Source organism: Toxorhynchites rutilus, chromosome 1 (genome assembly GCF_029784135.1).
Source record: "Toxorhynchites rutilus septentrionalis strain SRP chromosome 1, ASM2978413v1, whole genome shotgun sequence".
NCBI classification, from domain to species: Eukaryota; Metazoa; Arthropoda; class Insecta; order Diptera; family Culicidae; genus Toxorhynchites; species Toxorhynchites rutilus.
In genome coordinates, this window is record NC_073744.1 from 53,055,113 (window position 1) to 53,127,201 (window position 72,089).

Here is a 72,089-nt window from a genome sequence, read left to right on the forward strand (position 1 = left end):
CCAATCTAGCACCGAGTACAGCCGCTTGCAGTTCCAATCTGGGGATCGAAAGATATTTTAAGGGCGCAACTCTTGTTTTTGCAGCCGTCAAACTGCATTCGACTATATCATTTTGATCGAAACGAAGGAAAACTACAGCCGCAAACCCGTTCTCACTGGCATCCACAAATGTATGCAGTTGTATTCCGCAGTGTTCATTCAAAGTGGTTTGGGCTCTGTAGCACCTTGGAATTTGGACGTTCTCGACTTGTGGTAGAATTTGCAACCACGATCGCCATTCTTCGAATAAGTCACCAGTGATCTTTTCGTCCCATTGTATTGACGTTCGCCAAATTTTTTGTAGAAGGACCTTCAAGAACATCAGAAAGTGACTGATGAGACCAAGAGGATCAAAAATCGTCATCAAAACTCTAAGAACTTCTCTCTTAGTTGGATAGCGTTGACCCTTTAGAAGAGCTTTATCGTAACGTGACCATCCAATCTTATATGTGAAGACGTCTGAGCCGGTGCACCACCACATACCTAGAATTTTCTCCGTTGCCATATCGGAGGATAAATCAAGGTTTTTTTCTGGTAACACTGGTAGATACCAAATTCGGGGGAATGGATGATTGAGTTCGTCCATCTGAAGTTTTCGTATGTATCCTTTATTTAAGTAATCATCGATTTTACGGTTCAAAGAAACCGCAAGTGTTGTGTCTTTCTTCATTCGTCTTTCAAGACAGTGAAATCGATTCAGTGCCATTGTATAGCTATCCGGTAATCGAACGTTTTCATAGCGCCAAAGGAGACCTGTCTCATATCGGTCTCCTTTGAGCTTGGTAAGAGAATTAAGGAGATCAAGTGCTCTTTTTTCATCATAGGTTTGCAGTGCATTGCACGTACGCATAACGCCAAGGCTATCAATTGCGAAATAATTTTTCATAGATTGATGAAGATTTTCGTCTGATTGTTCATCACAAGGACACAAATGAAAAGTGTAATGAATCATGTTAGGAGCTTCATTTGTATGCCATCCCCCGCAAACAGTCCACCCAAGTCGAGTTTTTATCGCTGTCGGTTGATGCATTCCTCCCTCGCGGCTTTTTCGGACGAGTGATACCTTGTCATGACTCATTCCTATCAAAATACGTGGTCTGGCTTCTCGATATGAATCGATGGGTAATCCGTGAAGATACGGATATCGATGAGACAATTCTTCCATATCTAGTGTTTGAAGTGGTAATTGAAGTTTTTCTACTGTTCGTACACCGGTAAGTTTATATCTTGGTGCATCACGACGTGATCCAGATATTTCCAGATTAACTTCTCTAGAGCCCTGCTCATACCGCTGTGTTCCACCGGTCCACCGTAAACATAACGGTTTCATAGTTCCACCCAGATCGAGCTCATCGGCTAATTCTTGATCAAGTAGCGTAAGCGCTGATCCACTATCGAGAAATGCGTATGTTGAAACAGGGCCCTTGGTACCATACAGCACAACTGGGATGTATCTGAACAAGGCTGAACTCGAAGTAGTTTGATGTACGTTGCTTCCGAAAGCCGCTTGATTAGAATCTGGCTGGGGTGATGGAGATATGACATTGCTTGACTCGGTGTTCAAATTAGTCGACTGCCCTTTTTCATGGTTGTGCAGCAACTCATGATGGCGAAACATGCATCCATTTATTCCGCATGGCTTTGCATTACAACTACCCTTATGGACGCGGAGGCACATACGACAGAGCCCGAACTCCTTCACCGCGGACCATCGAGAATAACGTGAGAAATCTAAGAAGCGTTTACATCTGTCTACGGTTGTACACCCCTCATGGCATATGGGGCATGAAGGGTTGATAGAGTGTGCTGCATTAAAATCAGAATCAATAGTGGGTTCCTCGAAATGTAATGATTCTGAAGCATTCGAATGAACGTTGAGAAATGTATTTCCCTTTTTGAGAGGGCGGGCTTCAAATGGGCCCGATACGGGTGCTTGCATGCTTGGTAGGGTTACCGTGCTAGCTGCCTCTGCGAGTGAGAACATCCAATTGCTAAAGGTCGCCAGGTTAACCGTTGGAAGTGTTTGTCGGAATCGAGCCCAATCTAGTTTGATCGACGGTGGGAGCTTACTGACAAGGTTGTGAAGGAGAGTTATATTATATAAATGTTTTTCAAGCCCGCACGCGTCAACCGTGGCACAATAATTTTGAACATTCATCGCGAAGTCGATTATTGTCTCCAACTTATCCTCTCTTAACGACGGTAGTGCATTGATTTTTGCTATCATCGACTGCACAATAGCTTCAGGTTGGCCGAATAGCATTTTTAGTGTTGTCATCACGCTTGGAACATTGGACGGGTGCATCAATCGACACTTTACGGCTTCGTATGCCTTACCTTTGAGGCTCCTCTGCAGTCGAACAACATTTTCTTCATTCGAAAATCCACACATTTTCGTGGTGCTGTTGAACATCGTGTAGAAGAGAGGCCACTCTTCGGGATTACCATTAAACGTTGGTAGCTCCTTGCTGATTGCTTGACGCGCTGCTAATTGTTTTCTTGAAAGCGGGCACGGATCGAGCATCTCATCATTGTTGTTGTCGTTGTTCAATCCTAGCTGTCGGAATTGACGGTACGGTAAAATAGCATCAACTGGCTGCCTTGCAGCGTGATTTTCGGAAGCTGCCTGGTGTTCTTCGTTCACTATATGATGATCAGACGCGCATTCTCGTATTGAACCTGGTTTATGTGTGGAATTGATTGGAGGTATAAAATTATTCATAGCCTGGGGTGAAATAGAGGCCTTGTTTTGCAAACGATTAGTGTCTTCGACCCACTCCTGGACTCGTTTCGAAGATACGCTTTCGTTTGTCCTCTGTTCATTTGCCATTTCCTCTAGTAATTTATACTTTTTTTCCAAGTAGTCTACTTTCTTCGCGGCTTCCTGTTGTTCTAGTGCTCTTTGCTCCTCGAGTTTACGCAGCTGTAGTTTCAGCATAGTTCGAGTTGATTGTTGAGAATGATTTGATCGTACCGACTTGGCCTTTGAAACGTTCCGATTTTTAGAGATGTCTCCTACACGGTGCTCGTCGCGTTGAGGTGGATCACTCGTTGGTTGAAGGACTTGTTCTTGCATCGAAGCCCGTGACTGTGTTCCTTTCGCATTTGCGCATTTAGGACAACTCCAGCTCTGGGATTCAATTTTTTACGTAACTCCAACGCAATGGAAGTGATGCCATTTGTCGCATTGGTCGCATTGCACCATCTCTTCGTTGTCTGGACCTCCACATGTTTTGCATGTCCGTCCCGGGATAGTTTTGTCTGGATCTTCTCTAGCCATCGCCACATCAGTATGTGACTCTTTCACACTTTTTGATTTAGGAATTGCGCCGGAAGAAACACCCTTCTTCGATTTACTTATGGTTGACATAGTGCTGAATTCGTTTCTATTACCACAATAAACGAAAATTATAAGATGTTGCTCTTGCAACCGGAATTTCCAAAATGATAATCAACACAGTTTTTATGTACAGGTTAGATTATAATTTTCCTACGAATATATACATAATTTATTAGTTTAATAGTTGTTGCATGTAATTCATTCCGCTTACGTTTAGTTCCTTCTAATAATTCACGATAAAGTAATAGTATAAGTAATAAGTAAGTATAAATAGTATAAGTAATATGGATAAGGTAAAATAATTTCTATAATGCTTCAGTTCAGCTTGTTGTTGTTTTTTATGTTATTGTTTAGCACAGACCAAGATCTCGACAGTGGTTCACTGGCCGGGGAGTTACAAGGTAATGGGATGAAGGTGCGCGTTGCGGGTCATGCGCAACACCGTCACTAATGAATCATTTCGACAATTTCGAAACTAAAAGATGAAAACGATTTTTTCTTCTTCCTTTCTCTTCAGCCAATTTCAATTTCGATTGTGTGTATTCACTACGCATACTGAAACATCGATGCTTCTATTTCGTTTTCGTTTTGCTATCATTTCCTTTGAAGCAAACGCTTTTACATGACGATTGAAACTGCCCTATTTAAAGGGTGTGTCACATCAAATTGCATCACGGAAAAAACGCTGTAGAAATTCGCCCAGTAGACCGATCCTTTTGAAAATTTTAGACAGTAAAATAAAAACTATTAAACAATTTTTTTCATTTTCTTTTTATTCATACTTCGAGCCCAAGCCCGTATGCTCGCACCTTCCTCTTTACCCCGTCCATAAGGTTCTGTACAACGTCAGGTTGTGGTTTTTTTTGAACAGAAATCCATTTTCTCTTGAAGTCCGCCTCCGATTTGACAACTTTTGGGTTCTTTCGGAGGGCCTGGTTCATAATCGCCCAATATTTCTCTATTGGGCGAAGCTCCGGCGCGTTGGGCGGGTTCATTTCCTTTGGCACGAAGGTGACCCCGTTGGCTTCGTACCACTCCAACACGTCCTTTGAATAGTGGCACGAAGCGAGATCCGGTCAGAAGATGGTCGGGCCCTCGTGTTGCTTCAATAGTGGTAGTAAGCGCTTCTGTAGGCACTCCTTAAGGTAAACCTGCCCGTTTACCGTGCCGGTCATCACGAAGGGGGCGCCCCGCTTTCCGCAAGAGCAGATCGCTTGCCACACCATGTACTTTTTGGCAAACTTGGATAGTTTCTGCTTGCGAATCTCCTCCGGAACGCGGAATTTCTCCTCTGCGGAGAAGAACAACAGGCCCGGCAGCTGACGAAAGTCCGCTTTGACGTAGGTTTCGTCGTCCATTACCAGGCAATGCGGCTTCGTCAGCATTTCGGTGTACAGCTTCCGGGCTCGCGTCTTCCCCACCATGTTTTGCCTTTTGTCGCGGTTAGGAGCCTTCTGAACCTTGTATGTACGCAGACCCTCCCGCTGCTTGGTCCGCTGGACGAATGAACTTGACAAATTCAGCTTGTTGGCGACATCCCGGACCGAACTTCTCGGATCACGTCTAAACTGCTTAACTACGCGCTTGTGATCTTCTTCACTGACGGTGCATCCATTTTTGCCGTTCTTCACCTTCCGGTCGATGGTTAGGTTCTCGAAGTATCGTTTTAGTACTCTGCTGACCGTGGATTGGACGATTTCCAGCATCTTACCGATGTCCCGATGTGACAACTCCGGATTCTCGAAATGAGTGCACAGGATTAATTCACGACACTCTTTTTCGTTCGACGACATTTTTCCAAATTTACGAAAAATTGACAGTGAAGCATGGCCAACGTGATCTATACACTCTTATCTGATTATAAGCGAAAGCTGAAGATATAATGCCTAAAAATTAAATTTCTACAGCGTTTTTTCCGTGATGCAATTTGATGTGACACACCCTTTATTATCATTTGAATGGGCTATGTGTCACTTTCAGTTTCACATGTAAAAGGATGATCATTGCTTTCAATTGAAAGTATCATTCGATTTCATTTCTCAAAATTAGATTTTAGATTAGTGGAATTAAAAGGGGCATATGAGGGTATATTAGTCTTACAACCAGATTCGATAAATGATTACGCCAGCTGGCACACTGCATATTCTATCATATAGTCATTTTCATTACTTTTAGTGAATACGATTCGAGCTCCAATGAAATTTTCATTAGAAATAAGACATTTTCATTCGACGATTTGATAATTTCGCTTCAGTATGATGGATGAAGGAAATGAACGTGGAATGAAACGAGACTGTACGAAACTGAAGTGATATTCTCTTGATTGAGCGTGAAGAGAGAATAGCACTATTGTGAAATTGTAAGGCCCTGCTAATGATAATCAAATCGAGACGCTGATCAAGAATAATCCTCAGTACACGACACATGAATTAGCAGCTTCATTACAAATACAGTAGAACCCCGATTATCCGTGAAAGTCTGACAAGGTTACCGAGAATAATGAAAATCGCGGATAACGCGTCAATGAACTAACAATAAGGTGCAAACACGAAATAAAAATATTTCACCAGAAAACATTTAATGGATCGTATTTCCGTCACCTCGTATTTCCAAACTCACAGTTTTGAAGCAAATCGTGACTGGTGATGCAAAATCTAAGCATTCATAACAATGTTGAGTGAAAAAAAAAATCTTTGAGCTAATCAATTGACCTCTGTTAGCTATCTTCGAAGCCTGTCTCCACCAGGAGAAAGCTTTTCTTTGTTCAGATATTGCATCTACAGATTATCATTTGTTAGGGCCGGTGGAAAAGATAATTAAAGGGCAAGAATTTCGATTCATTGGATATCATAAAAAGCACGTTACGCAGTCTTTTAACGAAAAAAAAAACAAAGAAGTTCTGCGATGATGGAATTTTTAAGTTGCGTGAAGGATGGCGAAAGATTTCATAAGATATAGCGCGGACTCGATTATATACAGTCCAGGATTTTTTTACTGTATATAATCGAATCCTGTATATAATCGAGTCAAAACTTTTTTTTTCTTCATTTTTTTGCATATATTTTTCGTTATTTGAATATAAAAGAAGAATTTTTTTTTATTCATCCCCTTAAAGTATTTTGTTGCTTCCATTTGAAAGGTGAGAAAAATTAGTACAGGATATAATTGTGGAACATCAAAATTAATGGATTTAATCCATTTGGAAATGAAAACTTGAATGTTAGGAATTTTTAATGTGTTATTGTTAATTTTATCCTAAAAAATCATATTAAACTTGATTGTTTCTATCAATCAAATTAAAGCTCTCTATTCGCTCTACAATTTGTTCTTTGACACCCAACTTCAATCTTTCTTAATTTCGCTGGTGAAAATTCAAGCAATAATTGAAAAAAATCTCGTTTTTACCTCACCACTTAAATTTCACATTAACGTTGAAAGATTACATTTTTTCTTGAAATAAGTCATATTTGAAATGTAAAAAAAATATTTAAAACTGTATATAGTCTAGTCCAAAATTGTATATAATCGCCTGTATACCTGTATTAGAGCAATTTAGGTGTTGATAAAATTAAAACTACATAACACCACACACCATTTTAGTATTTTGAACAGCGTGATGAACTCCATATCTTTTTTTTATACCACTGAGGTATTGTTTCGCTTCAGCTTTTCTTCGATGATTTCGATTAACTCAATTCCACTAACGAAGCCCTCGATTTCATTGTTTGATTTTCTCCAAAACATAAGCAACTCAGCCAGTTTACGTCAGTTTATGCTACTAAATGTCCGAGTTAAGAATTGTCCACGTGGGCAACAGGGGAAGGGGTATAGGAAATGTCCACGTTTGTCCACGGATGGGGAGGGGGACGTCTAAAATAGTGCTTTTTCTGTCCACGTGGTATGTGGACAGCCCCTAAGACTATCGATTTGGTTTATTATCAAGCACTTTTCGTTGATAGAAAATAATCTCTCAAATGATGCATTGTCATGCGATAGAAATCACATCCGGGTTCATACACTTTAGGTAACGAGTAATGGGATATATCAAAGGTTAAAAATCCACAGTGGAACTCGCAACGACTCTCACGATTTTGACTAAATCCCTTGCTGTTTCGATTGCGGATTTCGATGCAAATCCAATTTTAGTACTTCCAGGTAGCAATCGATTGGTTTCTGCGAGTTCAAGTTCAACAAGTGATATAGATTCCACTTTCAGACGACGTTCGGGGTTCATAATTTCCTCCATAACAGCTGTTACAAGTCCCGTTAGGTCATCGAAAAGGAAAGGGACCATCGGTGCCACTTTCTGATATTCATGCAAAAATGATTTAACTGTCGATGCTGCCATAATACAAAAAGGTTCCGTCCCAGCAACCTATCATCCACAGCATTGACCACAATCTTGAATACCTTTGACCGAAAAACTGATGCAAAACACCGTTTTAAGTTTGGATGGCCTTTGCTTAAGCTTATTCTCCTCTTATTTCCTTGCCTCACCGACTAACCGTCTGAGGTGCGGTAGCATTTGAACTGAACGTCCACCCAGCGAAAATCACAAAACCTCAACGGAAATACACTGCCCATGTTTGTATAGGAGACGTAATCACCAACACCATTAGTGTTGGGATAACGCTAATGGTGTTGGTGATTACTGTCCAGTTGGAGGATATTATCGGCAAAAAGAGAGCCTAGGAGATTTTGCGGATTAAAACATATTTTTTCCATTTGGAAAACGCTTTGTTCGCATAGCTAGACGTAATCACCAGGTTGACATTTCCGATAATTGTCAAAACGTCTCCGTCGGTAGTTTCAGTTGTTATTGGATAAAATCAAAAAGCTCTGGAAGAAATTTAGTGAAATGCCTGTGCTCTGGGTTTGTTGCGAGTCTAAAATAGTACTTTTCCCCTGAATACTCTGGGATATGATGAAAACAGCAGGTTCGTATTTTTCCAATTAATTTAATTTGTAAAGGCATTCTGCAATGTTGGTAATATCACGATCAATCTCATAAAGATGGTGGAGTGACTTACACCAACGGTATGAGTAAAGGCTAAGTATGTGGAATAATTCGATGTCGAATCCGAGGAATTATAATGCTATGAACCAATATTATTTTAATTTTACTACTGATCTAATCTTAATTATCCACTTGAAGATTCAAATGCAGAAATTTAGGTAATTATCACAATAAAAACACAACTGCTTCTCTTTGTCCATCGCAGTGCAGTGTACAGAAAATAGTAATTATATGAGCAGTGTTTCAATGGTTTTTTTTATATTCATCTATTAGGAAACACTAAGTAATAAGACACTACCGTGACAGGCATGTTTGGCCTCTACAAATAATGTGATTCAAATGTAGATTTTGCTTATAGCACATAACACATATAATTGTTGATTTTCGAACGATGTATGAAAGCTGTATACTACGTCTGTTGTGCGGACAGTGATTTTTCGGAAAGGTTTTTTCAAAATTGCTCAAATGTTTTCGAACAAAAAATGGCGAAAAAGTTGATTTTGTTCATTTTGTCGCTTACGTTTCCTATACAAGCATGGGCAGTACAGTTGAACTTGTCACGGCTGTGTAATCTGCCCTTTTTAGTGGTATGTTTTTAAACAGACTGTACAATGCTCTAAAACAATCATGGAAATTTCATTAGGTGTTTCTCAATTCATCCTTGGAAATGAAAATTATGAACTGTATGGAGTCCGCAGCTACCAATGTTGAGAATTTCGTACGACGGGTTTGATGTGAGTTCTTGAACTTCACTTGCAAAATCCTTAAAAATTATCCAGTTTACTGCTGGGTCATCCATGAAACATTGAATTACTTTCTTGAACAGAGCAGGATTTTTTGAAAAAAAAAACAGATCCACACTGCTTAAACGCGCTAAAATACATAGAATAACATATTAACGCACCAAGAAAAAACACTGAACAAAAAAATCCTGCCTGCATGAAGTAATTCCCGTCTTTTTCCCGATGGACTTTGATTCGCGACTTTTCCCGCTTTTCCCGAATGGGTGGCCACCCTATATTTTAAGTAACTTCCATCATAAGTACCAAGTTTTTAAAAAATCGGAGAGAGTCGGGTAAAACTTTGCTGGTTTTTGGCCGGTTTGGCATGGAATTGCTCTATAGAAAATTAGAGTTTGTCGGTTACATTCATTCGAATTTGGGAAAGCAAATATACCGAGCACCGTTTTACTTCGACTGAAAACATGGAACTTGACGTGACATTGCTAGTCATCGCAATTCTAAAATCGAAAATCGAAAAGGTGCGGCCAATGAACGAAAATGAAAAATGTGAAATTTGGACAAACACAAAACTTTAACCGCTTTAAGCTTTTCAAAACGTTTTTCCCGCGCCGCAATATTTCTAGCCTACTACAGTTTTTCTAAGTGGTTGTTTCTTTCGCAGTTGTTTACTGCGACGATTTATTTCGGTCACGGATAAAATTCTGCATCCCCAAAGTATAACATAGTGTTTATTCAGTTTTTTTTTTGTATGCAGGGGAAAAGGGGGGAATTTGAACCACCTAAGCAAATCGACTAATATTTCCAAACTAATACGGTCCAAATAAAAAATGTCACATTGTATACCAAGCTACACTTGTTTTCTCTCAATCAATAATGTTTAATCATTATATCAAGCTTTAAACTACCAAATATATCATAAGATAAAAGAGAGGATTTTTGGACGTTAAAATTTGATGCGGGGTGATTTGGACCGTCTGTGGGGTGATTTGGTCCAGTGTGGGTTTCATCGAAAAAAAAACATACTTAAGTTTGTGTAAAGTATTTTGGAATAATGTTACAATCAGTAACAATGTTTTGGGATCGATACCAGGTGTCTTGGCCAGATTTCAGACCAGAAAAATTGGATTGAGACCATCTCGAGTTCTGCATGGATTTTTTCACTGTAGTTCGAGCATTTTCAAACACTTTCGATGTTTGGTCAAAGAAAATCCGTTCTTGATAGTCTGCGTTGCTCTTTCAAGCTCCTTCTTCCAACGTTGTTTGCCCATCCTCTTTTTGTAATTCAGCCGCATCTGGAATCAATTAGACAAAAGAAAAACCTCAAATCTGTAGGACCAATTCACCCCACAAAAACGTGTCCATGTCACTCCACACAACATGCAAATATTAAAATGCAATTAATTTCATTTATTGTTATCAAACTTACAGTATCGCATTTGATGCAATTGGTCCTCTTCTGTAGGAGAACAGAACTTTACTGCACAATACACGAACAGTTTGTTTTATCAGTGGGAAAAATCTTAAAACTTAACAATCAAACTGCTTGCTGTGTTCATGCTACCGTTTCCTTCCCCCTGTCGAATTTTACCAATGTTTTTTTTACGTTAGTTACATACGGTTCAACAATAAAAGAAGATGGCATTATAAAAAATCCAAGTTGAGCCGTAATTTTTGAGATAATGGGGTGGTCCAAATCACCCCGTATGTCCAACTCACCCCAATGTTGTATATCTATCTTTGGCAATTACAGTAATCGTTCGCTAGGTGTTCCTGCTTCAACTGGTCTGCTTTTCAACTGGGCGAAAGTTAACTGGAAAGTTAAGCAGAATTTCGCAAACAATTGACGCCATATTCAAATGGAAGATTTGCTGTGAGGAGCATTTCAATCATCACAATTCATTTTAATTTGAAATGTTATGAAAATTGACATTATTTTCGCATGACAAAAACATATATTAAATTACAGAAAATTATATTTCATGTCTGTTGTCGCACTCAATGCGAAACTACCATTTGAATCCTTTTGTATATCCAATTTCATGATCAACGCGGATCAAACAATTCTTTCAGTTCAGTTCCTCTCGATTTTATTTGACGTTTTACATGCCGGATCAGTTAAAACGCGAATATCGATAACTGGTCTTCCCTTTTCGCCCAGTTAGTGAATGTTTACTGTGTTTTCCTCACCAACCAATCAGGAGTCGAGTTGCAAGTGGTCCGGAATCGCCCCACAATGGTCATGTCTCGTCTCAGCTTAAGTCAGCTGTGAGCAACTTACCAGACTCTCTTTCTTGGCACAAGTATAAAACGATGAAGTATGCGGCATTTCTGAATTTCGGATGAAACATTTAGCTCTTGTATTCTCTCAAGCTCTTTTCTATATTTTCGCCTCTTTCCACTCATGAAATGTTTGTTTTGTTTGTCATTCGACAGATTTCGTAATTTTAAAAAAACTATCAAATTCATCAGAAGCAATTGGTTGTTAATTTCACAATTTATTGAGGAAGATATCTTCCAATGTTGTTGCTATACTTTTTTTTTTTTGTTATTTATTCTTCCGTCGGGTGTGCGGCTATTGCTACTCCCGTCCGCCGGTTACGTTAGGGTTTTGATAACTCTTACTCGAGTCGATTATCAACAATTCGTAGGATTGGATACGGTTCTACGCGGTCTCTCGTACTTCTACGTTAGAAATTGGTTTTAAGCAGAACATAACGATACAGCAGTCTAGGGAGTTGTGTAAAGCATACTTTGCTTTATAACTCGTATATTACAAGAAAATGTTTGATCTAATAATGTAAGAATGATTCCAATAATGAACACATGCACATGGGAGGCAATAAAAACTGTGACACGCAATTGTAGATTTCGCTGAGGGTTTTCTTCCTTCCTGGAAAAATGCACACCCAACCAGTAATGATAACTTGAAATTTGTGAGAAATTTTTCGCACGTTCGAAACGAATCCATCTGCTGTGGCCCGGTATGCAACTGTGCTTGCGTTATTTAACAGTATCTGTACAGTTCAACTTATGTTGGGGCTCGCTTCGTTCCTGACTTGTTTGATCAATTTGTTAGAACTCTACTCGAGAGCGGGGCTAAAATAGCGTTCATAGTTGCTTAAAAACTGACATTTTACACTAGTGTTCCATTGCCTTTGAACTAAATAAAAACAAGAGAAACGCGCCTATTCTATCGTTTTTGTCGACCCGAAGACTGGCTAGTTGGCCACTATCTCGCTACCGTTGTTCTGCGGAGGTTGCGATATCTTCGACGGCTGCTCCATGGGGCACATGGTCGTTTCGGTGGCCGTCGTTGTCGTGGTTGCGGATGAGGCCGGCGAAGACGACTGGGTGGTAGTGACGGTAGCTACGGTGGCCGCAACGTCGGCGAAGATGATTGCTAGTGGGAATCGCTTTTGGCAGCGCTTCTTGAACGCATCCAGCTGCTCCTCGGCGGTCCCTCCACTGAGCAGTCCCGATTTCAGCAGCAGGAACACTTTCGTCGCTTTCTGGAGGGTGAGAGAATGAAATGGAAATTATGTAGGTTTGAGTGAGCGGTAAAAAATAAATATTTTCTTCTACAACAATGAATGTCTCCACGTACGAAAACAACGAAAACAAAATAAAGCCCACTGTTGCGCAGGTTCGTTGCACGAGCCGTTAAATAAGTGTTTCCCGAGACCCCCCTTTTCAGAGAAATATAGAAGCCACAACGATGTTGAATCAGCACACACAGAAGAATTTCGAGGAAGTTAAGAAGAGCTGTTCCACCCGGTTGAATCTGTTGAAAACCATTTCCAAACCGCACCGGAGCAACAACAGAAATATTCGGCTACCGTCGGCCAAAGCCATCAGCAGCCGCCTCACCTATGCCCTTGAACTGACGTGTTTGGCTGGAGACAAGCTCCCTAAATCTCTGGCACCGATCTACAACAAAGCACTACGGACTGTCTCCGGTCTCCTGCCATCAACACCAGCTGCCTCTGTCTGCGCCGGAATTGGAGAACCTCCTTTCGATCGGAGCATAGACTCGGCGATCGTAGCCAGGACTGCCAGTTTCTTGTCGAAAACCAGCGGTAGAGGGGAGACCCACCTGACCGCCCTTAGCAACACGATCCTGCAGCGGGTGGCGCACGCCAACCTCCCCCCAGTGGCAAAACAATCCTGGTTTGGTGCGAACGACTGGAGGTTCCCAACTGTTCTCGTCGAGAACGGTATTAGGGACAACTTTCGAGCCGGGGCGAGCTCGATCGGTCTGCTAGAATATTTCAAGGCCATCATAGCAGAAAAATACCGTCTCCACGAGATCAGATACTCGGACGGCTCAAAAGGACCATCGGGAGTTGGATTTGGGGTAAGCGATAATAATAATAGTCTGATTTCCAGCAAGAAACCCGCGGACATCTGCCAGGTCTTCTCGGCCGAAGTGGCCGGCATCTTCGAGGCAACTACAACTTCATCTTCCAAGCCCTTGTTGGTCGTCTCCGATTCGGCAAGCGCCATTGATGCCATCGGTGGGACCAGGTCCAAACATCCATGGGTACAGGCCATCAGGAAGAACATATTGCCCGACACTGTGCTCATGTGGGTCTCCGGACACAACGGCATCGCAGGGAATGAAGCGGCCGACCGGTTTGCCGGAATCGGTCACACCAGACCGTTCTTCACTCGGGATGTGCCGCTTGACGATGTGAAGTTGTGAATCACCAACTCTATCCGCTCCTTTTGGACCGAAAGGTGGTAGGCAGAGAGGGGGCAGCTCCTCAGAAAGTCAAGGGCACGATTGTCAGGTTTGACGATGTTAAAGGAATGAGAGAACAACGAATCCTGTCCAGATTGAGGACCGGTCACTGCTCGGTCTCACACGGATTCAATAGAGGACCCTTCAATCTACTCTGCGACCTCTGCCAAATCCACAACTCCGTCGAGCACTTCTTGTGTGGTTGCCCGAAATTCGATGATCTGCGAAACCTGCATGGAATCAGCGGGAGTGTAAGAGACATCTTGAAGGACGATCCAGCAAGAGTAGCAGCGCTTGTCTGCTACCTAAAAGATGCCGAACTATTTTTTAAGATCTAGCGTCTGAACAATGGATCAGTCAAGAAGATCCTTGTTCCTTCCCCTCCACGATGAAGGGGAATAAGAACACGTCGGCATCTTCAACGGCACGGCTTCCTCTCCACTGGCCTGGAGCCATGGTCCGAGGACATCCATGCCATCTGGTCCAACAAGCAAACAGCAAGTTCTTTGTTAAGTCATGTCTCGCAAAAAGATTTATATGTGTTTAATTTTTACGTCCAATTTTTATGTGATAATTTTATGTGCAATCTGTTCCCAACGAAGCCTTGCGGCAATGCCGTCGATAAAGAGGCGAACCAGCCCAGGAGGCTGAAAACCTCTCAAATAAAAAATTAAAAAAAAGAAAGTGCTGAGGCCAACTGTTTCATACGCTGTTAATTCGTGATCCTAGTTACAGGTGACGAGACGTGGGTATGTGAGCACAACACGCAAACACTACATCAATTAAATGGAAGGAATGATTGGGTTATGCATTCACATACAAAACAAATGACTTTTCTAAATACAGTAGAACCCCGATTATCCGCGAAACAGTCGGGCTAGGCCAACGCTTATAACGAAAATCGCGGAAAATGCAATTCAATACTGAAAATGAGGTAATTTAGAACACGAAAAATATATATTTTAGCATGAAAACTATGCTTCATCAATACTGAAATTATTGAACACTATCAATCTGTAAGGTCGTGTACATCACTGATCAGATAATGTGAAAGCCATGACCAAAACAAAAAAGCAAGACTCTACCACTCACTAACAAATTTCGGGAAGGTTTATAGATTTACTAGGGAACTCACTTTCGCGGATAATCCGCACCGCGGATCAACCGCTCGCGGATAATCGAGGTTCTACTGTATTAGTGAACGGCAGTAGGATTAAAAGAAGACTAGGTTCCCTGAGTACACGGACGTGCTGATAGCGATAGCGTGAGCAACGATGTCACTAAGAGCCCCCACACACTGCAGACTGCTGTTTGGCCGATGGTTTGGTCGGATTGGGTTGCTAGTGCGCACACCGAGCCAACCAAACAGTCGGGTTGGTCAAGAGTGCGTACATTAGTCAACTGTCGACCGACTATTCTCCAACGACTGTGTATTTAATTTGTGTTTGACAAAGGAGAAGCAGACAGAAAAGGAAAATCAAAAACAGATTCCGAGAGCATTGGGTGCATCCCATTCTCAGTGATTCGCACGGCTCGTGTCGGATGCCAAAATTGAGAGCGAATTGAACTATCGGCCGATAAACAATCGTCGTGTCTGCGTACGTCAAGCCTAGTCAGTACTGATTAAACAGACGGCCGATATTTGGCCGACAAAACAGTTTGAATGCAATCGGGAAGCCCATTTAACTTTCATATCGGCAGATACTGAATCGATGTAATGTGCGCATATGCATATCGCTCCGTACTGATTAAGTCGGCCGATCAAACTATCGGCCAACAAAAGTCTGCAGTCTGCGGGGGCTCTAACAGTACTGTCAGTGTGACATAACACAAAAAAGATAAGCTTATGAAGTTTAAATAAATAAAAATCCGGCTATCCACGGTTATGGTTTGAACACGGCAATAAATATAAACTGAAGATATTCCTAAAAACAAACGGGACAAAGGGACAAAAATCAACATTACGGGTATATAAATCGAATCATTCCGTGTACTTTCTCAGCATTGAATTGAAACACAAACCTAACGATTAAAAACTACAGTTTGAGCTTGAGCTTGGGTAGACTGTACACTTCGTAGTTGCTCTCCGTGATTGACTTAGACCAGCAAAATTGCACAAAAAACACACTGAATGGCGCATGGGAGTAGCAAACCATTCTTATTGTGCAAGTTTCGGTAATTTGAACTTTTAATAGTCACTAGCGACGCCAGCCACATCACCATGAGAAGGGAAGGAATATTAGTATGACATTCGCCGCCCGAAGGCCAGAAGGGTCGCCTCTATAACGTGGTTTCCTAGCGATTATCATGGCAGAAATAGTAATTAGTGGGGAGAGGTAAGAATCAGGATTCACTGAGGTAAGTGATGTGATTATGTAAACACGAATTATTGACCACTCGATGATACGCTGTTCCGAAAATTTATGTGTCACGCAAGCGCACTGAAGATAGAGCCGTGTTGACGGCATTGAGCTTCGTTTTGCGAAATGAGGGAGTACGCATGACAATATGGGTTTGCAGATGAAATGAACACACTTTCAAAATAAAAATTATGAATGAAAATTATTTTTCACAAATCAAATTAGTACTCTATGTAAATGAAAAACACATTTGCTTGAAAGTAGTGAAAACATAAGATCTGAAAATTCTTAGAAAATAATTTAAATTAAGGTCAGAACAACGTACTTCTAGTAGGTAAATAACGCCAAGAAAAAAATTTCATATAAATTAAAGCAATTGAAAACTGCCTTAGGGCTGACTAATCTGATATAGAATAGTTGGCCTCATACAAACTAATGTCGTATCCAGATGTCGACACCATTCCGCCGTCAACGCGAATTGGTTTCTCTCGCTGGGCAAGCTGCATTAAGCCAGCTTTGGAATCGCGCAGCGGGATAAGCAGCAGGTTTTACAGTCCACTGCAATTAAGACGCTACACACAGCATGCGGCAGAAATTTTCTATAGGCAACCTAAAATTGATACTGAGTTCTCTTTATTGAGCTCCAATCGCGACTGCACAGATTTATCATTGGAAAATCTGAGAAGGAAACCGCGAAAATTTTTCTAAAATCGGACCGACGATATAATTCGTCAATCATCACGCATACACTTTATCAAACTCCGATTGCGACTGTGGAGTTATCTATGGAGTTATCGATTGATTACCTGAGAAGGCAATCTTATAGCAACTTCAACACGAACGGCGAAGAATTATCAATGGAAAACCTGAGAAGATAACCGTGATAATTCATCCAAAACTAATCAGACCGACTATACATTCCCTTACTCATTACGTGTTCTCTTTATCAGACTTTGATCACGTTTGTGAAATTATTTTTTAGGTTGCCTGACAAGGATTCCAATAGGATATATTCCGTTATTCATCTTACGTACACTTTATCGACCTCCAATCGCGACGAAGGAAGAATTAGAGAGTTTGAAAATTGAAGAGTTGAGAAATTAGAACTAGAAGAGGGTTATATCTGTGATATAACCGCAAGGTAGACGTAGGACTAACGTTGGTTTAGCAAACAGTAAGTACCAAGCATATAACACATAGACATTTCATCTTTTGAATAGAATGATTATCATTCTACTTCGTTTAGCCGGAAAATAATTATTAAGGCTCAAAGGAGTAATCGATTCCTTCTCGGAAATACCCAGCGCAAATAGTATCCTCCCCAAGCCCGACTATTGGAATCATCGTTGATTCGAAGCAGAATTATTCACGCTTGAGAATGAATGGATTCCTACTCGGGATTGCACAGCAATAATAATACCCCTTTCCCAACAATAGGAAACGACGATCGATTGCGGCATTCGTAAGCAAATAATTTTATAACGCTGGTTTCATCAGTGTCATTTCTTCGATATGTTGAAATAATATCCACTACATCATATCAAACATTTCGTATTCTTCACTATCAAATCCACAGTCAATGGCACCCATCGGTATCGAATTATCATCGATATCTTGATTTTCGCTAAATGCTCCTTTCAATTCGGCTGCAGAAACGAAATGTTGAAAATGAAATCAGTCGAATGAAGAGGCAGGCACTTTTTGTTGATGGCGACTGCCGAAGCCATAGGATATTTTGCTTCTGCTTTTAAGAATGAAAATTTCTAATCCATTGAATTAACTATCTCGTCATATTCATTAATGCTACTCCTCCAACGTGAAACATACCATCATACACTTGCGAGTGGAGGTGTAAAGTGACAAACCAACCAGAAAAGTTGAAGGTCACTATAATACAGAATAAAAAAAACATCAACTTGTCGTGCTATAAGCGAAAAAAAAAGAAAAAGCCCTCTCAACGTTTGGGTTTCCACAGACAGAAGACCATGTTTGCTATGTTAAAAAGTTCCGTAAACTTATCGTTTCCAAAAATGCTCCTGTCGTTCATTTTTCGGATCATAGTGCGCAAACTTGTTGCTTTTTTGCTAGCAATGTTGTTCCAGCTCCACCAAAATACATTGATATAGTCAAATACTTCTCGAATCATTTTCCAGCCAATTTTTTATCGTAATTAATGACGGAAGAAGCATGAGAGGATACAGATTTCGTCGCAGGATGCGCTTCGTAAGCTTTAAAACCAGTGCTTTTATCATTTAACATCCCAGACGAAATTGCTGAATTTGTCTGTCGTATGATTTTGGCGAAATTTTTGAATCTATCTATCCTTGGAAGCACCATGTAAAATATGCAATCCGGAGCAACCCAAATAATATAAGTTTAAGTTTTTTTTCCTGCTATATAATAATGATGATCCCACCTCAAGGTTTTAGCCGCATGAGTTATCTTTAGCTTTTTTCCTGGGGAGACTATCTCAAAGCTAGTTTTTTAACTTAAGTTATACCTGAATTACATTATATCAACTCAATATGTTCCACAATGTTTTAGATAACATGAAAATACATAACTTTACTGAAGACACTATTAGTGTTAAATGACACCAATGCGATGTACAGTGGTTACAAAGCAAAAAAATAAGTCACTTTTATTCATTAAGTTACTCAAAAACGTGCACGCCTGTGCATCAATATTCAACGTCATCTTGTTCGTCAGGGTCTGGTGTATACGGCAAACAACTTTTGGAACTCGGGCACTCTCGGGACAATCACTTTTCGTATCAATTTTTATAGCCCAATTTACTCAATATTTTACTCTGTTTTCTTCATACTTTATCTACTACTAGCTGATCCGGCAAACTTTCGCCAAAAACCCCTTCATACCAATTTTCATGTCGATCGATTCAATAATTTCCGAGTCCATAAGAATCAGACAGATAGACAGAAATCCATTTTCATATGTATAGATTGATGTTTATTTGCATTATATTAATTTACTAGCTGACCCGGCAAACGTTGTTTTGCCATAAAAATTATTTCTAGTTGATGGCGATTGAAAAAAAACAAACCATTCTTTGTATTCCATTCCCGATGTATTTCATTAACGAATCTGAAGTGAAAAAGGAATATATTGTTACAGAACTCAACATTAATATAAGCATTGAATGTTTTGCTCAGCTGAGGCGAATATGGCACTGCCGAACGATTTTCCATGTCAATGTCTGCGTTGCTAATTTTCATGAATGATTGTCTGTCTTTATCAGTTTTTAGTCGTTGCGGTCGTGTCGTTGGTGAGATCTTTAAGAAAATGCATTGTATATCATTCAGAATATGAAATAATTATCAGAGACTATTCTCGTTCAAGATACCTGCTGATAATGTATTATTCTGCTACACAGAACACACAATAGAGCCATATTTCATTGAATTTTCTTTGTTTTAGAAGCGTGTTTATTTCACTCGAAAATTAATAACAATTTACGCTTCACATAAATGGAACACGAAGCTCAATGACTGGAATTTTTGAGTAAATTACACTATCGATTTCCTCAGGGCGTATTTTGTCGATTATCCGAAATGTGCATATGAGGTAATCCTAATTTTTTGTAATTTTGCCATCCAGCCGAATAAATTCAGCAAGGTGTGGAACCGAATACATGTAACGTTGTAATGAATCTCATTCCACATTTCATTCATTTTTTTTTGTTTGAGCACACGTTTTGTAATATCATGACAATACATGTGTTTAGACCTGGCAATATCAAAGGCTGCATCGGCGTTGCTCATGATAGCGTCTGGCAAGTGAGTGTATTTTTCCTCACCTCGCTTCTGATTGTTTAGAATCGCAGTCGATCGCTCTCTACCTCTACATCGTTCGCAGTTCATTCTACGTTGAGATGGTGAACGTTAGGAACATTAGAAACATTAGTACCATTGAAGAAGAAGATGGAGAGTGTCGTTGGAACGGTGGGTGTCAACGATGAGCTCCAGATTGTTGTTTCTTCTTCGAATCACAGTTTCTCGCGTCACTGAGCAGTCGCCTACCATGACTCCAGCAATGTACTCAACGACATACGCATTGAATGTATACATGTGTTCTCCAGTCGGAGTTATATTTGAATTGATGAAAATAACGTGATCGTCACCTTGCAAACCGAGCATGTATGATATGAAGAATTTCAATAATTCAATATGTTTATTCAGAAAGTTTTCCAGCTCGCTGGCAATATGCATGGCTTTAGCCGAATTAAGGTTATTGGCGCATGTGAGGATGAATGCGTTCGACGAGGTGAACTTAGCGCCATCTGTCATTTAACAACGTAAATAAATTCGCTCTCTTTGAAAAACAAACTACGGGTCGATTATTTGAATATTATTCATACCAAAATACTAAAATCGCGAATAAAAATAGGAGATGGGGGATAACCTGTGAGGTTATATTTAGTTTTATGTCAAATTTAAGAAAAAAATAGAAATATGAATAAATTTTTTTTTTCTGCATAGAGCCACCCTAATCGGTATTAAACATATGGTAATCGGTACCCTAGCGGTATCATATATAGTTTACGTCCTATTCTCATGCCTACCAAGTTTTTTGTGCATAATTTCATGAAAATCGTACGAGCCGTTTCGGAGGAGTTCGACCACGAACATCGTGACACGAGATTTTTATATATAAGATAAATCAAGTTCTGATTCTATCTCACTGACAGAGCTAACATTTGAGTTGTTTTACAGTAGTTTTATTGCAGTTGGTGATAGCAATTGGACCTTTTTCGATTTTCGTTTTTCGCAAGCTGCTTATCACAGGGTCGGAAGTCATAAACAATCTTACAAAAACATCCTAATTACTGGCCTCTCTGCAAGTTGAATTTTGAGTCAACTTATCCGAATCAACATTCTGAACAACTTTTCTGCATCCAACCTTTATGATATGTAAGGTAAGACGAGAAAGGGGTTTTGACCATCTTTTTTCAGAACAGTCTCACTGTGCGGCAGCGCTAGTTCGGATTACACTGAGTTCATTCTTTACTAGAACGATGCGTGCAATATAAACGATGCAAAAATAAATTGCGTCAAAAAATCGCGTAATTTCGAATAAATCGCGTCAAAAAAAATACTCCATCACAACCACGCTCACACACGCTCTTGCTGGATTTTTTTTTTGTTCTCTTTATCTTGCCAACGAAGCGACGATAGACTGTATCAAATCGTGTAAACAAAATCACAGAAAAAAAATCGCATAAAAAAAAGAACCCAGTGTATATAATTACCACTATATTACTGTATTATAGTATTACCACTACCTCCCCTACGTATAGGAAGCCAATTAGCTATCTATTTTGGGCTTCATGTTTTTTACAATTTTCATACGTCAAAGTATTGTTCGAGAGTAGTTAACATTTCTGAGAACAATACCGAACGAAAAAATTGAATGCTTCGGAAGTGGCAGAGCACTGAACTTCAAGTTCGTTTTTCTCGAAATCATGAAAATGTCACATGATCCGGTTTAACTTAACTTAACACCGACCAATTGTTCAATCAAAATATCACCCGCATTATGATTAAACATGATATGTTTATGATCAGATTCTATTCTTCATTTGACGCATGTCATTTCTCGGTTATATCTGATAGATAGGAGCTACAAAAATCTTACGTTGAGATCGAAATAAGTTTATAGGATATAACATACCTCCAGAGAAACATTTTTCAGATCAACCGTCGTGAGCAGACTGACCGCCTCGTCCCGTCTTCCGCTGTCCAGTTGGTACATTATCTTGGCCGCTTCGTACAGCGCATCCACGTTGTCTCGATTCGCCGCGAGATAGTTGTCGTTGAGTTCGGTGGCCGAGCTGGCCTCCCGGAAAAGTTGCACACGCTCCCGATCGATCACCAGTTTCACGTTCTCGTCCACTTCGTTGGCCGCGATCTGACTCTCGAGGATTTTGTTGAACCGAATGATACAGTTGTGCAGGGTGGGATGGTTGGCATCGATGGCGCGAGCTCGCTTCAACGATTGCAGCATCAGCAGCAGTTTGCCTCGGCGCGAATAAATCTCGAACGCCATCAGATGCGTATCGATGTTCTCCTTGACAAGCATCTGCAACGGTCGCAAAAATTCGATTGCCTTCTCCAGCGGATCTTCCGGGCGCGCCAGCTTGTCCGGTATTAGCTCATCGAGCTGGGGCGCTTCCGGATCGCCATCCTGGTTCGCGTTACGTTGCTTGCTGTGCTGTTCCTTCTTCTGGTTCGTCTGTGCCGCTTGGGCGTTCTCCTGCTCGGCCTTCTTTTTCGCCGCTTTGCGGAGTTTATTGCGCAGCTTCTTGAGTTCGGATGGTGGTAGGTTTTCTAGAAAACGTAATTTGTGTTTGAGTTGCGCGTATGGTTTAAGGAAATTTCACACATGTTACCAGTATCAAGTTCCTCTTCGGCGGATTCCGGAGCCAGTGGTTTGTCGAATAAACGCAGATACACCTACGGAAATGAAGAAAAAAAAAACGTCAACTTCGTGTTGAGGAAACATTTTTTTTGAAACATTCACCTCTATCGCACATTTTGCAGCCTTGAAGTAAAACGGATGACTCCGTAATACGTCTTCTAAACGAAGCAATGCCAGATACGAACGAAGGGTCATTTTGCGCATACAGTACGTATGGAAATCAAACTGGTCCTCGATTATTTCAGCATAATGTCGATCAACCTCGTGGCACTTTTTCAGTGCCTCGCCCCACTTTTCCAACCGCTGGTAGGAAAGAGCGCACTCCGTCTGGAACCACATGCACTGCATCTCGTTGAGATTTTCCATGGCCGAGACGCCCTCGCGGGTGAATTTCGCACAGATCTCCTCCGCTTCCTTGATCTGGTTGGCACGTAGCATATACTTGGCGCATTTCGAATTAATGTAGCGATCTGCAGTGTCTAAGCTCTGGGCTTCATCCATCCATTTGACCGCTTCCAAAACATCGCCAGCATGTTTGTAGATGCGGCCTTTGGTGACGAAAAGCTCGATCAATGTTGGGGTGTGTTCGATTGCAGCGTTGATGAAATCCAGCGCCTTTTCCGACTCCCGCAGGTGGTCATAATGTTGGGCTAGATAGAAGAGAGTCCACAGCAGAGCGGACGCGGGCTCTTTGGGTAAGTTTTTCTCCTTGTCCGCTGCCGAAAAGTAACCACTGCTGGTCAGATTTTGATGATATCCTTCAACCAGATCGGTGATAATGCGCACCTTGTTCTCGTCTCCATACAATGAGCGCAGGTTTACGAACAAGGGAGGTACACCTTTCCGCAGATTACGACGCAAGTGTTCGTCGACAAGCGCACGGAAAGTGTCCCCTTCGCATACGTCCAATGGTAGCCGCTTCGCACAGTAGGACTGCGGATAATCGCTCTGGATCTTCTTGTAGGCTTCGAGCGTTTCGCTTACCCCGGTTATTTGCATCGCTTCCAGATAACGCTGGTAATAGGCGCTATTCTCCGGATTGCGTTTGATTAGATCCTGGTAAATCAAAACGGCATCCTCGTGCCGATCCAATTTAAGGCACAGTTCACCCATTACCTCTTTGACGGAGAGCGTGTCAAGTATTTGCATTTGATACTTTTTCAGATGTTGCAGTGCCTTGTCATAGTTACCGGATTCCTGAATCACTTGATTCTGGTACAGCAGCAACTCACTGTGCTTGTAGTCGTAGGTTTCCTAGCAGAAGTTCGATATGTTTAAGTTGGATTTATGTTACAATGAACGAACCACATCTTACCATCGTCTGCGAGGACCGGAAGGTGTCCAAAATGTTGTTGGCCGTCTCATAGTCACCGAGCAGATGATAGCTCATCGCAAAACCAATCCACGAGGCGTGCTGCGATGGGCGCAACTTGAACAGCTGGTGGCGAGTTTCTCGGTAGCCTTCCAGGTCCCGCATCTGTATCTGCAGCAGCGACAAATCTCGCAAGATCTGGATGTTGTCCTTTTCCCACTTGAGCGCGTTCCGGTAGCACTTGATTGCTTCCTCATACTTTTTGTCCGACCGCTGCAGCAGCCCGTAAACGTGCCAACAGACATGCGACTTGAGATCATTGCGCAGTCCACGTCTCACGTAATCGTACGCTTCCTCCTTGCGCCCCAAGCAGTTCAGGGTGAGACCCTTCATCGCGAGCGTTTCGCCATGTTCGGTAAACTTTGGGTTAGTCAGGATCTGCTTCGCAAGTTTCAGTCCATTTTTGTATTGTTTCATTTCGTAACATTTCTGCAAGAAAGGGCATCGAAAAACTTTGTTATTCAGCACAATTCTTCTAACATTTGAAATCAACACATCCCAGAATGATGGCACAAGAAGGGATTCTTGAAAAGCATTAAATATGGACCCTGATTTGCAGCAGTAATATTAGCGGCTTCCATGTGTTATGTAATTTCCGGATCAACTCACTTATCCGTAGATTCGATTCGTAACCGAAACACTTGTCAATTGTGTTCAATGGGCAAAATATTGGAATAATTCCTCTCCGCAAGTTTTCTACGTTACTTTGCATACATTCTTCGCATTCATAACTCCAAATTGTCAAACTACAATTGAGGCACAATATTCTTGAAATATTTAACTTTTGTTCCTTTACAAATTTATTATACGAAAACAAAAATATTATCTGAACGTAAATAACGAAACTATACTCCCTTCGAGAAGGGGTACTAGGGATATCAGAGCTCTTATCGATCCTAAAACAAAGCTGGTTCCGAAATCGTCTATAAGATCGTGCGATCGGTCATGAGTCATGTTAACAATCTTGGAAAGTCAATATTATCATTCGAACCGTGCCTTTGTCGTCGAAAACTAGAACCCTCATTTTTCTTCAAATACACTTCGCACAAACTGGCACCACTGGTCACTCAGAGCACAGAACACAGGCGGTCAGATAAAAAAAAATGAGTACACCCGAAAAAGAATATCCTACGAATCACCACACCGCTGCTACCACCACCACGGGGTAGTGTGCGAAGATACTCACCAGAATCTTGCGGAACAGAGCATTCTCTTTGGGGGGCAAAGGATTGCTGGAAGGCATCTTTTCGGTGTGTTCTTCACTCGTCGCGGGCCCAAGATAACACGTTCACGCGGCACACGGTTCCAAAGCGGGGTACAATTAGGGAATTTTTCGTCTCCGGAAGAGTACAAAAAAAAGTTGCTGGCTCACGACGATCTGTGCTGCGGAACCATACGAAACTCGCACTTCTTGATGTCTCGCTTTTTTGCTAATATTCTTAAACGGTTCGGCTCGATGACATTTGCGGAGAGCAGATGGACCGATTCGATCAGGGCTGGGTGGCTTTTATGGCAGCGTGCTGTCAAATGTGCTGAAAGTGCGAGGGGCTTGATAGGATCAAGATGGTGGAATTGACAGGTGGCTCGTAATTGACACTATCTTGAGAAGACGTCTGAGGTTGGTGGAACGGTAGTGTTTTGATTTGTTATTAAAAAGTTCCTAACGTTGTTATGGTTATGTTTCAGTTCCTTGAAGGAGGAAAACAAAAACGCAGCTGATTGCAACTCAAGCTGGACAGCAGTGATCTCAAAGTTGTAGCATGTATATGATTATGATTTTTGTTTGGCGAAATCAGTTTAAGATTACATGCAATCTAATAATTCAACGGTGGATGGAAGAACACCAAATTCGTTATACGAAAAAACCGTGCCGAGCCGGAAGTGTGCGAGGTGGAAGCTCCCGACATTCTCAACGCTGGCGAGTTCCGTGGACTCTGGATTAAGTGGCTTGGTGTTGTGAGTTACCTCTCAACAACAAATATAATAGCAAAATGACTTATTTGTTACCTCTCATCTTTCTAGATAATCACCGTCTGTATAGAAGGAGCTGTGACAGCTTTTCTATGTTACGAGAACCCTGATCCATTTCCAATCAATCGGTGTTTGCACCGGCTGGGGTGCCACTGGCTCGTGGATTATACTGAAGAACGAAGAAAAGCCTTAACACATTCGATAAATTACATACCAAAAGCCAGAATCTCGTGGGAAGCTTTACCGTACGTTTTGGATGATAAGTTTTATTCGGGATAACAGAAAGCTGTAATAAAGCTAGCAGTGTGTTTTTCAATAGTACATAATTGAGATTTATTTTTCCTTATTACACTCCTTGAACTCACTCAGAACTCACATAGCAAGCTCCAAAATACGTTTGTCCGGAGAAATTTCGTTAACGAAAAAGCTTCAAAGTGTTTTAGTGTTGCTTAGATGCGTTCTATATTTGTAAACAAATTCAAACATACGTGAGTAGCGCCTGAACGGCAATTTTGACATTACGTTTTACCTTCCACTTCACTTTCCTTGGATAGGATCATGTGTATTAAATAGGGTAATACAACCGGTCAAAATAAAAAAATACATGAATTCTCGCGTAACTTTTGAAAAGGTCCTATGTAACATTCACATCAACTCAAGAAAAACGAAGTTGAAAATCAGAATATTGTTTCGTGAATTGTTTCAAAAGGAAATGATCTTTATCGCTACTTTTACCACTAGCAGTCAATAATAACTCTGAAAAACTAATCGTGACTGTTGTTATGTGATTTTAGTTTGAAATTGAAGTCTCCGAGTGAAAAATGTTACATTGGACGTTTTGACTGACCGCTTTGTACATCGGACAAATTACGTTGCACGATGAGAATTTGAAAATAACTACTGAATAACGATCCATATGCTTGCACTTCGTGCTAAAGGCATATCATTGTCGTTATTACTCGTTGAATTGCACTAAAAACAATATCAAGACCCGAAAATAACAAAAACTCAAAATGACCGAAGTGCGACTTTGTGTTGTTTTGATTGATTTGTTACTTTGGACGTATCGAGTGTCAGAGGAAAGTGGCGTCCGAAGTAACAGCCGAGTGCTTAATATTCGAATCAGTATATTGGACATTTATTGTATCGGTGATAAAAAGGTAAAAAGGATAGATACTTGAACGACTGTTTTTGCAATGCATTCAATGATTAAGAACTAATAGTGTGTATCCATTAACTTGATTTGTTTACATTTGTTACTTAGGGCCATTTCAAAAGTTACGCGAGTATTATATTCAGTTGCTTTCTTGCAAATGTATGAGTATCAAAAATTACTCTGTTTTGAAAAGGCTGAATTAGAGGACTATTAAAACTGGATGCAAACTGTTTTTTCCATTCAATTAGACCCTCTTCTTCAAATAAATACCAATGAAGCCTAAAAAATACACAATAGCAATATTCCAGAGAAGTTCAACTTTCGGCCTATGACACTGTGCGCGAGTCTACGAGTTATAATTTTGCACGCGAGTACCGGAGGTTTAATTAATATTTGAACAAGGCATTAATGTGAATCGTATTTTATTAAGTTTACGTCCCGAAACAACTGTCTCGTCCCATAGTGCGATGTCACGAGCTTGGTGAAGAGGGTTGATTCATCCGCATTAAAAAAATTGTGCTTTTGTCAAATTTATTTCCAATATTTTCATCATGAACATTTCTTTGAATTTAACATGAGCCTCCTTATCAGCAGAAGCTTTCTCTCCCGCGACTTCCCACATACGCAATCCAAAACGCTGTTTGAAACGGCGTACCCATCCATCCGAAAACCAGAAAACGTGATCCACATAAACTCCATGTTTGTGGACGCATTGAAATAGCAAGTGCATCCTCCATTAATTCTGCTTCGCCGGGTTCGGTGAACATGGACGCGAAAACAGTGGTGAACATAGACGTCAGATTATTAGGCTGGGGAAAAAAGAAATGTCGTATATTGTCAATATATGGCAACACTTCAACATATCTTGTGTTCTTATCGCATCGGATCATATTATACGGCTATTTAAGGACGACAATCTGTACTACAAGTGTCGTTTTGACAGTGTTGTGATTGTCCTTTCTAGTCTCAAGTTATAGTGCGTCAAAGATGGAGTCCACCAAGCAAGAAATTCGCCATATTTTACGTTTTTACTACCTGCGAGGTAAAACTGCAACGAAGCTCCCGTACTACCCCGTACTGGTAGGCCAATCGTCGTGGAAACCGATAAAATCGTTGAAATCATCCAAGTAGACCGGCATGTGAGCACTCGCTCGATTGGTCAGGAACTGGGTATAGACCATAAAATCGTTTGGACCCATTTGCAAAAGATTGGATTCCAAAAAAAAGCTGGATGTATGGGTGCCACACGAGTTGACGCAAAAAAAAATCTTTTAAACCGAATCAACGCTTGCGATGCACTGCTGAAACGGAACGAACTCGACCCATTTTTGAAGAAGATGGTGACTGGTGATGAAAAGTGGATCACGTACGACAACCTAAAGCGAAAAAAGTCGTGGTCGAAGTGCGGTGAGCCGGCCCAAACCATCGCCAAGCACGGATTGACGGCCAGGAAGTTTTTGCTGTGTGTTTGGTGGGATTGGAAGGGCATCATCCACAATGAGCTGCTCAACTATGGCCAGACCCTCAACTCGGTTCTCTACTGTGAGCAGCTTGACCGTTTGAAGCAGGCGATTGACTAGAAGCGGCCAGAAATGATCAATAGGAATGGTGTTGTTTTCCACCAGGACAACGCTCGGCCTCACACATCTTTGATGACCCGCCAGAAGCTACGGGAGCTCGGATGAGATGTCCTATTGCACCCACCGCATAGTCCGGACCTGTCTTCAAGTGATTATCATCTCTTCCGGTCCATGCAAAACGCTCTTGATAATACTAAGTTGGCCTCAAAAGAGGCTTGCGAAAACTGGCTGTCTGAGTTTTAAGTAGAGGGTTTTATAAGGGGGGAATAATGAAGTTGCCTTCTAAATGGCAACAAGTTTGCGAACAAAACGGCGCATATTTGACTTAAATTGGATAATTTAAAGTATGTTAAATAAAGCGTCAAATTTCGATCACAAATACGACATTTCTTTTTCCCCAACCCTATATTTCATCGTTCATATTCACTTTCGAATGTCGCAAGACATTTTGAAAATTATTTCAGCGTGAACTTGAACAGGTGGTGGAATAGTACGATCATTTCGCAGTATACCACATTGCGAACAAACAACAATTAAACAAGTCGTGGTGAATAGAATGGTTTTGTTCACGTTCACGTTCAAATTACAAGTTCGCCAGTAAACGTGAAATAAATAAACACCGAGCTTCAATGAAGTAAATCGGATAAAATATACAATTTTTCACGAATCAACCCGAAGCAACGAAGTTTTTCTACCCGCGCAGAGATCCGAATGAATGAAATTGCATCTATACGGAAATTGTTACTGAAAACTCGAGAGTTTTTCTCGATACCATATTTTTTCAGCTAGTGGTATAGATATCTCAGAATCTACTCGACCGATTTGGCTGAGTGTTTTATCAGCATGTAAAAATGAATGTTTTTTGATTTCTCATGAAAAATAACTCTTTTTTAACAAAAAAAAGGTCGCCATTTCGGTAATTTTTCGAATTTTCACAAACCCCCGAGGGGCGCGCCCTCCTGATTCAATACCAAGCAGCGATTCGAAAATATAATTTCATTACACAAACAACATCTAAAATACCATGATTATTGACAAATATTCGTTCATTATATTTCAATTTTGAAACTACTAACAAAAATACGCAAAATAGTGTAATTACCATTCATAGTATTTAAATTATTGTCAATATTGACAAAATTATTTAAATTACCTTCATTACCAACAAAATGAACAGATAATTACACAAAATATTGCAAAATTTACACACTTATTTAGGGTTAATACGAGGGTAAAAAATATTTACATTGAGTTGAAGTCTGTGAGCGTGTTTAATGTCAAAAACCATGTTAGGTGATTTTTTCGAGGTTATTTTTTTGTTTTGAAACGATTCTTGAAAAGTGGGTCGAAATCTTGTCAAAAACATTTACTATCGTTGTTTGTTGTTGAAATAATTGGTCCGAATCGGAAAGCCATTGAACATGGTAGGTTAATAATTGATATTATAATAAAATGATTGTTTCAATTTCCTAATACATAAATACAATAATTCAGGACTTATTCACGAAGGATGACGACACCGTTCACCGGGAGGCGTTGTGGAAAACAATAGCGCATCATATTGAAGCTGTGCCGGTTGAACTAAGGAAAGCCTTGGAGGAAAGAAAATTCGATCGGCTCATAATTCTGGGAAATCTGGATGAGCATGCCATCGGAAGTCTCCCGTTGGATGTAGGTCCGAAGATTTTCCTTGGGTACATGGTAAAACGCATCCGAGAATTAACCATCCCGTTTTTGAATGCGGATTTAAACAGTCGCGTTGGTTCCCATCGTTCGGTGGATATAACACCGAACCAGAAAACCATGAAGAAGCGAAAGCATACGCCCACTACTTCTGCGGGAAGCTCGATGCTCGGCTCGATGGAAAGTGAAGCCGATTTTAACGCCAGCGTGTATCAGAACCGGATTGCAGTTCTCGTCGCAAATTTCTTGAACACAAAATCGCTGCCAGGTCAGGTGAAACCCGGAGATGTTCAAGTAATTGTGTCCAAAAATGAAGCAGAGCCTCCGGTAGCAAAAGTCGTTTGTGTCAGCTGTAAATTGCCGTGCAATGTTGCCTTGACCGAAGCACGACCTGGCGTGTTCCACCCAAATCTAATTTCTTCAAACACTACACCAAGTCACATCCAAAGTATACTCCTCCGGTCATGAACAAGGACATCCGGACAGCTTTTACTCGAACCAAGAAGGAAAATGTAAGAAATCAGGAGCAGCAGACAACAGTAACTGAAAGCAGTGCATCTCACTATGACCTCTTGGAGTCAGACGTTCCCGGCGAAGGCGTTTTGGAGGTAGACGTTCCCGGCGAAGGCGTTTTGGAGGAAATCGAACCAGGAAACGAAGCAGTCACTATCGAGATTCTGGATGCTAGCAAAGCTGTCGTTGTTGACTCACAGGTTGGTTAGAGTTTCTTGAAACCTCAATGCTCAATGTTTTCCGTTTCACCCTTCTTTTTTTATTAATAAATAGCTTGCTAAATGGTTGGTTTTAAGTTTTATTTATTCACATGACACTAATGTATATTCACAGTTCATTCCCAACATTTTGTCCGTGTTTGCGTTACGTGTTGCTGATTCAACGTTCTACTGATGCTAAAGATTTGTGTTATTTTTACTTCGTTTTAGTTAAAAGTCGCAAGTCGGTCTCGATCAGAGAATCGGAATTGGATGCTCGTTCGTGAAATCGATTCTAATCAGCCATTAATCACAAGCTATTATGAGTGCACTCAACGAATCGTTAATATAGCTGAACAACTCCAAACCGATTCGAGTTCGGGACGGTCGTCTAATTCTACACCATGTATCCTGGATATTGAAACGACTTCTAATACGGCTTCACCTAGTATGAAATCTAAACTCCTTCTGGAGCTCGTAAATCTCTTCAATGTCAGCGGGAAAAGGATCAAATTTGCAGATGAGTTTAAGACGTATTGCACCTACATGTATATTTTAGCAGGACCGAAGGCTTATATTTAATACGCTTAAATCAACATTGCCGTTGAGAACTGCACAAAAACATCTACACAAAACTATTGATCGAGTTAAAGAAGGGGAATTGCGAGTTGAGCAGCTGAAGAAATTTTTGGAACTCACGGATTCTCCACCTGTTGTTTGGCTATCCGAGGATGCAACGAGGATAGTTTCTAAATTACAAATCGATCCTGCTTTGGAAATATAATTGGAATTCTTCTGCCGAAAGATGATGAGACAGGAATGCCTGTATTATTACAGAGAGACCTTGAAAGTGTTTCACAGATGAAAAAAGAATTGAACTCCTCCACACTGACCATCAACGCCGTAGTCACTATAGCTAGACCCTTGAAAAAAGGTGCCCCACCTTTCTGTTTGATGGTTGTGGGATGTGATAATAAGTTTACTGCAGCACCAGTAACCAAACGACGCATATTCGTAATAGAGAAACTAAATTCTGTTGGTATATTAGTTCCAGGAAGCTCTTCAGATGGCGATTCACGATATACATGTTCTCAAAAACAATTCTGTGGAATGTACAAAAATGTGCAACTAACGAATGTACCAGCAGACTGGATCCATTGGTTCAATACTCCATTTGAGAATGATTACGGTCACCACTGCATTCAAGACACTGTGCATATCATGGGCAAGATGCGAAACCATTTGTTCAACTCAGGAAGTGGTATAAGAATAGGTAAGAATATATTTTAAAATTATTAATTTATTGACATTAGTTGTCATTCATAACATTTCTACGAGCATTTCTATCAATATCATGTCGACAAATTTTTGTATAAACTTTTTTCAGGAAATTTCATCGCATCTAAATCACACCTAAGGATCGTTGTTCAGAATATACCACGCACAATACATAAATTGAATGTTGGAGACATTTTGTCGAATGACAAAATGAATTATTCTTCTATTACAAAGCTACTAAACCCAAAAATTGAGGAATGGGTTCTAACAAATATTCCTGGAGGTAGTGGAACTGTGATGTATCTTAAAATAATGCGATATGTGAATGAAGCTTTCATAGACTCATCGCTCAGTCCTGTCGTATTTATAGGATAATGCGATATGTGAATGAAGCTTTCATAGACTCATCGCTCAGTCCTGTCGTATTTATAGGATGGCGTTTGCTGTAATGGCTCTCCGTATCTGGAAGACTTGTTGTAGGAAAAACAGGAGCTGCTTTATGATAACGGCAAATATCTACGCGTGCATTGAAATGAATTTCCATGAATTGATCAAACTCATCAATTTCTTCAGAGAAAAATCAATGGATGAATACTTTTTGCCAACATTATTCGGCAGTCAAGATTGTGGAGAATTTTTTCGCCATTTGAGATCATTGACTACTTTGTGTTCAACAATTGTTAATTTTTCAATGCTGGACTTATTGCATAGAGTTCATAGAGTAGACTTTATGAACTATGCAGAAAATATACTGCAATGTTATGGAGTCAATTCGAAGAAGAGTTCCAAAACCTGCCAGACATTTCAACATCAGGGCCTAGAGGAAATCGAACAAACTGTTCTGGATGCCCAAGTTGACGCTGAAAATGAAATGTTGCACCTGGGTCTTCAGGCTGTGCATCCTATCTCAGCCTCGATCTCAGCATTATTTCCTGAAATAAGGTCTGAAATTCCTTTTGAAACACCCATCACGAACGAAGAACGGAATGATGATGAAGTCAATACATATGCTGATGCAGATGTTGACTTGGATGATGAGCACAACTATTTGGATCTCGATTTGGATCATTTGGATATAACTGTGGCTTCAAACGGTGATTCCAGCATGCATGCCGAGATGTATGTACCTTTGGATGTTGAAGATGAATTGCGGCTTATGCTAGGAGAAAGCGCTAACAACATTGAAATTAAACATCTCATCAAGGAAAATGGTATGTATGGACATAATACAAGTTTGGGTATTTAGCATAAACTATAACACGCTTCGAATTTCAGTATCAATAAAATCATCACGACTGTACTTCAAAATGCAGAATTCAGATGGAAAAGAAGTTTTTGTGAAAAAGTCAACTGTCGTTTGGTTGTTTAACAATGTTAAGGATACCGTTAGTTCAGATCGCCTATACCGTTTTGTTAGGAATAATGATAGGAGAGTTGATCCTATTTTAGCCCAGTCTGCAGGAACGCATGATGAAATTCATATTGGAGATCGGTGTGAGTTTAAATATAGGGCACATGGAAGAACACGAGTCGTGTATGGTAATGTGGTAGGATTTGAATACATCAACGGTAGATCGAAGAACTACACGCTGCACTGCGCTCCAGTAAAACCACCCAGTGGCATTGTGCCAAGAGGAATTTTTGTGTATGCTAACTGGTTTGAACGATGTGGCAATGTAGCGAACAAAATTCAACTTACTAACATTGTAAATGATGGTCGGATTGATATAGATTTGTACAAAACACATATCCAATCTCCAACATTTATAAACAATGTTATGACACTAGCTTGAACGCAGTTGTTTGTATGATTTGAAGTTTGACTATTCTAAATATATAATAAATACGAAAGGTTCACGACTTGAGGTTAATAAAAAGAGATCGAAAGAAATAAAAAAAATAGTTGATAATCAAATATTAAAACTCGGATTTAATTGAATTTACACAAATTGAAAAAAAATAACCCTGGGAATATAAACTTAATAGAATATTCGGTAATTGCTACACTAAGACTTGTGTAATAATTTCGGTAATACATATTTAAAAATTGTTTATTCATTAATAAATTGTACCCAAGATTACTGCCGTACTACCGATGGTTGTCCCATGTTCTACACAAACCTTGTGCACGCTGGGATATAACCATGCATAGAACGGCAGATTAAAGTGTACTCAAATATTCTTTAGTCAACCATATCCAACCTACCATATTTTTAACAGTGCATTATTCTTATATTTCGTTGGTTTACCGAAAACGAATCTTGATAAACAAAATTATTTCAAGGTTTAACCTTCTAACGCCCATGGTGTGTGTAGAGCATCATTTCTTCAAGGTTCCCTCGGAGGTTCCAACTCTCACTAAATTGCGAAATATTGTAAAATTGTAATTTGAAGTACTAACTGTAAAACTATTGATTTACAACATTAAGTAAAAATGAGCGCTCACTCTTTAGTTTTAGTTCTACCTCGAGCCTTACTCTATGTTTACAGTCAAACACAATTTAAAACAATAAAAAAATTAAACGGCTACGATGTTGTTATTGAAGCCTTTTTCATATACAAGCTATTTTGCCATCCAAATCATCATAAAAAGTCGTGAGCGTTAGAGGGTTAATTTACCAGCATCCTTCTCTAGTTGAAATCAGAGAGTATTTTGAATATTTCTCAGAATACTTTAATTATTGATAACTACTCCATTCAATTCCATAAATACCACAATAAAATATTAATTATTGTAATTATCATATTGATTCAATTATATATTATCATTATTGGTTGGTTCCTCTTTTTGTACTGGAATTACCTATTAAATACTAAAAATATTTCAAATATTCACAATCTACTCAATAATTATAAAATTACTATAAATAATAACCTATAATGTCATTACTAGGCAGCAAGCGTATGGTAGTGCGTGCCCCTCGCAAACCCCTATACGCTTTCGGTATTGTCCTAAAGTTCCAAAATATTCATTGAAATTCGTTCTGCTACAACCTGTTGCTTCAGAACTGATACCACCAGCAAGGTCCCGATTTTCAGACAGCATCTATGCATCCAGCTGTCAACAGCGTAATATTCATTATTCGTGCACTCAAAAAGTGGAAAATATATCTACAAAAATACAAATATGGCGCCATTTTGTGGTGGCGGCCATTTTGAATTTAAATTTTTTATAAATGTGTTCTACTAGTCAGTTTGATATCCATATTGATGAGATTTTGAGAAAATATACAGTCCGCCATTTTGTAGCGGTAGCCATCTTGGATTTTTAAGATAATGGAATACGCAGTTTTATAATCATAGCAGAGGTAAAGATGTGTTCCAAATTTCAAATCAGTGGGTCGACAGGAAGGGAGTCAAATTTCCATTAACATGTTCGTCCCCCAGCGCGATTCGGATGTGTTTCTTGTGGGACCCAAATAGTCTGTCGGTGCGCTAGACAGTAATCAGAGAAATAAATGGGAAACAATTATTATTCACAATACTTTTGAAAAAAAAAACATCACTGAATCGTTCCCCTGCAGACAAACATACAAACAGGTCGAGTTTGGTGAAATAACGATTTGAATCAGTGCACTGAAACATACCATTCGTACTAAGTGTACAAAATGTGCCAACTGTGCCAATTTGGTCTAGTTGTGTCAATGTGTGCCAACCGTGCCAAGTGTACCATGTCACAGCTTTGTGTCGTACCAAATGGTACAAAATTTTGTCGTACCATGGCACGAGCCGTGTCAATGGCACACGCATATTATGGCCCCTTCTTAATGAAGTGGTTATATTGCTTCACCTCTTATACATTGATATAAGCGCCTAGCTCTATATATCCTAAGGTGAGGCCGTTTCGTCACTAAGTTGGTTAGTGGAGCGGTATATGAAAACAGTACAGAAGAAAGCAGAAGGGGAATTATTTGCATGTAGCGTGAAAGAGACAGACTGATCACGAGCGAGTTTTGGCACCAGCGTATTGTGTTTTGTTTACAAACAAAACCCAGTAGACTTCCAAGATGGCTGAAGAGTGATTTTAGCAAGTTGGCCCACCTTAGAATATACTTCTAGGCGCCTTGGGTTGGGGTGCAGTCGTCTCCCAATTGGCGAACTTGCACTGTAAATGCCACACGGAAAAAGCACATTGCGTGGCATCCTCACATTTCAAGTGTGGATTTTTTTCAGATCATGATACACTAGTTGCGAATTGCAATGAATGGTATATTTAAAAGCCGAAAATAACCTGACAAACGTAATGCACCAGGTTCTACTGTAATTCATCGGACAAAAAATAAGGATTTCATATCTTTCAAACATTCTGCTTATAATAAATCAATTCTAATCGATCCAGCGATAAAAAAACATTTTTTGTATTTATTGTGATGAAGATCAAATGAAAAAAGATACACATTGAACTTTTAGGAAAGCATTCTGTTCTTACAGGTAGTATAAAGATTCCAAAAACTTGTCTGTATGATGGGTCACAAATTCAGTTTATTCCGTCAGATAAAACTTGTTCTTTCTTCTTCGATAACCTTTTCTGTCTGACCTTTTTCCGCTCCTCTTTCTTCTAGGCTCCTTTGTAGTGATCCCCGATAATCGTTCGATTAATCGATTAATCGAATACTTCCTACAGAAATAGATTATTAATCGAACGAATACTGGACGATCAATAATCGAAGCGAACGAATAATTTACGTCGATTAATCGATCCAAACCCAGAATAGAAAAAACGTACGGCCGCTGCAGTTTTATCCTGAAAATCAATCATTATTTTTGATGCTCCCCTAAGTTCGTAAACGATGCTCAATTACGTCAACGCGAATTAAGCTTTGTTTACAAGGGGAGCGTAAAAGATAATAATTGATTTCGGCGAAATGAACACTTTTTTGATTCCATATGGCTTTCTAGCAAATGAGAAATATTAGTCTAACTAATTATTTCTTTCGGTGTGACGATTTATCGATTAATCGATTATTTGGGGCGATTAATCGTATCGAATAACAAACTGCTGAAAACTATTCGATTAGCTGATGAACAATTAATATCAAAAATCGGGGATCACTAATCCTTTGATCCACTCCTCGTCTGTCATATCTGAAAATATATCGAATTGTATTATAATATACTTATATTGTAGAATATAATAAACTATTAATCCCTACATCCCCACCTCCTCGTCTGTCATTTACACGCATATCTGAAAATATACCGAATTGTATTATAATATACTTATATTGTAGAATATAATAAACTATTAATCCCTACAGGTAGCATAATCATACCAGAATGAGAGAGGGGTACATTACAGCCTTCCGTTTGCACAGGTACCTACATACAGTGATACAAACTCGTAATTGTACTCCACCGTGCATATCTCGCGTAACTTTTGAAAAGGTCCTATGTAACAAATGTAAACAAATCGAGTTAATGGATGCACGCTATTAGTTTTCAATCATTGAATGCATTACAGAAACAATCGTTCACGTATCTATCTTCTTCATCTTTTAATCGCCGATGCAAAAAATATCCAATGTACAGATTCGGATTTTAAGCACTCGGCTGTTACTTCAGACGCCTCTTTCCTCCGGCGCTCGAAACATCCGAAGTAACAAAACATTCAAAACAACACGAAGTCGTACTTCGGTCGTTTTGAGTTTTTGTTTCTTTCAGGTGTTGTTATCTATGTCAGTGCAATTCAACGAGTGATGACAATAATAATCTGTCTTTAGAATGAAATGCTGATGTTTCGATTGTTCTTCAGTAGTTAGTTTCAAATTCTTATCGTGAAACGTAATATGTCCAATGTTCAAACAGGGGCAGTCAAAATGTCCAATGTAACATTTTTCGCTCCGAGGCTTCAAATTTAAGCTCAAATCACGGAACAACTGTTACGATTGGTTTTTCAGAGTTATTATTGACTGCTAGTGGTAAAAGTAGTGATAAAGATCGATACCTTTTAAGACAATTCGCGGAATAATGTTCGGGTCTTCAACTTCATTTTTCTAGAGTTGACGAAAATGTTACATTGGACCTTTTCAAAAGTTACGCGAGATATCTCTTTTCCCTTCTTTTGAAAGGCGAAAACAAAGTTCCAGAACATTCTATTTAGATGAAGTTATAGTGTCATATGAAAGTTAAAAGGTTTGCTATCTGTTTTCAGAATAATGGTTTATATTTCCCTAAGAATTGCGAATGTATGAAATTGGTTCAGAATGTTTACTTGAACATCCTAAAGAAAAACATGTACCAAAGTGTGAACAAAATGAGATTGAATCGAGGATACAAGTTTCATCAAGCAATGACCCTAAGCACAAGTCACATGTAGTTCGCACATGGTTACATTATAATTGCCTTAAAGTTGTTGATACTTCTCCACAATCTCCCACCATCAATCCCAGTTAGAAACCATCAAATTTCTAAATGCAACGATTTTAAAAACCACTTGATCAAAAAATGGATGAATATTCCTTCCGAACACACCAAAAAACTCGTAGATAACGGCTAAAGACAGCTAAAGATAGTTGCAATAAACAAGGGATACCATACTAATGATGAAATTCTGAAATTAATGAACGCCTTATGAATCGAGTTGAAATTTCAACCAGAGTACGATTATGAGTTTGAGTCAATTTCCACACATTCGCAATTCTTAGGGAAATAAAAACCATTATTCTGAAAACAGATAGCAAACCTTCTAACTGCCATATGATCCTATGACTTCGTCTGAATATAATGTTCCGAAACCTTGTTTTCGACTACCAAAAGAAGGGAGAAGAGATCTACCTGGTGCAGTACGACTACGAGTTTGTATCACTGTATTTACATATTTTATAATGTGGTAGTAATAAGAAAGTGTCGGCAATAACAGGTATACACGGCCGCAGAGGCATTAAATCAATTGACACATAGTCGGAGTAAGCATATTCAGCGCGGACGTCAAAGTGCTTCGATCGAAGCACACATTTGCTAATGTTGAAAATAGAACAGTAGTGTGCGTGCGTGTGTGTAGCGTTATCGTGTCTTTGCCATAGACGAAGCAGCTGTTGGTGCGGAATAAAGTCGTACTTTTGCGTTCGTACGTAAGCATAATGGCGTACTGTGGTTGACAAAATTTTTCGTAGGGTTGATTCCGTGATCCGTTCTGTTTGCGCGAAATAACGGGACGTGTCCGTTGCGTCCCTGTGATTCGGGGATTACGCGAAATTTGTGCTGCAGCAGCTTGCAGAGTGGTGCGGAACAATATTGAGGGTCGCTGTATATACCAACATATTGGATATTGATTGCTTGCTGGTTGCTGAAAATAGTTAAATCGGAGCAAGATGTCTAAAATGTCAATCGTGGACATAATATACCACTACCAGAAAAGCATCGACCAGTCACCGGGAGACGAAGCAAGGGTAAGTGTTGCGAAGGTTGCGAATATGGGAAAAGGTCTGATCTCGGGTGGTTCACTTTGGGTTGGCTGGAGCAGCTGATAGGGTTTGCTTGTGTTGGTAGAGCTGAATGAACATGCGGTTGGGATGGTCGTATGAATGATTGAAAGACGAAAATTTACATTGTCATCTTCAGACTTTCCAATTACCGTGAACGTATTTGTTTCTCTTTATTCCAGCTTATCCATTGTATAGAAAAACTTCATCGTCTGCCGATATCGGTGCAGCACCTACAGGACACCGGCATCGGAAGGACTGTCAATGGGTTGCGTAAATACGACGGTGAAGTGGGCGTTGCGGCCAGAACGCTCGTCATGAAATGGAAAGCGCTGGTAGCCGTCGAGGAGTCTGAAAGTGACGACCCAATGGAATTGGACGAGACTCGTAACGATGGAGATCACGATGGAGACAATGATCCTGAATGTAAGTTTAAGATCGATCTTTAGCAAAATATGCCTAATATGCGTCAATAAAGTCTTTGTTTCTGTTATTTTGACAACCTTTTGTTTTGTGCATTGTATCCGTATAGAAGAAATCCTGATTGTGGAATATATTTCAGACGACTACGAAGCATCGAATCTGCAGGTGGACGAACAACCCCAACGACAGGAGGAGCAATCTGACGATCAGGATGATCAAATAAATGGTCACGAGAGCGACCACCGAGAGAACGATCAAGACACACATCACGACCGTTCCGACAATGTACATCATAGTAGCCGGTCCACAAGAGAATCCGAAGTCAAAGATAATAGAAGCAGCAGTCGTAGTCTTTCGAAGGACCACAAATCCCACGATCGAAGGGAGAAGGATCGTTCGGAGGGCGGCAAGGATTCGACTCATCGTAGTAGCAGCAGCAAAAGTCATTCGTCGTCTTCGTCTTCTAGGAAATCATCGTCGAGTCACGGTGAGAAAGACAGGACGGATAAGCATGGCTACAGCAGCAGCAAAAGAGATTCTAGTCATTCTAGCAAATCGGAGAGCGGTCACAGCAGCAGTAAAAACGGAAGCGATGTTAAAGATAAACATCATTCTAGTTGCAAAGTGACCAAGGAAGCTACCGATGAACACAGACTGAAGGAGGAAAGTCAGTCGCAAAAGCGATCGTCGGAAGAGAAAAGCAGTAAAGACAGATGCAGCACTAAAGAAAGACATCACTCGAGTAGAAAAGAGGAAAAGGAACACAAGCGTAGACGACCGTCGGAAGAGGAGGAAGTCAACGAATCGAAGAAAGCTAAATCCAGTGATTCGAGTAAATCCAGCGGAAGCAGGCGGGATAGATCCAGCAGCAGCAGTAAATCTTCCACCAAAGAACACTCCGGGAAAAAGAGAGAATCCTCGTCGAAAATAAAGCACGAAGAGTTGGAAAACTCGGATGACGATGGGACCATTGGATTGGATAGCACCGGAGGCGCCAGCTTCGCTGATGCTCTTTCAATGATCGGGATGCCTTCCTCATCGAAGAAGAAATCCTCCAGCAAGACAAGCAGTGATAAGACGAAGCAAGCTTCTTCGAGTATGCCGCCACCGGCATCTAGAGGCAGAGATGATAAAGTTTCCCCTAAATCCGCTAAATCCAGCCGATCCAGAGATTCCTTCTCTCCCAACAGTACGGCTAGCAACAGTAGCTATGGTAGCAGCAGTGGCAGCTATTCATCGACTCCTTCCCTACTGACTCAAAAAGTAAAGCTGGAACCTTTGCCCGAAGCTTCGGAAATAGTGGATGTGTTGCCTGTGATTTCTCCCCACTACAAACCGATGCCGCTAAATCAAACCGTGATGGAGTGCGTGTTCTCCAGCACCGGCAAAAACCAGAAGCGCACGCTGACCGAAGAGGAAGCTCTCGGGCAGAGCATGCAATCGAAAAATTTGCGCACAAAAGTATATTCTGGGGTCAAGAACAACAAGGAAGGCGTTCCCAAACTGTACGATCTCTGCATCCGTCTGCTCCAGGAGAATATCGACCTGCTAGACATTACCGGTGGTATTCCATTCGATTTGCTAAAACCGGTTCTCGAGCGGGCTTCGCCCGAACAGTTGTCCAATCTGGAGAATTATAATCCATACTTGATGGAAGACACGGATGTTTTATGGGAACAACACTGCAAGAGGAAGTTCCGAAGTCAGCGACGTAGAGAAGAAGAATGCGAAACATGGCGGGAAATGTATTTGGTAAGTTTTATTTCGCAACCACGATCTAATCAGCAATCGAACTCATATCAACTAATATATTTACATATTTTCAACAGCGCTGCTCGGAAGAAAGGGATGCCAAGCTAAGAAGCCTCACACATCACATCAAGCTTACCCAGGTGGAGAAAGCTGCTCCCGTCCGCAGGACTCAACTGGCGTACGTAGACTCGGCGGTTAAGCCACCTCGCAATGTTATCAGCAAGCAGGTTAAGTACGGTACCGATCGATTGCCCGTTGTTTCGCCTGCTGCGAGAGTTGCCTCCTTGAACAACGCGACATCAAACGTGGCAAAAGCAGGCGATTCTCGTCTGAAGGTCGCCCCCGGAGTAAGGGATACTGCTCAAACTCAAGGTAAATATTGAGCAAACAACAAAGTGACGATAACATTGTTACAATCATCGTTTTTTGTTTGTATTCTTTTCCTTTTGCAGTGTTTCACCCCGGTAAACCTCGAAAGGCACCTCTGATGGCCAAACTGATGACCTCGTTGAAAGGATTCAAAACAGGATTCCGTCGATAGGCTAAACATTAAAAGCATGCACGCCAGCAAAAAAGGGTGTCTCAGCGGGGAACTTAGTTGTCCGATTTTTTGTTCAACACTGTGGAACATAAATTATTCTCAGACTGTACAGAAACTATTCAACAGAATCACAATAACTAGAGATGTTGGTAACGTAACATTTTGCAGTTTTATCCTTAGGTTCTCAGCGAGAAGATTTATTCGTAGCTAGTTAGTGATACGAATAGTCACTTTTAATTCAATAATTTATTAGTAGCAGTTTTGTGTTTTTATGTAAATAGGTTTGTTATATTTATTCTGTAAGTACCAATCTTGAAATATATGACTCAGTCAGCAATGTATCGCATTTTTCTAAAGTTTGGGTAATTTTGACGGGTTTTCCATGAGGTTTCACATGACCAAACATGTTCCATTCTATGCAATAACAGCACCCACTGCTGCAATGGATGGAAGAAATTTTCAATCTAATCGTAACCGTCAAAGAACGATAAAGCAAATTATGGGCCCTTGTTAGAAACAACACCGCAGGGAACACGAGCAGCCTCGTCGGAAAACAGAACCACTAAAACGTCAAATAGTAGACATGTCGAAAAACGAGCTACAACTGACTCTCGGACTAGTCAATTGTCAAATAGGCAAAAAACATGAAAGGTTCATGGTGGAAAGTACGTGTTTAAAAATCACAAGTTAAAATAAAGTTATTCCTAAATTGATTATACTAGTTAAAATAATAGATATAACTAGTGAATTTGTCGAACTACAGCCGTAAGTAATCTCATACATAATTGGAATATTGTACCTAATTAAAATGATAAAGACAGGACACAAAACGGATTAAAACGAACAACACGTGGGTTAAGATTCGCAGATAAAAGGCAATCTTGCGAGGCAGAAAATCTATTGCAGGAGGAAGAGAAACTAAATGTAAAAGGGTAAATCTATTAAAAAATATGAATTTAATTAATAAATATATATTTGTAGCTTTGATCTACTAACAGCGAAGTTGATCCAAAGAATTTCTTTCCGTAATCCGAACAGCCCTATTATAGAAATCGAGGCGATAAGAATTTTGCTCGTTAGACCTATTTTACTATTATAGAAATCGAGCAATTTGATAGCACCGAGCGAGTGATAGCTATCGATGCAAGTGTCAGAACTTTTCGAGTTGTTTGGTTCACTTGTTGCATATCTTCAGAGAATTATTTTGTTTTGGTTTGCGTCCCTGATATTTTCCTTTAGAAAACATTTCAGAAACGCTTGAATATATGCAATTTTCAACACATGTTCGTTTGTTTTGATCAGTATTTGTTTACGGTGCTGCCAGAATAGTCTATACAAGGTAAGTGTTCAATCCAACATTATTCATATTGATTATGTTATAATTTACAATGCAGAACTTACTTCCAGCACATATTTCAGTGGCTGAAAACGAGTGGACAGACAAATGTTTGAACGACTCGTTGAACCAATGGAAGCGAATGTAAACATTGCTCGAGGTATTTGTGGAGGAAGTTCAAATAAAATCTCGGTTAAGGAAACGTGGGAGGAATTCAGTGAGGAGCTTAATGCGCTGAGACCATCAATGCGTCTTGGTTCAGAATGCCAGAAAGTAAGTGTTTCTTCTACGATACATACAACTTCACAAGTAAATTTTATCATATTATTTGAATTACTATCAAACGAATTTCCTACCTAAAAATGTCTTATTCCTGCTAGCGTATGTTAGTACGTGTTACTTTTGTCAGCAATTTTCTTTTTTATTGTTATACTATACCGAACTTTCTATACCATATGCTAAAGCAGAAATGTCTTGCAAAACAATAATGATTTTTTTAAATTACAGATTTGGATTGACATGAGGTGAAAAGTAAATAAACACTAGCACACAACAAGCGAGAATTCAGGACCAGAGGTGGTGGCCCAATACAATAAAGCTATTGACGCCGCTACAACAAGAAATCGACGCTAAAAGAGAATTACATAAAAAAAATGTTTTCCTTAAAAAAGTGGAATTTATGTGTGACTCCTTACGGAATTCCATAGATTGCAGTTGTGAAAATAAATGAAAAGATTCATTTTCTAATAATTATATTTTTGTAAAGCAAATTGTTCCATGATATCGTTTTTATTACACATCCATGCATGCATTACGCCTATTAAGCTTCATTCGTTGAGGGAATATCAGTTTTCTCCAAAACATAACCATATTAACACTTTTGGAAATACATTTTCATAGCAGATGCCTCAAAAAAAGATTTGGCATCCTTTCTATAATGCTTCGTGAAACATTTCAAGCTTGTTTCAAAATATTTCATTACAACCGCTGACATTCGAGATTGCTAACGAATCGAGCAGTTTTCCTCGATTTCTATAATTCCAGATTTTACTCGGTGTGATAGTGATAGTGATTGTATCGAATCCTCGATTCGATTTCTATAATAGGGCCCTATGTTAGTAATATGTAACCGAATACTCGCGGTCGGCTCGAGGTTAGTATTAAAAGTGTTCTCGTAATTGGGATGTTGCTGTCTCCAATGCTCTGTACGTGTGCCCGACACGGGATACTTCCTATTGGGATGCAGCTGCTCATTAATCAGCAACGCCCCCTAGTCTGTACCTCATATCTAGCGTGGTGCGTCTTCTCGACTCGAGGAATCCAGGATAGAATGGTCACTAGCCGGCGCAATCATCAGCTCGTGTAGAGTTGTCATGAGCGGTACAACCTTTGGCTCTTGTTGAATCATCAGTGGACTGCACAACCTTTGGCCCGTGTATCTGTAAAGAGTGTGTGTATGTATTGCCGCGACTAAGTAAAAGTTTATAGATCGGATAGGAGGGATATGAAACAGGGACACAACGAAGGAAACATCATTAAACGTTGACATCGGCGTTTCTGAGGAACAGGTATAGATGAAACAGTAGATCAGGATCACGGCTACCTAAGATATCCCGGACGGGGATATCCGATTGTATGCCTTTTGCTCTCAGTGCTCTAGAGAGCTGAGAGCGAGCAGCATGGAATCGGATACACGACCAGACAATATGCTCGATGTCGTGGTAGCCATCGTCACAATCACATAGATTGTTTGCTGCGAGCCCAATGCGATAGAGATGCGCGTTTAGGTTGTAGTGATTGGACATGAGCCGAGATATCACGCGAATGAAATCACGACCTACATTCAATCCCTTAAACCAAGCACTCGTCGAGACCTTAGGGATAATCGTGTGTAACCAACTACCGAACTCATCTTCACTCCACATGCGCTGCCAACAGGTAGGTTTAGAGTTCCCGTGAACGTGAACGCGGACAAACACTTTTATGTTAATAATTCATCAGTCATTATATAAAACGCGAGGAAAACATATTGAAACGATAGGAAGAAACATTTTCTAGTTGAAAAACATGTTTAAACACAATTCATATTGATAAAAGCGGAATAATTAATATTTCACAACGATTCTGAATTTCCACCGTGGAATCGAGATGTTGGTGAACTTACCGTAGTTCACCGACTTCGGTGAACGTGAACGTGAAAAAAGTGGTGAATATAGACGTCACAATATTTCCCCGTTCATGTTCACGTTCGCATGTCCCAAGGCATTCTGAAAATTATTCCACCGTGAACTTAAAAGGATATGTTTAGCAATTCTCAAGTTTTCAATGAAAATTTTGATATGGATGCAATTTCATTCAATCGGATCTTTCCGCAGGTTGAAAAACATCGTTGCTTCGGGTTGATTCGTGAAAAACTTTATATTTTATCCGAATTACTTTATTGAAGATCGATGTTTATTTACTTCACGTTTACTGCCGAACTTTTAATATGAACGTGAACGTGAACAAAATCATTCCATTCACCACGATTTTTTTTAGTTGTTTGTTCGCAATGTAGTTCACCGTGAAATGATCGTACTATTCCACCACCTGTTCAAGTTCACGTTCACGGGAACTCTAAACCAGGCTTAACGAGTGTGTGCTGACGAGTGTTGAAATCGGACGCGGGCTTTCCGGGGTTTTGAATAGTTATAACTCGTACTTGTCTCCAATCACCTGGAATAAGGTTATGCTCCAGAAACTGATTGAATAAATTCAACATGCGATGTTTCGCTACATCAGGGAGGTTTTTCAGCAAGTTGAACTTAATTTTATCCTAAAAACAAAAAAGAATTCTACCATCGAAAGCTCGGAATCAAGATCGCACCTATCTCGTGCACGGGAACGGAATCGGAACAAACCTACCGTGCAAAAATTAAAATCCATCGATGTGAATATTCTTCGCTGTTTTCGTTGACGAGCGATTTCTCATGTTTCGAGCCACTTTCAAATTTTTTTAAGAGAAGTTTCTCGTGACAAACTTCCCACGAAATTTCGCACGTTTTTTCCCCTTGATCAAAATTTTGAAGAGATTCTCAAGGGCTACGTTTGAAATTCATCAATAGTTCCACGTTTCCGAAATGCTTTAAATGCATTCAATTTATCTAAATAAAGCTTGAAACATTGGGTATCCCACCATGAATTGGGAGGTCTTCGGTGAAAGGCTGAACCTGGGATGGGTTTCGTTTGAGCGCGAACTGCGCTGTCGTAAATAATACAAGAAAAAAAGTTATATTTCTCCATCCATCTCAAACCCAGGTAAACCATCTCTGGAATTGATGGCTAGAGCAATCGCGTCCGCAAATTCTTTCAAGTCAATGTGTTTTGTGAGGTCCATATGCCATGTAAGTGGTCACTACGGTTGGGATCCTGGATTACATTCCACTTGCAATCTATCGATAGTGAATTCGAGCAGACCGAAAGGTTAGCAGAACTTGGGTTAGCATGAGGTTTAAGTACACGTGTTATTTCCCTCGTATTCAAAACTGCCATATTGAAGCTGTCACAAAGGTCGTATATCAACAATGAACGGTTGTCGTCGTATTGTCCCCCCCAGGCGGTACCGTGAGAGTTGAAGTCTCCCAAGATCAACCGTGGCTCAGGAAGGAGTGAGCACATGTCAGCAAGTTGCTTTCGACTAACTTGAACTTTCGGAGGCTAATACAAGCTGACAATGCAGAGGTCTTTGCCTCTAATGTTTGCATGGCAAGCAACAGCTTCGATGCCTGCAATAGGTGGAAGGACAATGTTTCGAATTTAAACCAGCTTTCACGCCGTTCCAAATGGTTTTTCCGATGCAAGGTTTCAACTTCCCACGGAAGCCGGGCGGAACCTGATTTTGTTTGTCCCTTGTACTCGATGTTTTAGGCATTGCCGGAGGGGCTTGTCTTTGAATTTTGGGAGTGGTCACATTTTTGCGCCGGGTATTCCCTTCGAAAACAAACGGTGTGCCCTCGTTAGCTATGTCCGCTTCCATTTCGTCAACTGGCAACATAGCGAAGACATTTTGTGTGTTGATTGGTTGTTGTTGTTGAAGGGAAGCGCCATTTAAAATATCCGCGAAAGTGCGTTTCCAGCGTTCCTTCAAAGAGCGCTCCTGTTTCTCCCAACGACTCTTGTAAGTTTCACAAGCTGAGAGCACGTTTGGGGTTCCCTCGCAATATGGACAGTTATGCTCAGTCGCATGGCAGGATACGCCCACATGTTGCTCTCCGCAAGTGGCACAGGGCTCCTTGTTGGCACAATGACAATGCGTGATCAACTGATTTGCATTTTTGGCAAGTCATGGACTTTGGCACGAAGAGTCGCACCGGCAGCCTCAATTTGTTCACCACCACGTAGTCAGGGAGAGCGGAACCAGAAAGTTACTCGAAACGAGTCGGACGGCGTGAATTTAGTTAACCCCCTTTATTGGGAGACTTTCCCTATTTGGCGGCAGTCCAAGATTTTAACACTCATCGAATCCTTCTTTAACATTTCACACGTCAGACCCGTTCCAGTTACCACTACCGAGATTTCTACGTCATGGGACGGCACCTAGACACGATATTCTATGGTGAATCTTTGGTCAATCACAATATCAGTTGCGTGTCTCCGATTACCCACGACAACACACAGTTTTTTCGGTCTAACCTTGGATATTTCGACCACGGAGAGATAATATCTTGCCAGATCTTTCAAAATCTGAGTGATATTGAGAGATTTCCGTTTGGTTTGGGCCAGAATACAAACCCACGGACCAGTTTCAGGTGCATCTTCTGGATAGACCTTGATATGGGGAGATGAGCCAATTGAGGACGAGGTCGATAGTTGAGCGGCAACACTTTCGCTTTTGAAATGTTGTACCGTATCCTTTTTGTCGAAATTTTGTGTTTCGTACGTAGAACTGTTCAAGGCACTCACGAAATACTCCTTATTTCGACGGTATTTTGAGAAATCTTCCTCTTTCTACTAGCATTTTTTGTTTAGGTTTGCTCAATAAACAAAACGAATGAGAGGTTCAGAAGGAAAGGGGTGTAAGTGATTTTTGTAGGAGGAAAAAATATTTCCCTTGGGCATGAAAGGGTTAATAACTCTGCTGCAAAAACGTTCTAATATTAATTTGCTATAGAAACCTGTTAGAGGCGAATGAACTGCAAAGTTTAAAGCCTCTTAAAAACAAGAAGATAAGATATAGAAACCGATAGATGAGGTTCTGATCTATCGTCCAAATTATCACATACTGCTAGGAATGTGTTTTCAGCTAAGTATTATGACCAAAAGAGAGAGTCGAGTCGAGAGTTTCATGGTTATGGAGATCATCTGTCTCAGAAGCTGCTCGAAGTCCAGTTTTACGTACGTGTCGTCGTCCTGAACGATGCAATCGAAGTTTGTGAGTAGCTCTGTATACAGCTTCCGGGATTGTTGCTTGGGTCGTGTTCAACATATACAAATCAATTCGATGTTGCACCTTCTTATAGGTCGACAGCTCGGTGTATTTCTTGGTTCGCTGCACTGTTGTGTGCGAAGCTTCAAAAACAAAACTCGAATCAAGACTTTACCGTTTCGCTACGAGCGTCGTCTTTAGACGACATGAGAGTGAAAATCAAACAAGAGCAATTATACTACACGCACACTGCTACAAAAATCAGAGTAAATTAACACTCAAAAGAAATACGAGGGTCGTTCAAAAAATAAGTTTCAGTGCCTCAGAAATCGCGCAAAAATAAAGTTAGGACAAAAACAGGGTGATTTTCGTAATCTACGTTTTATTTTCTATTTTGCTACATAATCGCCGTAACGTTCGAGACGTTTTTCATAGCGTGGCACGAGTTTTTCTATTGCGAGCGCGAAGTGTGTAGCGTTCAACTTTTTGAAGTACGATGTAACTGCGTCACGAATTTCTTCAGTGTTATCGAATCGTTGACCGCCGAACGCCTGTTTCATCACCGTACTATTGTGAAGTTGTGGACCGATTAAGAACCGCGATTAAGAACAAAAGGCCAGTTTATTGACGAAAGGAGTGTTTCTCATCCACGATAATGCGTGGCCCCATTCTGCTCGCGTAACTCAAGAGCAATTGAAAAAAATCAAATGGACTATGTTCGAGCATCCTCCTTACTCCCCAGACCTCTCGCCTAGCGACCATCACTTATTCCCGGTGATGAAACAGGCGTTCGGCGGTCAACGATTCGATAACACTGAAGAAATTCGTGACGCAGTTACATCGTGCTTCAAAAAGTTGGACGCTACGCACTTCGCGCTCGGAATAGAAAAACTCGTGCCACGCCATGAAAAATGCCTCGAACGTTACGGCGATTATGTAGAAAAATAGAAAATTACAAAAATCACCTTGTTTTTTGTCCTAACTTTATTTTTCCGCGATTTCTGAGGCACTGAAACTTATTTTTTGAATGACCCTCGTATGTCAATTTAAAATGACCAAATTAGTCAGTTAGGATGCAACTTTTTCTATTGTTCAACGCTTTACTTTGAAAAGACAATCTCGGTTAATGTGCACATACAATGTCCCCGTCAACTACCCAGCAAACATTAAATCGCATAACAAGCGTATATATAACATCATATGCCCTAAAATTTGGTTGGCATATAATGCGCCTAACCGGCATATGCATGCAAAAGTGGAGGCCATATACATACATGGCAAATGCTTACCGAATTTGTTTGGATGAATATGCAACTTTGACCGGCTATAATAGCGATTATGTTGAAATTGAATTGAGATCTAATATGAATATATTCATGAATTGTCAATGCACCAAATACGACTTTTGCCATACTCATATACGATTTATTACAGACGTACAAAAAAACAAATGGCGCAAAATATTTTCGTGAAATGTTTATTATAGCCTCACGAATCGCCTTTTCTGTATATGAGTATTTATGTTTGTAGAAATAATAATTGTTTGATTGACTTGCGTTGGGAGTGGAATATGAATGTTTAAAATGGCACAGATTGATGTTTGGTGAAAACTACTCCGATGTGGGTTCGAACCCCGGTCGTCTGGATTATCATCCACCAGCTATCTCGCGCGGCTATCTGAAATTTAATTCAACAGCAGTGAAAACTTTCGAGTGCATCAGTATTTTATTGACATTTCAATATGATGTAATATGTTCTTTATTAGGTTATAATATGATTTACTGTTTCATGATTTTCTTCAGCATGTAACACGATTTACTACAGTACTGCATCGATTCAAATTATACGCTTATACGACACATAAACTGCATCAGCGTAATATACGCATATGATGCGGATTAAATATATTTTACGACAATGTACATCATAAAATTGATGTTTATTATACCGAATTGCGACATAATTTGATAATGGTATATAAAATCGAGCTTTTACATTTTATGCGATTTCAAATATACATGACACTATACAATATACATATACTTTGATTGATATTATATGCGATTATGATTTATTCGGATTTCTTGTAAGACTTGGAACGTGCAAAATTATACGATTTAATGTTTGCTGGGTATTCTCTTGAATTTATCTTGGCGATGTCAAAGTTGCCGATGATGGCGTATGTGAATGCGACCATAAAAATTCAATCGTTGGGGAAAAAGAAATCCATTATTTTTGTGTTGAATCCAAAACATGATTTAAGATGTTTCGGATTTTCCGTTTCGAGTCAAATTATACAACAAAATTTGTTGCCATTTTGAACATAGTTTCATAATGCCTCTGCCATAGAATTGTTGGTCCTTATTGGCGAAGACTCTAGTAATCGATTTTCACAATCTTCTCTTGATCCCTCACTCAGGGATTTTTGCAATGCTACACCCAAACTAGCGTTGGAAGAAAACATGCCATCTTTGGCAGAAAAGATGCCATTTCCTGGTCATGAGAGTCAAATGAACAAAAAATGAGCTATTTTGAAGTTTAAAAATGGTTTGTATGTATTCGAGCAGACATCTCTTTCTGTTTTCTTTTCTCTTTTCATTTGGGATTGTGCAAAAAAAAGTCCATACGACGTCTATGGGGATCGAATCAAGGCCGGCTGGAATGCGAAGTTACTTTACACCACCACGCTATCCATACAGCTGCCAGCGCTATTATAAAGGAGCGTGATAATATTACACCTGATCATAAAATGAAGTTGGAAGGTGTTTTCTAAGCCGATAAAGAAGAACATGAACGACAATATAAGTTTCTCTGTCTGGGCCGTGTATTTGGCAAACTATACGAAAAACTTTCATATGCTTTCATTTGAATGTGTCTCCTGTTTCGCTCCCTCATATTGGCTCTAGCATATATATTATACAAATGATATACATGTATTGGGGAGTAGAACATTTTATGTTATCTTTTAGCTCATTTAATGTAATAAATCGGGATGCCAGAAAATGTGCTAAAAATTAACTTTGGGTGTAGAAAAAGGTGGTAATCGCTTAATGGCAGGTCCGGGTTGTATAATGGATGCACTAAAACTTCAAAACGAAGCTCCCGGAGTTTCTGACGAGTCATCACAGACGTGTGAGGCCTTGCGTTGTTCTGATGTAACACAACACCTTTTCTGTTGACCAATTCTGGCCGTTTTTGGTCATTCGTTAGCTTCAAACGATCCTGTTGTTGACCGTAGATATCTAAAATTAGTGTTTGGCCATACGGTCGTCATAAATTTTTGGCCCTTTGGCCATATAAATGATTCCTTCAAGTCCCACCAAATACACAGTAGGACCTTCTTGGCCGTTGTTCCTGGTTTAGTTTATGGCGACCTGTAGTAGATTTCAAATCAATGCGCATGAGAGCAAAAATGGGCGTATTGAGTTGCACATAAAATATATGGAAATGAACAGTACAGAAATCAGTTAAAATAGATTTTATGTCGACAACATAACGATGAAATTGGAACTTGAGCACGATAATCCTGCGAATGTTGCCGTTCTCATATCTACAGTGATATCAATCTAAAAGTCGTAATTCAGAAACATTCATACACCAATAAAAACAACAGCTTCCGCGAGGAGCGTAAATAATATCGAGTGTGTCTCGCATAGAACAAGCAACGTTCGTTCCGATATAGAGCAACGATATTCCGAGGATTGTATTTATGCTCTCTAGGCGCCAGGATTATTGATGTCTTCGTGCGACGACAGGATCAAACCTTATAAATTACCTTCGCGCTTCGGTGGCGGCAACAAAACAATGCATGGCTACAAATAAAGAAGGTGGAAAAAACGGCATGAGAAATGAATGATGATGCTCTTCTCGTTTGTGATGTGCGAAAAACCTTGCTCTGTATGTTTTATGCTTCGGAACGAATAAGGCGTGTGGATAAACGTATTGGGATAAAGAATTTGACGCTCGAGAACAGCAGACTATGCAAGCTGGACATAAATCGGTAGTTCTCCGGTGGTTAGGGTTCCTCTGCTTCGATCTTCTTTGGCAGTAAAATAACATTTCATGACGATTTTTGCGACTTTGATGCGAGTGTTCACAGAAACGTTGAGGTGCATCGCACATGGCAGATTTTGCAAATAATAAATAATGTTTTTGGAAGCTAAGTCTGGTCTTGTATTGTATTAAAAATGGTATTGTTGTGGTTACCATGACTTCAAGCACCGATTTGTGCTCAAAAGCAGACCACTCGAGTTAGTACTTGCTGAGGAAGTGACCTTTAGGTGCGCTATATATCGACGATTAACAAAACAGGCTATACTGGGACATAAGGTGCAGTTTTCGGGACATTTTCATCCCAACCACCAGTTGTAACAACTCTAAGATAGTCTCCTCATTATACCAGTCGGAAAAACCAAAAATTGGAAAAAGACACATTCTTCTATTGTGTTCCCGTGGTCAAGGTATAATATTTAAATATCAGTGCTAATCAACGTAAATCGGTCGCTAGAAATGCTAATGCACTATCTGTTCTACGGAACATGTGGATAAAGAAAATATTGCAATCTAAGCTCCGCCGTATTCTATTCATTGAGTATAAACAAGTCATTCCCGATTTCAAATTACAGTATTCACAATTCATCATACATTCAGCTAGCGATCAGACGATCAGACATCTTTCAAGTCGTCTCCCCCTAGCTATCAGACAGTATTCTATCTAATTGCTGTTATCACACACAGCAGTTTTGCTTGATTATAAGGAAGAATGAAAGATAGATATCGTACAGTATGGTGTAATTTTGTTCGGTTGGAATTAATTTTACAATCTACTCAAATTCGCTCCTCACTCAGTGAAAGCATTGATTTGTCGTCCTTTGTCATTATTATCAAATATTTGTTAAAGAGTTTTATTATTATTTTATTATTTCTTTCATGTTTGTTCTCGCCGGCAATAATTTTGTAGTTCTATTAACAATGCGTTTGTAATTTGGGCATCACCCTTCTTTATTTATTTATTTTTGCGGCTCCCGACGCCATGACTAACACGTGTTTATGGCCCATATGAAAAAATGTTGAGTACCACTGCATTAGATTCTGTATGGTAGTCCATCAACTCAACATCATGTAACGGAGAATATAAAATAAGAAATATTCTCCGTTACATGGTGTTGGGTTGGTGGACTTTATCGCCAATTGAGCGATTGATGTTGATTTTTAACGAATATATACCAGTTGTGCAAGTTGTTGTTTATTTAATGTTTTTGGTGTTGCTAGCAGTGTTGTGTGTATTCCTTCGATTTGACACATATGTCATATTTTTAATTTGACATTAAACTTATTGTCATTCTGCAGAAAATAATGAGAATATAACCTAAGATACAACCGCAAGGTTGACGTTGGACTACCGTTGGCTTAGTAAGCATTTGTTTGTATTGATTAAATTATTGATTGTATGAAACAATTTTCGGATTCAAATGAATTCAACACATTTGATTTGTAAGTAAAGAGTTTGAACAGTTGCCATGTAAGCTCAGTTCATGCATTGTAATAGATTATGCTCTTCGTTACAAGTAAATTCGACGATGCCTAGGACTAGCAAAATATTTGAACGGAAGAATTGTTAAACAGTCATTGAATTTTACATTTCCTTCTAAAACTATTGCATCTCTCATGTGCACGTAGTTCTTGAACCACGAATTTGCTCGATTTGATGAACATTAGGCACTCAGTTTCGATTTTGACATACGAGTCCAACGCATATTGTTGAATCAATCGACGTTATCGCAGTAAATGGTGCGAATGGAATGGAATTTCTAGTGAGCAGAAGATATGAAGGCATATCTTCCAATGCAGTTCTGAATAACCGAGCCAAAGCTTTGTGTTCGTACCCGCTTTTGTAGTCCGTGTTAGGACAACACATTCCGGAGTCCAGAAAAAAACGGGTACAGAAGTACCTCCGGCTTGCACGAATCAACAACTTCAATTTCTATTTTTTGACGTGGGATTACGTCTAACCGGAGTATATGGGGGGTAAAATGAAAACCTAAACACAGAGCATGCAGGAAAAAAAATGAAAGATTCCGAATGCTTATAACTCGAACATTTCTTAGTGGATCGGAAAGATGTTTGCATCAATTGATAGAGAATGTTTCTACGCTTCTATCGCATTTAATAAAATGTTATTTTTCATTGGATAAACAATTGAATAACTGTAAAATGTTAAGCGTTATCTAAACGCCCTAACTGCCTCATTTTGATTGGCCCGATCTACGGTTTCCCTAACACAGCCATCAAAACCAAGCAGCCTTGGGGAAATCGGCATTGCAAATACATGAAAGTATGGGAACTTTTGCTCTCACCGAAATATGTTCCCTAACACAGACTTCAAAACCAAGCAGCGTTGGAGAGATCGGCATTGCAAGTACATGAAAGTCGAAAGTTTGTTGTGACTGAAATGTGTTTCCCTAACACAGATTTCAAATACATGGAGCGTGAGGAAATTGACATTCCAAATACATGTAAGTCGGGGGCTTTTTTGTTCCGACTGAAATGTGTTTCCCTAACACAGACTTCAAATCTATGGAGCGTGGGAAAATAGTCTCAGCAAATAAATGCAAACTGCGAGTACTTTTGTACTCGCTTGCCTTTGTGCAAACTAGAATATGTTTTCTTATCACGGTCTTCCGAGAAGTACGTACACTTGAGAGATGCAAACTTCAGAAGGAAACGTAAAATGAAATAATCGTTTGATAATTCTTTCGTTCACATATTTTTTCCTATGTATCATCTTCTTGAATGGCGTTTAACGTTCCCTGTGGAACTTTTGCCGTCTCAACGTATGCATTAACTAGCGTCATTTATTAATACTTAGTTGAGATTTCTTAAGCCAAACAACACGCCTTGAATGTATTCCGAGGGGCAAGCTCTTGAATACGCGTGACCACAGTGCAAGTCGAAGGAAATTTCTTTGACGAAAAATCCCCCGGCCAGAACGGGAATCGAACCCGAACACCCGGCATGATAATGTGAGACGCTAACCACTCGGCCACGGGTGCACACTATGTATCATACCAAACGTAAAAAGACTGTCATAAACTTAATTGTAATGGAGAACATAATCTATCACAATGCATGAATTTACCTTATACGGAATTATACAATCTTTTTACTCATAAAGCGAATATATTGAATTCAATTGAATTCAAGAATTGTTTCATTCAATCAAAACTTTAATCAATACTAACAAATGATTGGTACGATAAGGTAGTCCCGCGTCAACCTTGCGATTATACCATAGATATAACCCAACCTTTTTTTTTATGCTGTAGAGGCTTTTAACTTGAAAATTCATTCGTCTCTAGTTTCTGAAACCGATTTTTCCAAGCTCCTCAGTTTAGAAGTACGAGTCAGGGGAACATATTCCGGTCTGCACAAAGACAAACGAGTACAAAAGTACTCGCAGCTTGCATGTATTTCCAAAATGGATTCCCCCAGACACATTGATTTTGAAGTCCGTGTTAGTGAAACACATTTCGATGTGAACAAAAACTTGCATGAATTTGCAAAGCGGATTCCCCCATGGACATTGATTGTGAAGTAAAGGGTATGTCACATTAAATTGCATCACGGAAAAAAGCTGTAGAAATTTAATTTTTAGGAATTATATCTTCAGCTTTCGCTTATAATCAGATAAGAGTGTATAGATCACGTTGGCCATGCTTCACTGTCAATTTTTCGTAAATTTGGAAAAATGTCGAACGAAAAAGAGTGTCGTGAATTAATCCTGTGCACTCATTTCGAGAATCCGGAGTTGTCACATCCGGACATCGGTAAGATGCTGGGAATCGTCCAATCCACGGTCAGCAGAGTACTAAAACGATACTTCGAGAACCTAACCATCGACCGGAAGGTGAAGAACGGCAAAAATGGATGCTCCGTCAGTGAAAAAGATCACAAGCGCGTAGTTAAGCAGTTTAGACGTGATCCGAGAAGTTCGGTCCGGGATGTCGCCAATAAGCTGAATTTGTCAAGTTCATTCGTCCAGCGGACCAAGCAGCGGGAGGGCCTGCGTACATACAAGGTTCGGAAGGCTCCTAACCCCGACGAAAGGCAAAACATGGTGGGGAAGACGCGAGCCCGGAAGCTGTATACCGAAATTCTGACGAAGCCGCGTTGCCTAGTAATGGACGACGAAACCTACGTCAAAGCGGGCTTTCGTCAGCTGCCGGGCCTGTTGTTCTTCTCCGCAGAGGACAAATTCAGCGTTCCGGAGGAGATTCGCAAGCAGAAACTATCTAAGTTTGCCAAAAAGTACATGGTGTGGCAAGCGATCTGCTCTTGCGGAAAGCGGAGCGCCCCCTTCGTGATGACCGACACGGTAAACGGGCAGGTTTACCTTAAGGAGTGCCTACAGAAGCGCTTACTACCACTATTGAAGCAGCACGAGGGCCCGACCATCTTCTGGCCGGATCTCGCTTCGTGCCACTATTCAAAGGACGTGTTGGAGTGGTACGAAGCCAACGGGGTCACCATCGTGCCAAAGGAAATGAACCCGCCTAACGCGCCGGAGCTTCGCCCAATAGAGAAATATTGGGCCATTATGAAGCAGGCCCTCCGGAAGAACCCAAAAGTTGTCAAATCGGAGGCGGACTTCAAGAGAAAATGGATTTCTGTTCAAAAAAACTACAACCTGACGTTGTACAGAACCTTATGGACGGGGTAAAGAGGAAGGTGCGAGCATACGGGCTTGGGCTCGAAGTATGAATAAAAAGAAAATGCCAAAAGTTGTTTAATAGTTTTAATTTTACTGTCTAAAATTTTCAAAAGGATCGGTCTACTGGGCGAATTTCTACAGCGTTTTTTCCGTGATGCAATTTGATGTGACACACCCTTTATGTGTTGGGGAAACCGTAAATCGGGCCAATCGAAGCGTGGCAGTCAGGGTCAGGCTTGTATGCGGGGACCGTCATTGACACAATTTTCATAGCGTTCGCCGTCTTTTGTCGCTTACGTTCTAAAATTCGAGTTCATTCGACATCCCATATAACACACGTCATTTGTATTTCAAGTTTATTTGACACTGCCACATAACCAAACTCATTTTTCGTTTTATAATTGTTCACAATTCGCGAGTAAACGTGTTAGTCTTTTACACTGAATACATATTCGATGAGGGAAAGTTAATTCTCATTAATAATTTTCATTTTAGACGAATGTTCATTTCCCCTGCATTTCCATTATTGTTATTATCGCTTTCCAAACTCGGAAAACGAAACACAATGTCGTCAACGCGAATTGGATACCACCACTATTATGAGGGTAATCAGTGTTGCCATATATTCATCTGTACTGGAAGGGTTTAAAATATTTTAGTTGTACTTTTTCCTTCAAAAATCTGACGTTACTGAGCCGATTTAGAAGCTTTGATTTGTTGTTGTTATAATCAGAAAAATCGCTTGACGATTGTCGAGAAGTAAGATATAGTAAGAATATTAGAAACAAGGTGTCGAAGCGCCGAAAATGCGAACGAACCGTAAATGATATGATTGAATTACGAACTAATTTCCCTTTTAGGGCACGTTATTTGTTTTCCAACTCTTGCAAATTCTTATCGTAGAAACCTATAAACTCTTCTAATACTACTTTGATGCTTATTGCATTGTGAAAGTTTCTAGAGTTTAACATCGCAGCAGCATTAAGTATCGAAATATTGAAATCGAATCTTTTTCTTATTTGCTCAACCAACCCCACTTGTCATAAACATTGAAAAAATCTGTACCAATCAATAGTTTAGGACAAAAAATGTGTTATCTGTACCGTACAGAATGTATTCCGAAAAAAAAAAATCTGTAGCTTTCCAGATAAATCAGTACTTGTGGCAACACTGGTGGTAACGTCAAACGCAGATTGTCTTTCATCGACGTTAGCGTGGAAACACACTAGACGGCTCACCCGCGCGATTTTCGCAATGACAAGTCGCAGCAGGAACTTGAAGTAAAACACATTAAGCGGCTCTCGGCTTATTATATTTTAGACGGATGCAAGACGAGTCTATGATACAAGGTACAACTGTTTGGATAGTAAGCGGATGAGAGATGCGGTATATAAAGACAGAATGGTGGAAAACGGAAGAGGGGATGTTTACCTGAGCAAGAGGGAGAGAGAAGTTGATCACAAACGTCTAAAATATTGCATTTCTCGACAATTTGGATGGAATTCGAGTATCCGCAGCTACATGACCGCAGAATGATTTTCACGTATTGGCTCACCTGAGAGTACATTTCTTATTGCCTTGCTTTATTTACACCTATCAAAAGCGCATAAACACTAATACTCCCACAAAACCGTTGCGGCGCATCATCTCCATCGACCCACCGCAGCGTATGAGGAACCTTACAACAGTGATATTGGAACCGCACACACCCGCCCCGCCTTATGTGTTTTATCTCATTCACATTTCATTATCGAGGCCCCGCGGCGATCCGTCATTGCAAAATCCGCGCGGGAGAGCCGTCCAGTGTGTTCTTACGCTTACTCCTGAATAAATTCGACCGATTTCCAACCGTTGAACATTGTGCTTAAAGTTGAACGAATTTAATATAAATTCTTAAACTAATCCGAACGTTTTACAAATATAACGGCATCCGGGGAAAAGGAAAAGTTCAGGGATATCTTAAAACAAGTGTGTACAGTGTTTGAGAACGGATTAGTGGTTTGCTCGATTAATGCATCGTTGAATTGCAAATATCGGCAGGCGCAGCAAAGCAAAGTACCTTCGAAGAAGCGGAAAATTACTAAGAAACTGGTGGTGAACGCGAGAAGTGATAATAAGAACTATCGGTAAGAATATTTTGGTGGTTATTCGGATACATCAGTACTACATGGTGATATCTTGCAGGAACTCTGAAAATTACGGAAAGACACACCGGCATAGGTTCAGAAATCAAAGACCGAGGAGATGCTGGCAGAATTCAGAATAAGTCTGGATCAAAGCTTTGCAGTTACCTGTGACAACGGAAGGAACATGATTGCAGCCGTTAATCAGTTGCAATCATATCTGCAAACGATGCCCTTTCCGATCGATGATGCAGAAGACGAAAACACAGACAATCTCCAAGATTCCGTTTCATGTCCGTTTTTTGAGCTCCATAAACAACCACTGCTTCCTCTTTACTGGAAAGCACGTTGGGGCGGTGTCTTTCAGATAATAGAGTTCTACAGCAAGCACGAAGTATGACTGTCGATTTTGAAACATAAATATATACTAAAATAAATTATAATTTTCAGATCTTGCAGAACAATGAGAATCTCCGAATACGTGGCATACGCCCGTGAGTAATCGGTCCCTCATTCCTTTACCCATAGAAAAAGTGATAATGTAAATAATAAATTATAAATAAGAATTTTATGAATGCTTTTTAAGTGAAAATGTGAATAAACAGTAAAATTAAGAATTTGGCTGAGCTTGTGAAAATAAACATATTAATAAAAAATACAACCTCCTCGAGTTCCTAGAGTTGATTAAAACAAATAAATAAAAAATATCACACGACATTCAAAGTACATTTTTTTCTTGAATTTGTTTGGCATGCACTCACACTATAGTCGGAGAAAAAAGAGAGAATCGAGACGCTCATTCTACCGTTTTGTTTTGTTCTCGTTTGTAGTATGACAGTAGCTCACTAGCTAAAAAGTTTTTGGTCGCGTGTGAACTGATGAACCGGCGATGACTTGACATTTTTGATATACGTGAACGTATTCGAAAATGTGGACTATTTACATCTCTGGTCAGGGTATTTAGATAACGCTTGACATTTAACAGTTTTTCAATTGTTTGGCTCATGAAAAATAACATTTTATCAATTGTGATAGATGCGTAGAAATATTTCCTATCAATTGATGCAAACATCTTTCTGATCTATTAAGTAATGTTCGAGTGTTAAGCATTCGTAATCTTTCATTTGTTCATGCATGTTCTGTGTTTAGGTTTTGAATTCACTCCCCTTTATATTCCGGTTAGACGTAGTCCCACGTCGAACAACAAAGTAACTTGGCTATTCAGCGTATTGAAAATGTCGAGTTTCGTTCCGATAAAGATCATTTGATGCTTTTTTGTTTTTTAATTTGACGAAAAAGCGATCGAAGCACTGCTTGTACAACGCTATTTTGAGATCTCGAAGCACATCTGGTGAAGCCGGCTCATTTCCTGAAAAGCCCAATAGTTTCGGCCAAATATGATTATCCGTGTGTAGAGGGACCTGGAGGATATAGTTTACCATGGGTTACTAAAATCGGGTAAAATAATGGATTTCTTTTTCCCCAACCTATTATTTGACAGAATGTACAAACAAACCTTTATTATTCTGCCTAATTTGGCATTTATCTAAAGTAACAGGGCTACACCCTAATGCACAATCGATATGTTACTGTTTTGTGGCACAACATCTGTCTGGTATCGTTCGTGGGAGCTGTTACCTCACATCCGGTGGAGGAATGAAAAACAGGAACCATCGACATATACAACTGATGAGGAAAGACTATCCATTTCCGCTCTGTTTTATGCAACTTGTCATAACTCAGCATCCGATCCTCGTGTCATATTATCGCTGAGAAACCGTGCCGTAAGCCCATTTGCCTTCCGCCTCCGAGAGCAGATATTCAATACCGCTAGTGGGAATAGATTATGGTGAAAATTGGAGCGAAAATCAACACTTATTATGATTGATGCAGTGCGAACATCGTGCTACGATTAGTTTGCTCAGAACCATTCAATCAGATTAGGATACGATACTCGGTAGAAGAAGTCTGCTAATTATTAGACTGATACACACTGTCAAAAACATAATTTGTCTACCAGTATTTCACTGAACTATTATCCGATGTGTTAAACCTGACTCATGCCCGGATTGTTAGATATTATTTCTCTCAAAATCCATTACGAGGCACAACCAGAGTTACCGCGTCAAAGATTTATGAGGACCCGTTGTTCATGGGACGAGACCGGCAGTCCCAGCTTGTTCTTGCCAAACATCCCTTATCTTTTGACTGCCATCGGCACCTCCGCCAGCATGAATAAGAATGATGTTTTAAAACTTAAACAACGCCAACGGCGGAAGGCTTATTTGCATTTCCATCTATTATTCAGCCTAATTCCACGAAAGGAGTCCGCCCTGCAGCAGAAGGATGGTCCGGTAGTAAAGGGATTTCAAGATATTACCCAAACCAGTGCTGTGGTGGGATGTTGAACGGTTGAATCTGGGCGATGATTTTACTGTGGCGCACATCACGTTACTAGCATCTTTTTACATTTGGTCGAAAAATATCATAAGGAACGTAAATCGTCCTTGTCGCACAGAGCAGAATGCCTGATGTACAGACCTGAGGATGAGTATATATTAGAAAAAATTTACTTTTATTGGGGGTAGACCTTTAAAAGCCGTTGGGATGCGCTGGCAAAGTACAGCAAGGGATACTATTTGCACCCTTCGCTATGGGATAATACACAGTACTGGCAATAATAAAGAATACACTGTTTAAATTTTTCCCTCTGTGCTCATGAATCATTTGTTTTACATAAGTAAGATATCAGTTATAACCACAAATATTGTTTTTGGATTGCAGTACACGATTTGTATATTGGTTGTGCCAGATTTGATCATATGTGTGAACAAATGAATAATGTTGTAGAAACTGTCATTTTGAATGTGGCAAAAAAAAGAATACAGGTGAACAGTTTTCGTGCTCAGCTGGAGATGGCGCATCATTACTGATGTCAAAGACGCTTTCGGTGTTTGGGTTCCATTATTCTCTAAAGTCAGATTGAGTTCGTTGATTCTGAATACGGATCGGCGAGTTATAACTTTACAAGTACAACGTAAGCATTGGTGCGATTCAGAAGCTTTGGAGGAAGTACCAAAAGTTTGGTACCGTTTGCGATCGGGTAGGACTTGGACGCAAACGCTTGGCATCGGACTGGGATGATGCCAGAATCGCCAGAGAAGTACGGAAAAACCCAAGAACTACAAGCAGAACTATAAGAGAAAGCTTATCATTAAACATATCGGAACGAACATGGCGATTGAGACTGCAACAGCAGGGATTAAGGAGCAAGTTTGCGTCTCGGTGACCGTTAATCCGTAAGATCAACCATATCAAACGCTTGGAGCTTGCCAATAAATACTTCCACGAGCCAATCTCGTTCTGGAAAAGGCGCTGTGGTCAGACGAAAGCAAATTCGACCTTTTCGGAACGAAACATTGACCCAGAGCACGAATTAAGCGAGGGGAGGAGCTGCCTGACAAGAATGTTTAGAAGACAGTGAAACACGGTGGTGGCAACATCATGGTCTGGGAGTGTTTTGCTTGGTCCGGTGTTCGAATCTGGTTCGGATCGATGGTGTAATGAATGTTCACCTTATGCACAGTTTGATGAACTCAGCACTGAAGTTCGGTGTGCCGATGGATTGGATCATTCAACAAGACAATAATCCTAAGCATACGACACACAAAACGATGTCCTACTTCCGTCAACCTCGTGTGAAGTTGATGGATTGGTCGCCACAATCATCCGATCTGAACCCGATCGAAAATCTGTGATCAATTCTTGATTAAAAAAATGGACTGCACTGCTTTCTAAATTGACGCAGAGTTTGAGTTTGTTTACAATGCTCGATTTGGTCGGATTATGCCTTGTTTTGGGATTTTTGCAGAGAACTTCTACACGTCGGAGGAAAATAGATTTTTCAAACTCTCTGGGAAAAAATAAACGCATATTAGTTATGTCCTTGCAAAGTTGGTTTATGCCCTTCTCTCCTAGGCTAAATGTCCGCACCTTGGACTTACCGTTATCCATCAAATCCTGTGCAAACTTACGCCATCTTTCTTACACCCTTCATCTATTGTTTCTCCAAATCCTGGACGTTTTGAAGAATTTTTCTATTGGGCGAAATTCTGGTGAGTTTGGTGAATTTTCCGCCTTCGACACAAAAACAACTTCGTTGGCTTCGTACCACTCCATCACCGTTTTCGCATAATGGCACAATGCCAGATTCGGCCGAAACAGGATGTTACCTTCGTGGAACCGGATGAAGGGTAGCAGGCGCTTCTGGAGGCATTCTTCTTCATTTATTTGGCCGTTGATGGAGCCGGTCGTTATGTACGGCCTGCTAGATTTGGCCACCGTATTCTGTTTATCGGTTCGGTTAGGCGTCTTCCTTACCTTGAAGACAAGAAGTCCGGTCCGCTCCATTGTCTGCCGGACTAACCATACGGAATAATTGACCTTCTTGGCCACGTCCCGAATCGAGAGGTTAGAATTATGATCAATGTTCACCCATGCGATAGGAAGTTATACACAAAATAAAGTGTTTTGACGTAGGACTACGTCTTTCATTTCTATACCGGGGTGTAAAATCAAAGTTTCGAAAACGAAAGCGTTACGCCGGAGACCGAGATTTTGAGCGTTAATAGCTCCTAAACAACTGAACGAAATGGTATGATAAACACTTCATTCGAAAGATAAAATGTCTACGCGTTATATACTTGTTAATTTTTGATCCAAAAACTTGTTTCAATAGTCTTAAAATTGCTTTCAAAACAGGCTATTGAAATCACCAATCGGTATATAAGCGAGCGGCGCTCGGAAATCCACTCAGTTCTAATTGAACAGCGATTGGAGCATGTTGTCGCTGTTGCGGTGAAGCTCTTTATTTATCATGAAAGCGCGGATGAACGGTGTCACCAAGAGCCTGTTTGTGCACCCTAGGCCAGAAGGGAATCTATCAGGAGGAGAGTGATGCCACAAACGGTTCCCTGGGAAGACATCGCTACACACACATACACGCGCGGCTATTAACAGGTGGTTATCGAGTTGGCATTAACCACTGGTGGGCTTCCAGTATCGAGGAAAATGTGGAAATATCTAATCGTTACTGAAAATAATCTGCCAGTTCCTCTGGGAATTTTCAAAATATATTCATGTGAAAGAGTTTAATTAAATGTTTTCTATCCATGTTACACTGTGACCAAATATGTTTCAATCAAGTGCTATTAACAGGTGGTTATCGAGTTGGCATTAACCACTGGTGGGCTTCCAGTATCGAGGAAAATGTGGAAATATCTAATCGTTACTGAAAATAATCTGCCAGTTCCTTTGGGAATTTTCAAAATATATTCATGTGAAAGAGTTTAATTGAATGTTTTCTATCCATGTAACACTGTGACCAAATATGTTTCAATCAAGTGCTATTAACAGGTGGTTATCGAGTTGGCATTAACCACTGGTGGGCTTCCAGTATCGAGGAAAATGTGGAAATATCTAATCGTTACTGAAAATAATCTGCCAGTTCCTTTGGGAATTTTCAAAATATATTCATGTGAAAGAGTTTAATTGTATGTTTTCTATCCATGTTACACTGTGACCAAATATGTTTCAATCAAGTGCTATTAACAGGTGGTTATCGAGTTGGCATTAACCAATGGTGGGCTTCCAGTATCGAGGAAAATGTGGAAATATCTAATCGTTACTGAAAATAATCTGCCAGTTCCTTTGGGAATTTTCAAAATATATTCATGTGAAAGAGTTTAATTGAATGTTTTCTATCCATGTAACACTGTGACCAAATACATTTGGTTTTGTGGTTTTTCAATCAATCGCAATTAACAGGATAGCTTCAGAAGATTATTCTTCCCCATCAGTAGGATATTTCCGTATCCAATATTGTATGCGCCCGCAATCGATTATTGCTCAGTCGCCGAAAGTTCCGAGCTCAGAGAGTTCATTCCCCTCTAGTTTGCCTTCCAAATTTCCATCGTAAACCACACCTTCTCTCGATTCAATCACACACAAAAAGCATACTTAAGCGATATTCTGGTGGTGAGACACATTCATTTTTCGTGAGGACATCGACAAGACAACATCGTTGCCTAACGTGCTGGAGGAGGTGGACGGCGAAGGATCGACACATACACGCGCAGAACTCTTTCCGTTAGGATGCCATTCAGCATCGAGAAAGTTCCGGAAAGATCTAATCATTGCTGGAAAATAATCTGCCAGTTCCTTTGGGAATTTTCAAAATATATTCATGTGAAAGAGTTTAATTGAATGTTTTCTATCCAGGTTACACTGTGACCAAATATGTTTCAACCAAGTGCTATTAACAGGTGGTTATCGAGTTGGCATTAACCACTGGTGGGCTTCCAGTATCGAGGAAAACGTGGAAATATCTAATCGTTACTGAAAATAATCTGCCAGTTCCTTTGGGAATTTTCAAAATATATTCATGTAAAAGAGTTTAATTGAATGTTTTCTATCCATGTAACACTGTGATCAAATATGTTTCAATCAAGTGCTATTAACAGGTGGTTATCGAGTTGGCATTAACCACTGGTGGGCTTCCAGTATCGAGGAAAATGTGGAAATAACTAATCGTTACTGAAAATAATCTGCCAGTTCCTCTGGGAATTTTCAAAATATATTCATATGAAAGAGTTTCATTGAATGTTTTCTATCCATGTAACACTGTGACCAAATATGTTTCAATCAAGTGCTATTAACAGGTGGTTATCGAGTTGGCATTAACCACTGGTGGGCTTCCAGTATCGAGGAAAATGTGGAAATATCTAATCGTTACTGAAAATAATCTGCCAGTTCCTTTGGGAATTTTCAAAATATAGTCATGTGAAAGAGTTTAATTGAATATTTTCTATCCATGTAACACTGTGACCAAATACATTTGGTTTTGTGGTTTTTCAATCAATCGCAATTAACAGGATAGCTTCAGAAGATTATTCTTCCCCATCAGTAGGATATTTCCGTATCCAATATTGTATGCGCCCGCAATCGATTATTGCTCAGTCGCCGAAAGTTCCGAGCTCAGAGAGTTCATTCCCCTCTAGTTTGCCTTCCAAATTGCCATTGTAAACCACACCTTCTCTCGATTCAATCACACACAAAAAGCATACTTAAGCGATATTTTGGTGGTGAGACACATTCATTTTTCGTGAGGACATCGACAAGACAACATCGTTGCATAACGTGCTGGAGGAGGTGGACGGCGAAGGATCGACACATACACGAGCAGAACTCTTTCCGTTAGGATGCCATTCAGCATCGAGAAAGTTCCGGAAAGATCTAATCATTGCTGGAAAATAATCTGCCAGTTCCTTTGGGAATTTTCAAAATATATTCATGTGAAAGAGTTTAATTGAATGTTTTCTATCCATGTAATACTGTGACCAAATATGTTTCAATCAAGTGCTATTAACAGGTGGTTATCGAGTTGGTATTAATCACTGGTGGGCTTCCAGTATCGAGGAAAATGTGGAAATAACTAATCGTTACTGAAAATAATCTGCCAGTTCCTCTGGGAATTTTCAAAATATATTCATGTGAAAGAGTTTAATTGAATGTTTTCTATCCATGTAACACTGTGACCAAATATGTTTCAATCAAGTGCTATTAACAGGTGGTTATCGAGTTGGCATTAACCACTGGTGGGCTTCCAGTATCGAGGAAAATGTGGAAATATCTAATCGTTACTGAAAATAATCTGCCAGTTCCTTTGGGAATTTTCAAAATATATTCATGTGAAAGAATTTAATTGAATGTTTTCGATCCATGTAACACTGTGACCAAATATGTTTCAATCAAGTGCTATTAACAGATGGTTATCGAGTTGGCATTAACCACTGGTGGGCTTCCAGTATCGAGGAAAATGTGGAAATAACTAATCGTTACTGAAAATAATCTGCCAGTTCCTTTGGGAATTTTCAAAATATATTCATGTGAAAGAGTTTAATTGAATGTTTTCTATCCATGTAACAGTGTGACCAAATACATTTGGTTTTGTGGTTTTTCAATCAATCGCAATCAACAGGATAGCTTCTGAAGATTATTCTTCCCCATCAGTAGGATATTTCCGTATCCAATATTGGATGCATAAAACCTTGTGCCTCCAACGTAACGCTCTCGTTTTCGAAGTTCTTCAAATATTCATTCAGAATGAATTCAGATTCAACTTCATACAAATGATCTCTAAATCAACGATAGTCCTACGTCACCCTTGCGGTTATACCATAGATATAACCCACTTCCTGTTTTTTTTTTCGAGTACAATATTGAATAACGACATTAATACAAAAAAAAAACATACAATTTACTTGACTTTTTGCCACCTTAATACCTTCAATGCACCGTTTTCAGTTGATAGAAGACTAAAGGCATACTCTCGGTGTGAATCAAAGTCGATTCCGAGAAATGCACCCTTAGGGCATCCATATACTAATACACAGCATTTGACAGCATCAAACATATCCGCAGAGAAGAGAAGTGAACTTGAGAGAAAAAAGTGGCAACGATTTGTGGCAAGAAAATGTAAACAGTGAAAAAATTGACAGATGGTTTACGCTCTAAAAAATGAACATAATGTTAAGATGTCTCTGAAAGGGTGGGAGACTTCATTTATAAGGTGGGAGGTTCGTATATAATGTTATTAATGTTAGCATCATCATGATAAACACGGCGAATGGGATGGAAATTACGAACTGAAAATTGAATATAATCTACATATAGACGCTGAAACAAATATTATAATGTATTTTTATCGGTTTATGTATAATGCTTCATCAAAATAAACCCATATGTATTGTAATCATAACTTGCTGTGCTATTCATAACAACATTTATGGTCGTATTCAACCAATGATGACGAATGTGTAATTTACGAATGAAGCTTCGCCATAGAAACTGAACATTGAATAAAGAATTAAAATGTGGTAAGAGCATCAGTTGAAATATTTTAAAGCATTCTCATCGGAATAAATTGAATGATACAATAATTATACGACTAAATAATGTATGTACGCTTAAAAAACTACATAAAATATGATTTCTGAATAATTTTTTTTCTTTTTTTTCAGTTTCGAACAAAACCCGTAAAAAGCCATTTTTATTTTTGAAAATACCCTCTGTTTGTATTGTATCTAGAATTTACAAGGTAATGAAACGTTAACGTCAATTAGTTTCTAGTAAACAGCTTTTTAGTTGCAGGGGAAATTAACACCAAACTATAATTTTTTAGTTTTCTATATATTCCATGCCAAACCGACATAGTGGGCCTTATTCCCGAATACACTATACGTGAAAACAATGTGTAGTGAGTACAACCTTATTCTGGAATACACGCCACTGTAAACATTTGGTAGAATTCATTATCAATACACCGAGTTCATCCACCGATGTTATTCTGATTTACACTTCACGCTCTCTTTTGTGTAAACAGTCATACACTCTCCCGAAAAGTTGGTATATATGACGAGCTTTTTGGTAAATATTACCAATATTTTATAAATGTTTGCAATACGAATTCTTCGTACATATTACACGATATGATGTCAAATCGGCCAGTATAACCCAGTATAAGCAGTCGGTTCAACGTTCGTTTAACATATACAACATGTTATATTAACCCTACCTTTATGCATATATTGTTATGAATTTATTGAGCTTTTGTATGCATCTTTATTCATTTATTGAACTATCTAAATTATTTATTGAACTATCTAAACTATTGACATCTGATCCTGTTCGATTGGGTCTGATCCATGGCTACAAATTAGGAAAAAAATACACAGTTATTACTATGAATAGCTACGACAGACTACTCAATTCTCACCATTACCCTCTCCCAGGACCAGCTTGTAATTACTTCTCAGCCAAACACATTCGGGAGATATCATGAAACTGACAAAACCCAGATGGCATTAAGTGAAGCTAGCTTTATGCCCCGTTGCAACATTGACTTGATGCGCAGGATACGGAACCTGCGTCGTGACGAATCCGGAAAACATCTAATTGATTGAACCACCGATCACAAACGTCTGCAAAACGTTTATGAAGTTGTCCCTGACCGAATCCAACAGGTAGAACTAGGACTCGACAGGGCTCGTTTTTGTGTATCGAAGTACCCAGATTCCTTACTATTGAAGTTCTCCCGCAGCAGACGAGCACAAATTATTGCTATCCAATATGTATAAATATCAATTAAAGAACATAAATTGAATTGATTTTCACGAATATTACTTACCTATCCCGAATCTGAGTTAATACGACCTTCTTCTGTGATGAAATCAATATCGAAAAGTAGTGCCTTGCAACTCAATTAACAACTCGGTAATTAGGCTAATAAATTTATTTTCTTCGCGGTTGCCAGTAATGACAATCGTAAAAGTTACTAACACCGCGAAGTAAAATGAATTAAACGTTGGTAGGGATGTGTATTGCATCTGACATTCATTTTACAAACGATTGGTAATATTTACAGAAAATATGTACATTCTACTGTTTGAATTACAAAAGATTTGGAAGCTTTTTTTTAGTAATCCATTTTCTGGGTGTATCGACACAACTCGAGGATAAACAAAACAAAATACAACTGACGTTTCTATTATGGTGGGTATAAACTAGTGATATATTCATGTGAAAAAATAGGATGAGATTTATAGAAATCGCATCAACCGTTTACACTAACGCGAACTTATATACTGAATATATTCATATTTTCGGTGAATTTATTCACCTAAAGTAGAACTGCATCTAACTTTAGTGATTTCTCACCAAAGAGAAATTCACCAGCGTTTACATATGCCTGAATTTATTCTATTCATAGTGGTTATATATACCTCGAAGAAGTGTATCATATACATTCTCACGTTTACATCTATTTTCATGTGAATAAATCCATCTATAGCTATAGATCTCCCAAATGTAAACGCGCCCTTAGAAACGACATTGGAAATGAACACAAGGTCATTTTGGTATCCACTCCACATTCTACACGAAGTTCATTTTTACACTTCACGATCGGTGGAAACGCAAAAAAGTGAAGTGAGATGTAAGCGTAGTGGAAACGTAAGTGTAAGTGGATACGGGAATAAGGCCCAGTGGTTCCCAGATTTTCGTGTAAATTGGTAGTTTTGTTCCTTATCATTAAATATTAGATCCCATTCCATTTTTGGGTTCTTCGAAAAATCTAGTTTTTCCCCTATTTTCCAAAAATAACTTTTTTTCAAATATTCATATCTTTTGAACTACTAAACTGATTCAGATGATCGACATATCAAATTGGTCAGTTAGCTAGTTTTTTTTTAAAATACTATACTTGCAAAAACAAAAATTGTTTTGCTTAATTATTGATCGTAATTGTTCTTTATAGTTTTCATTCAAGGGCGCTATATTTTTTTATATTTTTTCTCGAAAGCTGAGGATTTTTTAGATAACATATCTAAAAATGCGTTCTTCTTCGTTTTTAAATTATGATTTTTCAATTTAAATCATTTTTCTCCATTTTTTTTACCAAAAATGACGTTTTTGAAAAAAATCACAACTTTTGATCTACTGAACCGATTCAGATAATCGACATAGTTAATTTCACACTTGCAAAAAAATATTGTTTTTATTATTTATAAAAAACAGATACAATTATTAATCACGAAAACAAAATTATTTTTTTTCGCAAGCGCAATATTTTTCCAAAAAATTCTAGGCTTTAATTTGATATATCGATCATCTGAATCGCTCTAGCAGTTCAAATGTTATGAATTTTTGAGAATAGGAAGAAGGGGAAGAAATTAATATTCCGAACTATCGGTTAACTTTAAAAAATTATAACTCAAGAAATAAAAAAGAACATATCTAATTTTGAGTAAAAAATGTAAATGTGTACAAAAAAACCTCAGGTTTCAAGAAAAAATGTACAAAAATATTGCGCCGTTGGTCACGAAACCATGTAAACT

General features: G+C 39.6%; 3 protein-coding genes and 1 long non-coding RNA gene across 4 annotated transcripts; 3 read left to right on the forward strand and 1 right to left on the reverse strand.

Annotated features, from left to right (window-relative positions):
- Positions 1 to 11,614: 11,614 nt before the first annotated feature.
- Positions 11,615 to 25,513, reverse strand: LOC129766855 (N-alpha-acetyltransferase 15, NatA auxiliary subunit). The gene is made up of 6 exons (XM_055767459.1): positions 25,234 to 25,513; positions 23,991 to 24,476; positions 22,778 to 23,929; positions 22,647 to 22,710; positions 21,929 to 22,584; positions 11,615 to 12,648 (listed from the first exon to the last, which is right to left on the reverse strand). Exons 1-6 carry the CDS (start codon positions 25,288 to 25,290, stop codon positions 12,358 to 12,360), a joined length of 2,706 nt encoding a protein of 901 aa, XP_055623434.1. The 5' UTR covers positions 25,291 to 25,513; the 3' UTR covers positions 11,615 to 12,357.
- A 4,531-nt stretch (positions 25,514 to 30,044) lies between these two features.
- On the forward strand, positions 30,045 to 34,424 carry LOC129766873 (uncharacterized). The gene is made up of 5 exons (XM_055767476.1): positions 30,045 to 30,178; positions 30,249 to 31,150; positions 31,379 to 32,420; positions 32,535 to 33,636; positions 33,701 to 34,424. The coding sequence occupies exons 4-5, from the start codon at positions 32,859 to 32,861 to the stop codon at positions 34,216 to 34,218; spliced, it is 1,296 nt and encodes a 431-aa protein (XP_055623451.1). The 5' UTR covers positions 30,045 to 30,178; positions 30,249 to 31,150; positions 31,379 to 32,420; positions 32,535 to 32,858; the 3' UTR covers positions 34,219 to 34,424.
- A 4,107-nt stretch (positions 34,425 to 38,531) lies between these two features.
- Positions 38,532 to 42,899, forward strand: LOC129766863 (transcription elongation factor B polypeptide 3-like). The gene is made up of 6 exons (XM_055767467.1): positions 38,532 to 39,219; positions 39,285 to 39,813; positions 40,029 to 40,272; positions 40,409 to 42,021; positions 42,099 to 42,393; positions 42,474 to 42,899. The coding sequence occupies exons 2-6, from the start codon at positions 39,736 to 39,738 to the stop codon at positions 42,560 to 42,562; spliced, it is 2,319 nt and encodes a 772-aa protein (XP_055623442.1). The 5' UTR covers positions 38,532 to 39,219; positions 39,285 to 39,735; the 3' UTR covers positions 42,563 to 42,899.
- Positions 42,900 to 59,743: 16,844 nt separating this feature from the next.
- Positions 59,744 to 60,684, forward strand: LOC129766889 (uncharacterized). The gene is made up of 3 exons (XR_008741479.1): positions 59,744 to 60,138; positions 60,197 to 60,529; positions 60,586 to 60,684. It is a non-coding gene; the product is annotated as an uncharacterized LOC129766889 (long non-coding RNA).
- The last annotated feature ends 11,405 nt before the right edge of the window (positions 60,685 to 72,089 follow it).

Excerpts from the sequence above, each read along its gene's own strand:
- LOC129766873 (XM_055767476.1), top strand. The coding sequence starts at position 32,859 with ATGGCGTTTGCTGTAATGGCTCTCCGTATCTGGAAGACTTGTTGTAGG. Across the intron at positions 33,637-33,700 it reads ACATCTCATCAAGGAAAATG|TATCAATAAAATCATCACGA; the intron begins GTATGTATGGAC and ends TTCGAATTTCAG.
- LOC129766863 (XM_055767467.1), top strand. The coding sequence starts at position 39,736 with ATGTCTAAAATGTCAATCGTGGACATAATATACCACTACCAGAAAAGC. Across the intron at positions 39,814-40,028 it reads CACCGGGAGACGAAGCAAGG|CTTATCCATTGTATAGAAAA; the intron begins GTAAGTGTTGCG and ends TCTTTATTCCAG. Across the intron at positions 42,022-42,098 it reads CATGGCGGGAAATGTATTTG|CGCTGCTCGGAAGAAAGGGA; the intron begins GTAAGTTTTATT and ends TATTTTCAACAG.
- LOC129766855 (XM_055767459.1), bottom strand. The coding sequence starts at position 25,290 with ATGCCTTCCAGCAATCCTTTGCCCCCCAAAGAGAATGCTCTGTTCCGC. Across the intron at positions 23,930-23,990 it reads TCCGGTCCTCGCAGACGATG|GAAACCTACGACTACAAGCA; the intron begins GTAAGATGTGGT and ends AACTTCTGCTAG. Across the intron at positions 12,649-21,928 it reads TGAAAAATGTTTCTCTGGAG|AAAGCGACGAAAGTGTTCCT; the intron begins GTATGTTATATC and ends CTCACCCTCCAG.